The sequence below is a fragment of the Halichoeres trimaculatus genome, unplaced genomic scaffold (assembly GCF_033239565.1).
Source record: "Halichoeres trimaculatus isolate MK-OKI-2021-1 unplaced genomic scaffold, fHalTri1.1 fHalTri1_scaffold_18, whole genome shotgun sequence".
In the NCBI taxonomy this organism is placed as follows: Eukaryota; Metazoa; Chordata; class Actinopteri; order Labriformes; family Labridae; genus Halichoeres; species Halichoeres trimaculatus.
In genome coordinates, this window is record NW_027437196.1 from 22,977,077 (window position 1) to 23,049,165 (window position 72,089).

Consider the following 72,089-nt stretch of genomic DNA (forward strand, 5'->3'; position numbering starts at 1 on the left):
GCTGTCTTATATTATGTTTGCTCCTATACATTAAGCTGTTAATGTGTCAAAAATTAGCCCTTAAAATGTATAAGAGAGAAGGTAAGAGTTAGAGGGGCCTTGCACTTTAAACACATCAGTACAGACATGCAAATGTATTCAATATTGATTGAGTTTTGTGCAAAAAGAAAAGTTCTGTGAATCTAATGACGAGAAATGTTTTCTTTATTTTCTTGGAGAAATGAAAGAAGATAAAGGGAAACAGTATCTTTATTTGTTCTGTTCCTTTGAACTCGTCTTTATGTGTTCCTTTCGTATTAACAGTTTTTTCATACATGTGACGATAAAGCAAATTACGATGTCAATCTTATATTCTTCTTCTTCTGTTTCTTCTCCTTATCATTATGTTCTTTTAATTAAAATATTTTTTATTTTTTTTAAATGATATCACTGGAACTTTAATCTGCACAGGCATCCTCCTCCTGCTTGCCCCGCCCATATTTCTTCAACCTATCTTTCTATTGGTTGAAAGTCAGAACAAAACTCCCTGAACTGTAATTTGATTAGCTGACACTGGTGCCATTCACTGTCCTCGCGGTCGGTCTATGCAAAGCGACGAATAGATGCGGAACAGGGAGCAGAGGAAGAGCATAGCGGGCATTCATAGGTAGAGGGGGCGGTCGAGTGTTGCCCTTCATCACTTCAGCACAATTTTATACTGTTGAGGGCCTTGTTGCATTGTGTAAACGTTTTGGAGTGGGAGTTACACTTGAACCGCGGTGAAAATGGCGCAGCCTGACAGTAAGAAGATCTTTTTTGAGAACCTGTCCGGAGCGGGGAAAGCCATCGCGGTGCTCACGAGCGGAGGAGATGCTCAAGGTAAACACTGACAGCTTCATGATCTGTTATCAGTGAGGCCCATAGAGGGCGAAAATACCCCTCTTCAACTGTCAGATCATTTTAACTCACTGACGGAATGGCTGTTATCGTAACAGACATAATGAGCGGCTGTTCAATGTTTCTCTGATATAGGAAGGAGATGACAATTCATTCGGGAAGCCCGCCAGCTAGCTTGCTAACTAACGCTAACATGCCATATCCTGCTAACCTGCTAGCGGCAGCATCCTTTGGCGAATGGACCTCCTGAGGCGAACTGACGCGCGGTGAATCCGTTCCCATTCATTGTGTGTTGCAAGCGGCTCGTCCGTGAGTCAGAGAGTACAGCACGAACAAAGCCGGCATCGCTTCTTTTTAGCCGTTTTCTCCTTCACTGTGCCAAAAACCATACATTACGAGAAAAAGGTATTTCTTCTAAAGTGAGAACCCCCACTTAGTGAGCCGTTTGGTTCAAAAAGAGTCAGTAATTCACGTTAACACACCAAGAAGAAGCGTGAGGGGACGCGGTTTTAGGAGGCGGGCAGCTCCGCATTGCAAGTGTCACTCATTTGAAGGCATTTTTTGGCCCTAGCACTTTGCCGGCTCTTAGAAATGTCCAGGTTAATCCGTGTTATCTTTATTTTTTCGAATACTTCTTTTAGTTAGCTTTTACATGTCACAAATTACTTAAGTTGCGACGTAAAAGTGACAACCTTGTGAAGCGCATGCGGCTGCATTGCAGTCGTTGACGTGCAGCCTGACACCACTGACAAGAGGAGGAAAATGTGCGACACAGCATCTTCTCGTGTTGAGGTTGTGGTTAGCAGTCATAGTGAGCGGGGGCTGGCTGTGGATGCTGTGTACGTGATGAACCGCATTCATCTCTGCTCAGCCTCTTCCCGGCGGTCATGCGTCACAGAGGAAACCCTGGTCACGTGTTGTCTGCACGTCTCTTCATTTGACTGAAACACCCACACCCACTATGACCATGTAAAATACATCATTTCAATATTAGTAAGTGCTTCTAGTTATTCAGAGATGCTTTAGTATGAACGGAGGAGCTTATGCAACTGAATAGAAATAGATAGAAGATAGAAGACTATATTCAATTTCATAAATATTAGTTGAGGCCGCAAATAGTAGCAGAGGTATTTGTGACAGTTTAATATTAGAGCAGTAATGCTTGTTATGCTATGGATTCCACTTTAATACAAAATATTGAGCCACTTGTATGGATTAGGATATTGCAGAATAAAAATATGTGCCCAGCCATCATCAATATGATGTGCAGCTATAGTGTGATAATTTATAAACTAAAATAATGCAGGAAGTGAGATGAGACTTTATAAAGCACATGTGTTATTGATGATACTGACCAATACTCAGTTTTTTCATGCGGTCTGCAGAGCCAAGACAGTGACTCAGCATGAGCAATACAATTGGAGGCAGCTGAATGAAACTCAGTTTGTCATTAACACCAGTGCTTTCCATATATGACACATCAGTGAGTTCAACATGTAAATCCTGCAGGATGTTGACCTGGAGGAATGTTTAACACGTTCTATTCACTTTCTGCCCTGTCATCATGCAGCATGGATGGGACATGATCATGTTTCTGAGTGATTCTATAACCATGTGTACATTTAAAGTAAATGTGGTATACTTATCAATTTTACTAAATATTAATTTCAAGCGATTACCAGTTTTACAGTGGGTTATTTGGGTGATATTTCACATTCATCTAATACAGAAAGTTAACAGGTTCCATTATATATTTTCCAAAGAAGTGCAAATCATGTATTAGAATTTGCAGTTTTTCTACTGTTTGATTTCTCATATGTCAAGGGGGGCAATGGTCTGTTCCAAAGTCACATGACTTGAATCAAGTGAGGTCACATCCGTTGGGTGGGAAGCATGAAGAAAGTGTGACATGTTCTAACCATAGACTGTATATAGAGTGGACAGTGTGGCTCCGCCATTTATCATTGTATGGTTTTGAGGCCAAAAACCCCTGTCTCAGGCGCCACCATTGTAGCCGTTTGCAGCCAGAGTCTGCGCAGTAGAGATGATGAGGGATTCTGGGAGATTCTGAGTGGAGCCGAAGGACAAAAATAATAATATTTTTTTTTCTTTCCAGAGTCTAATCCCTTCTTGACTCTACCTCCTGACGTGTTTTACAATCCCTGAAAAAAATACACGAGAACGGCAGCTGTCAATCATCGTTAAACGTTACATAAAGCCTCGTTTATAACCTTGTATAACTAAAAAAAAAGAAACTTTTCAGAAAAAATAGGACTTGGATACAAGACAGCCAAATTATATCTTCAAATCACCACAACAATCGGTCGTGAGAAACATTTCTATGAGGTGTATTAATTTTTTCAAGTTTGACCACAGCCCATCTGGAATGACTGGAAAGCCAGATTTTTAAACCTATACTGCAGCCAGCCACCAGGTGGAGCAGTTTTTGTGGAGCCCTCACTTCAAGCTGAGCAAGCGGACGTCCTTTTTTTTTTACTGTCTATGGTTTTAACTAGGGCTGTCATTTTAACGCATTAATTCGATTAATTAATTAAAATGCAAATTAACGCGTTATTAGAATGAACGCAGATTAATCTGGATCCAAACCTGCGGGGCATTCAAAGACGCACTTATTTTCAAATGTCTGGCATTTACAAACAGTTTGTCCTACTTGGAAAAAGTGGTGTTCTTGTCAGATTCTCAAATTCCGACGGTCCCTGAATGTATCACATGTGACGTCAGCAACATGCTGTAAACCGGGGGGGGGGAAGAGAGAGTTATTTTTGTGAGACTGCCAGCCACATCGCGTTTATTCACACGTCCTTTTTGAAAATCTACAGAAGCTCAACCATTTGCTCTCGCTCAATTCTGTAAAAAACAGATAATTTTACTCTCTTTACTGCACACAAGCCCTGAATGATCAATATTTGTCCCATAAGTCTAAAGAATTCCTTTAAAATTTCCTTCCATCTTCCTGGTGTCATGTTTCAGCTTGGGGCTGCTCTGCACCAATGAGCAACAGTTTGTGTGTTCAGAGCATGTAAAACTGAAAATACTTCACTCTTCTTTGATCCAAGACTTGAAAAAAGTGTTTTGTACATAGTTCCTTACAGTTTTTAGCCTTTAGCCCTGGTTTTCCTGACCTCATAGAAGTATAGAAGTTCATATTGCAGTAAAAATAGAGTCCGCATCAAGTAAAAATGTGACAGAAGCAAAAACCGTCCTAAAAATCAAATAAGCTTATCTTAGGTGCAGGACTGTGTAGATTTTGTAAAGATAGAACCATAAAACGTTTTTCATGTGTTCTTTATGCCTCAGGGTACCTAAAAATGTGTTGTATACATTCCCACCTTATTTTTAAATGTTTTTTAATGTCTTTTAATGTAATTTAATGTCCTGGAATTCAAATTCTTCATTTTGAGACCTTAAGCAGGTATGAGATTAAAATGCGATTAATTAGATTAATTAATTACAAATCCTGTAATTAATTAGAATATTTTTTTAATCCCCTGACAGCACTAGTTTTAACTCTTTAATGTTTCATCAGAATAATTGTCTGTGCATGGTGCGCTTTAATTGTTAGTCAACAGTGTTATCAACATTTTCTGGTGTTCTTACTATAAACGTTAAAAAAACAAACTGTGAAAAAAATGTGCAGAAATTGCTTAAATATTTAATAATTCATTAGAGCTTAAGCTTGCCAACTTGTGAATTTAGTGTATTCCAGGCGAATCATTTTCAATCAAATAGAATATGAAGCAAAAAAAAACAACAACACTTTTTTTCATCTTTTATGTGTTCCTGAAATGTTCCCCTACTTATAGAACCACTCTTCTCCCAGCACAGGTCTACAAGTTACGGCCATGTGACACATGGGAAATTAATTAAACTTGGCCGGCTTCATTGTTGGTGCACACATGACCACGCTTGTACGAGGGGAAAAAAACACATGTGAAGTTGGCCCCAGAGCAAACCAATGAGGCTGTGGCATGCATGACAGGAGCTGAATGTCTGTGTCAGGGGGCATTGTGTAGACTTGGCTTAGTCTTTTCACTGTCTCTGCACGAGAAAGTGTCAGTACTGCGAGGAGAGGGGAAAACTTTGACTTGAGGCTAGAAAGTAAACGATGAACCCAAAGGATGCATTGCTTTGTTAAAGTTACTAAGTTTGTCTCTCTTACTAGTCTTTTCCCTGTGTCTGAGCTTCTCTCATTGTCCCAGATGGTGATAAAACCAGGCTGCTCACTTGAGTATGGTTATGTAACAAGAGATGTACAGTCAGTTTCTGAGAGCTATCAGTTCTGGTTTTCTTTCTATTTGCAAAAACACTCTTAATATGAAAGAGCTTTTACTTTCTGTCACTGTTTCCCTTTTTTTTTTACACTAACTTCTGTCTTCTTGACTCTTCTAGTAGCGTACAAACTTGTCTTTCTTGGTAACAGCACAGCTTGTCTACTTTGAGAGCAGTTTGCGCTCTCATTCCTCTCTTTTGTTTATTTCTCCTTCACTAAGCCAAGTTCCCGTCTGCTCTCCCTGTGTAAAGCGTTACCCTTTATCTCCACTGTCAGGGCTTAGGCTAACCTGCTATTCACATTCAAGTCACAGAGCAGTGCATTATTGGTTACTGAGTTCACTGGCACTAACCACAGAGTAATGGAAAAGCTGCAGGAGGAGCTGTGAGAGCTTTTGACTAAAAAAGGCAGTGTGCTCGCATGAGACAGTTTTCCCAAGCTGCAGACAGGCTGCACTCAGACACACATTCAGCACACACTTCAACTCATAGAGGGGAAATGAGAACTTTTACTGCCCCACTTTTTGGGGTGAAAGATCAAATAAATGTTCATGTATAAATAGAATTTAAAGCATCTTTCTACACATAAAGAGTGTCTTTGCTACTCAAAGCACAAACCATTACCACAGTTCAAGTCCAAGAATAAAAGTTTTTCTTTCTCAGACACTTAACTGTTTTATTTTCTCTCTTCTCTTCCAGGAATGAATGCTGCTGTACGTGCTGTAGTACGAATGGGTTTATACGTTGGAGCGAAAGTTTACTTCATTCATGAGGTGAGCAGACACTCAAAGGTTGGAGCGGTTGGGGATTTCCTTATTACCAGTTTCATATAACGTCACGGTGCCAAACCCAAGAGTTTTGATTCAAGTCATAGTTTCAGAAAGTGTTTCATGTTCTCATTCAGTGGTGTTAACACTGAGTCGCTTAATGCATCATAGCTATCAGTGTTCTAACCACTGCAAAAATCCTCCATCAAACCTGGAAGGCAGGTTCACTTTGAAGGTGTTTTGGCGTCTGAGTCTAAGTGGAAATCATGACTAACAGCCACACTGAACACATCTGGGACTACTCATTTGAATAGGAACTTTTTGCAGACACTTAACGTGCAAATTATACATTTTACCTGCGTTAGAGAAATAAAGAAGGTTTATAAGCATGATAGCAAGACTAAAACTAACTTTCACCTTAAAGGGATAGTTCAGTTTTTTTGAATTGGGGTTGTATGAGCTCTATGTGACCACGAAGGGCATTAGATACAGTAGAAAGTTGTCTCCTCTCCCTCAGTAAGACACAAACTGTAATCGATGGTGACGAGGAAATAGGCGCTAACAGGGAGAGACAGTAACAAATTCAAAGGCTATTTTCTCTGCCTACAAGAACTAAAATCAAAAAGTAATACCACAGTTTAAGAGTACGCTACATAGAGTAATTTTTAAGTGCATTAAGTCTTCGGAAATATAAACATTTATCCGGACCTAACTAACTGGTCATGTGTCCTTCCGCGCAGCGCTAGTGCGCGCCGTCCCCCCTCCTCCTTTCAGCTGTAGGGAATGTAAACAAGCTATGCTTCGGGCGCTGGTTGTAGCCTCGTGTAAGTTTGATCAAGTATCGTAATTCTTTTGTTTGTACTCTAAGGATTGTGAGGCAGCGTAGGAAATTCAAAATGAGTGACTATGACAGCGACGATGAAGTTCCATTCACTTTGGAACAAGAAGGATACCTGTATGAACCGGAGCACACAGAAGAGGAGCTGCTACAGATGGCAACTGAAAGGAATACAGAGGAAACATCCACGGACACTGGACATTGAGATGCTGAGTGTTACTGCTGCCACGACTGTTGTTGTTGTTGTTGCTGTTACAGGACACTCCAGAATTTAGAAGAGCAGTGAAATCTGTGTGATGAGTTATACAGACGGCTTGAGAGCCAGCAGTGTCCTCTAACTCAGACAAATCCTGAAGAGTGTCTGTAACCAAGTTCCACTCGTGACAGCAGTAACACTCAGCATCCATGGGCATTGAGTCACAGCTCAGACATTTACACCACTGAGTATTTCCGACTCTATCTTGATGTCCAGTGTCCGCGGATGTTTCCTCTGTATTCCTTTCAGTCGCCATCTGTAGCAGCTCCTCTTCTGTGTGCTCCGGTTCATACAGGTATCCTTCTGGTTCCAAAGTGAATGGAACTTCATCGTTGCTGCCATAGTCACTCATTTTGAATTTCCTACACTGCCTCACAATCCTTAGAGTACAAACAAAAGAATTACGATACTTGATCAAACTTACACGAGGCTACAACCGGCGCCCGAAGCATAGCTTGTTTACATTCCCTACAGCTAAAAGGAGGAGGGGGGACGGAGCTCACTAGCGCTGCGCAGAGGGACACATGACCAGTTAGTTAGGTCCGGATAAATGTTTATATTTCCGAAGACTTAATGCACTTAAAAATTACTCTATGTAGCGTACTCTTGAACTGTGGTATTACTTTTTGATTTTAGTTCTTGTAGGCAGAGAAAATAGCCTCTGAATTTGGTACCGTCTCTCCCTGTTAGCGTCTATTTCCTCGTCACCATCGATTACAGTTTGTGTCTTACTGAGGGAGAGGAGACAACTTTCTACTGTATCTCATGTCCTTAGTGGTCACATAGAGCTCATACAACCCCACTTCAAAAAAACTGAACTATCCCTTTAAGGAACAAGTACAAGAAAATTAAAGATTTCAAGCCCAGGAAGTTGATACTGAAGAGTGAAATAATTTTGTTAGTTAGCTTACAGCATCAAAATGGACAGATGTCTGCAAAAACACTGCATGAACCATTTCAATCTTCTGTAATTGTAAGAATGGAAGACCAAGAGGGTGGTTTGTTTCAAGATACAGCTCTTCAAACTTTCCAGTTAACTGTGCATTAGTGACCACATGTAACAATGAAAGTGGAAGAAACCGATACAGAATGACAAAGCGTCCATTATAATATCTAGATTATACCAAAGGATCAAATATTATGAAAGGAAAGGTTAAAGTTTCAAAAATGTGAGCATTTTGAGACCTGCTACGTGCATCGTAGAAATATAGCTGTAGTTTTTTCATATTACAGCAACAAGATGAATCCTAGTCTTTGAACACAGGGATATTTATCACCAAACAGCAGATGTTGAGAGAACTCTGCTCATCCTGTGATCTGTACACATCTGTTTGCATGCCATGATGCAGCGCGGTGTTACGTAACTGACTTGAGGCTTTAGCAGATGTTGGTATGAAACACTCCTCTGACCCAGGTACTTAGAGAGTTCTCCTTCACACTTCTGCATGACCTGATGAAGAAGGACTTCAACGTTGAAACTTTAATTTCACCTTAACACATTTCTACTGTCCAATATAAAAGCATGAGGTTGAAATATTTGTTATTGTGTCACTCGAGCTTTAAGCTTTAGATAAGCTTTAAATTCCCCCTCTGTGTTCTTTTCTACAAATAAGCATCTTTTTTTTATCAGGGATATCAGGGTATGGTGGACGGTGGAGAGAACATCAGGGAAGCCACATGGGAAAGTGTTTCCAGCATGCTACAAGTGGTGAGTAGTGATAATGCATCCTACACGTCTGTGTAACTATTGTACATGTCCAAATCAGCTCTGTTGTGTGTGCAGATCTCTTCACTGAAACACAAAAACAGTTTCTCTGAGGGTGTTGAAGCTTTTCCCATCACATTACTCCAAATGAAAGAAGAGCAATGAAATAGTAGCAGAGTAGACGACTTTAAAGAGGAACATGCGAGTCATGTAGCTTCCAGATACGGATGTTATGTGGTTTCAGAGGTCAGGTCATTGCGGTTGGTGTCATTGAGTGTGTATCAGCTGTGTTTACTCAGTTCCTTCATGCAAGAAACTAACCAGCACACTGCTCGTAGATACAGCCATACATGTTTTATTAAATGTGATCTAACTTAGAAAACTTCACTGTGTGTTTACATATCATTGCCCTCAATCATCCCCTCTTCACAATCATAGAGGCCCCTATATATCTGAATTACATTTTGGAAAGCTTGAATGAACAGAAAAAGATGCATCCAGAGCAGAAGTCTGCCACCTAGAGGTGTGATGTTGGCTAGAAACCCTGCACCTTAAAATGAACCACTTCATATCAAAGAAATCAAACACGTGTGCAGGTAGATAAATAGTCTGACTGTGTTTACTTGTTCCAGCTGGTTTGTCAGGTTATACAGATCTGAAGCCAGTCAGAAGTCATCACAGTGCTCCGTACTGATGCTTTGGATTCAATGATTTCTCTTTAAACTGATAAAGAGAGACAGACGTATCGGCTTGGAATAAATAAATGCACAGAAATCAAAGTGCTAATCAGGCTTATGAAATGCTGACACCTGTCTCCTCCAGGGTGGGACTGTGATCGGCAGTGCCCGCTGTAAAGAGTTTCGTACCCACGAGGGACGCCTGAAGGCAGCTCACAACCTGGTGCTGCGTGGCATCACCAACCTGTGTGTGATTGGTGGAGACGGCAGTCTGACAGGAGCAAATCTGTTCAGGGAAGAGTGGAGTGGGCTGCTGGGGGAGCTGGTGGAGCAAGGTACGTGTCCAAATGTTTCCCCAGATTTCTAGAGCTCTGATTCTGAAATCCTGCAGAAGCAGCATGTGATGCATTTAGACAATGCTTGTTTCTGCACTGATTTACTTCCAGCATGAGTTAACATTTCTTTTTGTTTGAAATTCACACATCCCACATGCTCTGTCTTTTTTAGAACATCAGTACTTGGCTGTTGTCACTAATTCTTTGAAATGAAAAAGGCATCTTTGTCCACAAATTTCTAACACACAACAAACTATGCTGTGCCATCTTTTACAAAGTAAACTTTCATCATGTCAGAGTTTCTTATTCTGCTCTGACCAGATGTTGGTGTCTTTGTCATCCTCACGCCGACTAGCAGATGCTTCTCATTTTCATTTCAGACTTGTTAATTAGTGATGTAGAATGTTTTTCACCCTGAGTTTGAAATATTCCATCGCTGCTCATCCAAGGAGACGTTGACAACGAGGAGCCAAGACAGCAACCTGTTTGAAATGTAATCAGGAGCCACAGAGGAAGCTTTTCTTCTAACTCTCTGATCCTTTCAGGCGTGATCGATGCTGACGCTGTTCAGAAGTATTCAGCCCTCCACATTGTGGGGATGGTCGGCTCCATTGATAATGACTTCTGTGGAACTGACATGACAATCGGTACTGACTCGGCTCTGCACAGAATCATCGAGGTGGTGGATGCAATTATGACGACTGCACAGAGGTGAGGAGAAACTGGAAACATCTCCAAAAAAAACATAAATATCCAAGTCATTTCAGATTCCTTTGTAAGTACTGTGAGTGAGGAGTCCATTGTAGTTGCCTGAAATAGAAGAGACCAGATGAGGACATATCAGAAAAACACACACCTCATATCAGAGTCAGTTTCTGATAGTGGAGTTGATGTCACTTGAGAGATATAAAGAGGTGAAAATCAAGCTTATGCCCCTTGAATATATCAACCAGATAATATTATCAAGTCAGCATGTTTCCCATGTCTCAAATACATCAGTCCAGGGCTGTTTTATGCTAACATGGTCCCTACAGATAAATAAAGCATGTTTTGAATGTCTGGAGGGGAGGCAGTTTATTTAATCTGGGGCAGATAATATGACCCCTGTAGGAACGCTCTCAGGCTTTCCATCAGTCATCTGGCAGCGTTCAGCAGTTTCCTCTGACAGTTATTCTAAATAGCAGGATGTTACTGATTTCTCACAGACTTCATACAACCACATGGCTTCAGGAAAATCTTTTTTTAAAATCCAAAAAGAAAATCAAATTGTCTCTACAATGTCCGTTCACGTTGGCAGGAAGTTAAACCCAGAGTGATATTGTTTTATCGATTCACTTGAAAGCTGTAAAGTCCCTATTTATCAATGAGAATTGTGTTATGTAAGCTAAAGTGCACTGAACAATCCATTTATTCAAACCCAGAGAAACTTAATGCTGCTGACTGTTGCCCAGTTTATCTGATTTATTTGCTGTTGTAAATTTTAACCTTAAGAGATGTTAAAAGGTCTTTAAAGTAATGAAATTTTGACTTTGACATGTGGAAAAGGACTGCCCAGTCATATTTTCTGTTTTGATCTTTTAGTCACCAGAGAACTTTTGTGTTGGAGGTCATGGGCCGGCACTGTGGGTAAGTCTGCTTTTGATAAACTTTGATAAACTGATATAAAAAAAATCTCAGAGGCAGACGCAGAGACTTTTATCACTTGTGTTTATACAAACATTGCTCTGTCTTTGTGTTTTATCTCAGCTACCTGGCCTTGGTGAGCGCCCTGGCTTGTGGAGCAGACTGGGTGTTGATCCCTGAGATGCCCCCAGAGGATGGCTGGGAGGACAAGATGTGTCAGAAACTGTCTGCGGTAACGCAATCTTATTTGTTCTCCACAGCGAACCCAGTGAACTCTAATGAGCCAGTATCAATGCTAAAGTAAAACCTACTGAGTGACAATAATGTTATTGTTCTGCTTTTCAACAAGGTCTGAATCCTGATCTTTTTTATCAAACAGATGCTTTAAAGGAAAGTGTTTATCCTGAGTTGTCTGCTGTCTCATTGTGTTTTTGGAAACGTGCCAATGTTCTATGATTCAGACCCGCTCCAGGGGCACAAGGCTGAACATAATCATAGTTGCAGAGGGAGCCAATGACAGGCACGGGAAGCCTATAACTTCCAATTATGTCAAGGATGTGAGTACCTGAGTGCAAAGAAAGGGGAAGCCAGAAGCATGGAGACCCGACAAAGCCACAAGCCCAAAAACTTCTCTGTAGCAGCTTAAAAAAATGACAACAGTGATCAGTCTGAACCCAGCATTTTTAGACCAGAGCTCTGTTTCACAATCCAGTTTTTATGGGAAGTGCTTCAGCCAATAGCTGTGGTATATCTGTCATGGCTGCAACATACGTCCTTTCTGAATTATGAGCACAGCTCTCTGGCCTTTCAAACTTCATACATTGACAAGGTGACGGTTTAGTGTTGTTCTCCCTGTGTGTGATCTCATGTTGCATGAGCTCCACATACACACACTGCGACGTGCTTTCACGCACATCACTGCTCCGCCCTGCCTGCTCTGCAGGTTCACTGTGGTCCAGCCACACCCTGCTATGCCTTTGTTTCTACCTCCAACGCCAAACACTGCAGTGGGCTCACCCTCATGCAACTGTGGCATTTATATTGAAGGCGAGCCATTACAGAGACGTTAATATCACACCTTCAACTGAAAAACATGTTTCAATGCCCCAGCATAATACACCTCAAAAACAAGTCATTTTCATGGAAGATATTTTAAATTTTTGAGGCCTCATTTTTGTCTTTGAATATTATCAAGTGAATGTGGCTCATACTAAGTCCAAAAAAGGATATTTCCACTAAAAACAAGACCTAAACACTAGCTTAGATTTAAGCCTATGCAGTAAACACCTGCTAAGAATTCTTGTTCCTTTAAAAGTTTTTCTAAATGTCTGAAGCAGTTTTACAAAGAAGATTGCTCCAGAGAAACCTTTTTTACTGAAAGTATCGATGTATTTGCATGTTTTTTCTGAAAATCTACCAAACTTCACTGAGAAAACCCCTCCTTACCTTAGGTTTCTGGTCTACTGCTGCTGTAAACAGCAGGTTTGTTTTGCTGTTGTGCAAAATGGTGTTTTGGTCATGTTTAGTTTTGATTGCAATTAATAATTGTGGAACTCAAATGAGCAAAAACATTTATCTATCAAAGCACTAAGAGACCAGGAATTTCTGGGCTTATCTACAATAATGGAGTCTGTTTTGGACTGTTACCAAAGGATCCTTCCTGTGATGGTATTAGATAATTGGACCCTGTGGCTAAAACAATCATTTAACGGATATTCTTACATTTGCTGTGTGTGACTCCAAAGGAATATGTTGCAGCCTCTTTGATGGCTTCCAGCTGCAGTAATCTGCTGGAGCACATTCAATAATTTACCCTAAAAATTTGTGAAAGTGGAGACTTTGTTTAAATATACTGGTGGAATCATGTGTTAATAATGTCTGGGGGAAAGATCTGACGATGATGCTGCTGCTGTTTTTTCTTTTGCAATATTACAGTGAAGACAAGTAGTAAGGTCAGCAGGAAATTGCTTGTTATGAAATGTAAACACTGGCTGCTTTCATTATGAGCCAATCTGTCTACAGCTCCTGGGCTTTTTTGGCGTCGTCTGGCCCCCGTGCTTCTGCGCCCATGTCACAGCCACAGTCTCAGTTTTTCTGTCATGTTGTTTCTCCACCACCCCTCCTTGTAGAACCGAGCAGGAATGAAAAGGCTGAATATCATTATTGTAGCCGAAGGGGCGATTGATCGTAACAACAAAGTCATAACCACTGACTATATCAAGAATGTAAGTACAGAAAGTAAAGTGTGGCAAGTTGATCTCTGACTGCCTCCTGAATGACCTCCTCTACTACTGTACTGCTGCCCTGGTGTGGCTTTGACTCTGTCTGATGCCGTGTTTTCTGGAGTGCTCTGTCAGAATCACCCTCTAGTTTGGTAAGAATGCTGCCACTGTACTCTCCTGATCAGACACCCTTACTAATCCTCACCCACACACATTACATGGTAACTGCCTCACACAGTCTTGTATTTTCTTTGTTTTGATGTTTTCTTACATTTTATTTTCACATACAGACCATCACGGTGTGCCCTGACCCTGCACCAACTGTTCCTGTGTGAACACGTGCCAGCCTGTGAAGAATTTCATTTCTTAAAACAGTGCTTGGGTATCTTTGTTTACCTTTCCAGCTTGGGATCTTCTTTGATGTTCGGTTTAAGCAAAGTTTCCTTTCCTTAACATGACCGAAAACTTAGAATGGCTTGCATGTGCTATGCTGCTTCCCCTTATCTTCAGCTTTTCTATTGTGTTTGTGTTTCGGTGTTTGATGTGCCTGAAAACTGAATGTTATTTATAAATGAGTTAGTTTTATCATGTAGTTTAAGAGTTTAACTGTAGACTTAATTGTTCCACTGATTCGTATAAGATGAATTAACATTATCTACAACATTATCTATCCTCTGGAATAAAAGTTATAGAGATGTTACTATACATGTTTTTCAGATACCACTGGTACTGGGGGTGCAACAGATCACAAATCATGAACAGGATCAATTTTTAACTGTCCAAAAAATGGATCCACTGCCTCTGTCAATTAGACTTATACAACCATGTCCACTGGTCTCCTGCCTTTGAAATGAGGCCAACGTGCTGCAAGATTCATTTACTCAAAAATAAACCACTACTCCTATTGGATGGTATGATTTTGACCAAACGAGGAAAAAAAACAATTAAAAGTGGCGCTAGGAGCAGATTTGTGCTGATTTGTATCCCATAATACCATACACAGTAAAATAGCCACTTGCTATGTGTAAAGTGATGGTGGCGGCAACCTTGTTAGGAGTCCCTGGATAGTATGTACTTGTCCTAAACAAAATGTTTAAAAAATGGTAGCGCCACCCTCTGGGTAAGATGCATCTCTCTATTTATTATAATGGCTTAATGTTCACTCTACAGGTAGGATGCAGCGAGCTTTGCAAATGAAGAAGAAATTTGCATTTTTGATTTCTGCAGACATATAAGCATTTAGATACCCCTGCATCAATGAAGTTGTGTTACATGAGTGAGTTTAAAACTGGACTCTACAGCAGGTTGTTGGACACCTACTAGGATTACAAATAAGCTATTACTTGTTGTCACACAAAATCACCAGCTGATATTTGCATGGAAAGCACATGAGAGAAAGAGAAGAGAAGTCACTGCACCATTGTTATCAAGCAGCCTTGCACACTGTGATATCAACGCTTATCTGGGTAAAAGTTGCAGAGGAGCTTGCACTCGGTAAACATGGCTTAATTTTTCTGGCAAGAAATGTATTTCATGCCTTGATGACATAACTTCCATCAATCTGTGGATCACATGTGATGAGAACTGCAGTGGATGATCTGAGGGGATAAACTGTGATCTGTTGCACCACCAGTTTAGTAACATGGACTGATCTAATATTAAAGCAATACTTCTTACCCTGTAATGATGCGATTTGATTAGATTGATTAGATTGCTGCCTTTATAAATAGCCGTTATTCTGTTGTGTAGCTGTAAGGTGATAGATGAGTGTGTCCAATGCCAGCACTGTTTTTTGAAAACTTTCGGAGTCTTCCACTTAATTGCGTGAAGTAGATCTTCAAAGTGCATGTTCAAATTTCCATCAAAAGCAAAATAAAACTTATTTGATCTTTTTTTTTTTTTGTACATAAAAGCATTTTTATACTCATGCTATTCTTATCTGATTCAAACACAGAGCATTTCCTTCCTGTCAGTGTCACAGTTTAGGGTGTATTGTGTTAGGTATTTTACAACAAGTCTCTTGCCAGTTCAGGGCCTTTTTGTACTTTTTATCAGAGGAATTCTCCTTCATATTTCCAATAACTGTTAACTCTTATCCTCCAAGCTTGTCGTCAAGTGTTTGGGTTTCGACACGCGGGTGACAATCCTGGGACACGTGCAGAGAGGAGGGACCCCTTCTGCTTTTGACCGCATCCTGGTGAGCCCTACACTCTACTGATATTTGTCAAATCATTCCAGTCATTTTTTCCTGTTATGCAGTGTCACTTTACTTGCAGAAGGGATTTAAAACAACAGGAAGTTACACAATGTGCTCGACAGTTTAGGAAGATAGCACACAACTGTTCAAAACTATAAGAGCAGCTTAAGTCCTTTAAATAAAACAATAACACACATCCAGGACAGGGAAAAAAACATTTTCACCAGTGACGCAGTTGGTCTTTTTTAAACTTTATTTAATCTTTTACTTACGGTTGTGTTTTCAGTACAGCATGTATGCTCACTTTTCAACTACTGTGCCATATCTGAAGGGTAGGACTACATCAGTTGTCTAGAGCACTTCCTGCTTAATCCGTGTGTGTGTGTGTGTGTGTGTGTGTGTGTGTTTGTGTGTGTGTGTGTGTGGGTGTAGACAGTCCCAGGTTTTAGGTTAAGCACATTAACAGATTTGTAGCTCAGCGTTTGTAGCACAGTAACACAGACAGTGTTTGACAAATCTCTTCATGTGTCGACTAAAAAAGGTTGAAGAAAAAAATAAGTTGAGTTTTCAAGTTGCTGCAAACATTCTTCATGAGTGAAGACAGAATCAGCATCAGCATGCATGAGGATGGGTGTCAAATGCAACAACATAAACATGGAAATATTTATTTTCAAAAGGCTTTTGAAATATTTGAAAAATAAAATTGAGCAATAAAAACACATATATCTGTGGGATTAAACAGATCAGATGCACTTTTTTTGAAACCAGAATAGCAAAGTAATAGATGACTCCCAGTCCCAAACAACAAGGGGTCTTTGTTGTCTAAGAGTAGGAACAAAACACTGTTGTTCTGTTTCTGGATAAAGAACAAAGCCTTCATTACCTGTTCTTCTTTTTTGAGCAGATGGAAAAAGATCCTCGCCAAAGCAGATTCACCTCAAATTCACGAACATTTTTTGAGCAGTGATTTACTTCAGAAAACGCTGCATGTGTACAGTAAAAAAAAAAAAGATGTTTCATAAGTTAAGATGACTGATTAATATTTCTGTGTTTTCTCACACAGGCCAGTCGTATGGGTGTGGAGGCTGTCCTTGCTCTCCTGGAAACCACAGCAAACACTCCAGCCTGTGTGGTCTCTCTGTGCGGTAACCAATCTGTGCGGCTGCCTCTGATGGAGTGCGTACAGATGGTAAGCCCCGGACTGGGCTGGAAACAAGCCAACAATCACACACACACACACACACACACACAGAAACATGTATTTATAAAAGTATGGGAGCTGAGAAGGGGATGGAGGAAATTGCAGACCACAAACAAATGTAGCATGACTGTTGGAATCACAGAGTCAGTGGGGACAGCTGTAGGAGCTTAAGTAATGATGACAAACAGAACAGCCCATTGGGTCTGGAGAGCACTAATGTTCACAAGAGAGCTGTATTGTTTGAGAGGCAGTTGTGACTGGTTAATGATTATCTGAGGCATTTGGCAGCGCTGGTGATGACTGCCTGCAGCATGGTGATGTCATGGTGGCTCATCTCCACAGAAGCTGATTGTTGTACTCACGTGTTTGGATTTATCTCAATGGAAATTTGTGCTTCTGTTTAATTTACAGTTCTCAGGAAACGGCTTATGTTTGAGACACATTTTTTATTATAGGTCAAAATAAGGTTATGAAATTAATTACTGTTTAACTGGAAACCATAATTATGTGTTTGGCCTTGCATTGTCCCTCCCTTTCTTGTTAAACAAGTAAACACATTAAGCCTATATTAGAGCTCATCAAAGATCAAAGTTTCTCTCTATGCAGATAATTATTGTTGCTGTTATTATGACAAAACTTCCTTCAGTTGTTGGATGATTTACTACTTTTCATTTTAATTTACTAAAACCACCACTCCCAGTGAAGGAGCTAAAGTTATCCACTTTTTTTCCTGGCATCCAGTTTTAAGCACTCTGTCAACAAACTTGTGGTAACACTTGACTTCAACACATTTTAAAGGTTTATCTTACTTTTATCAATAACAAAACATCTTTAAAACTTTTTTTTTTTCAATTTTTGCTCAGGACTTTTTTTTAATAACAATTTTATAAAACAAGCTTCTCCACTGGAATCTGGCTCTTAAGCAATCTGTTTTGAATCAACATTATAGCCTGAGCAGTAGGTCAAAGTTGCCCTGCAGCCTGACGTGCCAAAATATAGTTACTTTACATCACACACAGCAAGCTCTATGATTGGTCCTCTGGGCAGCGGCCTGTTTCCAGCATTTACAACATTTCTAGGATTGAGTTACATTTCTTCTCCTCTCTATTCTTCCTTTTGATAATCGCTATATGACAAACGTCAACATGTGTGGCCTCAAAGGTAATGTAGTAAGTCCAGAATCACTGTGAAAAAGCAAGCAGAGCACCATGGGTTGGGTACTGAATTAGGTACTTTTATAGGTACCAACTGAATTTTGTCAAAAGTACCAGGTACCGAATCATGTAAAACCAAAAGGTACCATGTTTAGGTACCTAAACGCATCCTTGTGACTGTGAGGGAGTGGAAAAGTAGATGATTTTCCATGGTGGACATGAACACAGCATTGCAAGGTTTTATATTGAAAAATAAATATGTTAAGTTGATTTTTTTTTATATTTTATTATTAAACAAATTGATATTTTTCAATTTTGATAAACACAAAAAAAGTACCCAAAATTGGTACCGATTGCCAGGTTCCAGGCATCAGTACCGTATCATTTCAAATGTGAAAGTTACCCATCCCTACAGAGCACAGGGGACCAGTGTTTCCGAGTATTGCAGAGTAATGCAACACATTTTCACACAACTGTGTCAACTACCATGATGTAATAAACACATAAGTAAAAACCAGGTCTTAATCGATGCAGAGGCTAAACTTCTCTCTGGATCTGATGTCTTGAAAACATAACTCATATTTTAGCTGTTTTACATTGGCTACATGTTGCCCTTAAAACCAGTTACAGTTGCTTCAAAGGCTCCATCTGTTTTGATAATTTCTCATTTTTTGGAGCCATTTTCCCCTTACGCCAGACATGCTTTCTGAGATCACCAGGAATGAATCTGTTGTTAATACATGACTTTAAATTCTAAGTTGACTGCTCATTAACTCTACATATATTACATTTTTAAAATTATTTTTGTGTTTTTGTGTAAACCGGATTATTATGCCCTCTTTTTCACTTTTCATTTAACGGTGAAAATCTCTTCCTTCCTCAGACTCAAGAGGTCCAGAAGGCCATGGATGAGAAACGGTTTGAGGAGGCTGTGAAGCTTCGGGGCAGGTATGACCAAAGCCAACACAACACACAGTGACCTCTGTTATTTTTACATAGGCCAGAGGCAGTAATCAGCTGGGAATTATAATAATGCTGCAAATTAGAAATACAGCCTTCAGTTTTGACCATATGTAATTGTCATGTGCACTGCAATGGAAAAAAAAACTATTATTGATTCCATGACACTGCATGTCCCACTTCATATTGCAGGAGTTTTGAAAACAACCTGAAGACGTACAAACTGCTGGCTCATCGTAAACCAGAATCTGAACTACCACATGTGAGTCACTACATCCTGTCTTTGTTTCTCTTCTGGCAGGCAGGATTTCTTTTTTTATCGCTTACAGCAGCAGTCAGCACCGGGTCTGGAGTGACGCTGACTGTAGAGGGTTGATTTGACCTTCCTAAGCCACAGAGAGGGTTAATATTTTATTAGTCTCACAGACCTGCCTGCAGGTAATGACCCAGCGCCTGCAAACAGTCATGATACTGCTTCATCCAGAGGCTCACTTACTGAGTTATGATTTATTTAATGTGTAGTTTGGTCAGTGTTGTAAATGCAATGTGTGTGCTTTTCAATGAAAATTCTGTCAATTTTCTGCTCACAATAAGAATACTTTTCTTAAACATAGGCCTTCTTAAAAATAACTTATTTTTGAAAATGTGAATACAATTGGTTTGAATATATTACATTTTATTTTGGTTTGTAAAGTTAGAAAGTTTGTTGTTTCCCAAACACAATTCTTAGTCTCATCTCTCATCCTCATATTAAGGAAAAGAGAATGTTAGATTAATACTGTGAGCGAATAGGATCAAAATTAGTATCAGAAAATAAGTTGGACAGGTGCATCCCTGCTCTCCTACAAAAGGGTCTATTAATTAAAGGATAATTTCTGCTAAATTTTTAGCATAACTACTGTACAAAACAACTCTTTGTCGCAGATGTGAAATTTGTTTTCTCCAGCCGTCCGGATCCCAAAATATGTGAAGTAGGACCTGGGAATGAAACTGCTTGCAGTAACACTGAAAACAAGGTGTTACGTGTAATGCTGTTTCCCAGCTTGTGATGAACAGTCCCTTCCCGCTTGCTGTTACCTTCTATTTGCTGTGCAGCCTCTAATTAAAGTGAAAGGCTTCACATGGGGCTCAGCGTGTAATACTCAGCTGTGCAGCAGCACCAGATGACACCTGGCTCCCCACTGAGCAATGACTTGTTCAACCTTGCCTGTAGGTGTGGTAGCCCGCTGCTGGAGCTGCTTAGACTGAAAACCAGAGAAGTGTAGAGGCAGCCCAGCAGGCAGGATCCACGCTGTGGAGCTCGCTACAGGGCTCTGCTCCCTCTGCATCTGTGATAATGACCACTGCAGGCCCAGCATGCAGCTGAGAACAGATGAGAAAGTATTTATTGATTCACTCTGCAGAGTTTGATCAACCGCCCAACAAGAACTGTTGCACACTCTCTGATAAGTGCTATTATTACACACCTTTTCATGTGTTTTATTCCCTCAGAGCAACTTCAATGTGGCTGTGTTGAACGTCGGAGCCCCTGCAGCGGGGATGAATGCTGCTGTTCGATCAGCCATCAGGGTGGGGATCTCTGAGGGGCACAAGATGTTTGCTGTCAGCGATGGGTTTGAGGGATTCTACAAAGGACAGGTAGGTACTGTAGAGCTGACAAACAGATACATATACTGACATATTTGTTTCTAGAAATCCCTTATTTTCAGCTGCAATCATTCAGTCCTCTCCAAAACCACCATAACTTCACAGAGCAGGCCACCCAACCTTTATACTGAACCACCTACTAAAGGTGTCTGTCTATTGAGCTGGTGGAGTTTCATGCAAAATCCCTCATGAGTTGGGACTTTTCCTTCAGATTTTCCAAAAACAAAAGACAGAAGAGTAAAAAATAATACAGCTATGGTTACCTACTTTGATCACAGAGCACAGTCCCAAGGCCAACCAGCTCTCAGCTAAAGCAAACACTGAATCCAAAAACAGTCTCCTTAAAGCCTGTTTAAAACATACACATCCATGATTTTTTTTTATTTTTCTGCTGTAAAGAGGGTCTCAATGTGTCTATAGTTAAAGAAACTTTTTTTTAGCTCTTTTTTTTTTTTTTTTAGAAAAGGTTCATTCATTTTACTAATACTATTTGGGAAGGCAACATGTCAACCAGACATTCACAAAAGTGTCACTACAAAAACTCAAAACTAGCTCAGTGTTGTTTAACTTCTAATAAAAAATGTCTCTGAAAATTAGGTTTGGGTTGCCTGTAATAAGTAAAGAAAATGTGTCAATGGAATGAGAAAAACTGACACATCACCTTTTTGAAATAAAGATATTGTCCCCAGTTAAAGAAACTTGGAACTGGTAGGTCCTTTTCTGACAAGTAAATTAGTTTCTATTTATTTAATCTGAATATCTTAAACCAAGTGAATCTAGTTTAAACTAAGTTTGTTTAAAGACATTAAATACTAGAAACAAAAACACTCCCTTTGTTTTGTACTTTAATTGTGTTTTATTGATTTTTTTTTTTAATCAAAAACCATTATAAGATCCAGTTCTTGAATGACCTCAAGGGTGATTTACATTCAGTCTTTAAGTCAGTTAATTTCACATTTAAATCCGTGAACTTCAGAAAAGTGGGACACAGTTGCAGACCGAGGGGATTCTTAAAAATGTGTTAGGACCTACAAATGGACAGAGAAAAGACACAATGGTACAAAAGCAGAGTAAGAAAGACCCCCAAAACAAAATAAAACAAAGCTCAAGGAACCAGAAACAAAATCACCGCTCACAGGAATAACTTGTTAACAAAAAAAAATGGTAAAAGATGCCGTGAGAGAGAACACAACAAGCCAGTGACAGAACTATGGAGAAGAATCTAGAAACGGGGCAAAGACACCATAAGAGAATGAAAATGCTTGCACTGACAATCACTACTCAGAAAACCCACAAAGAACTGCTCACTACCTCTGATGGTGAGTTAATGAGTCAGCACAGGGACCTGTAGCTTAGGAGTATATTTTAACTTCACATTTAGGGCCAATCAGACACACACACACACATACACACTTGACCCTGATCTGTGATGTTTACCTAATCTGAATCCCCCTGACAATGAAAGCTACTCTTCCTTTAGAGCGCTCCGTTTGGACAAACTCATCAGAACATTGTTACTTAAATCAGCAAACGAGCTCAGACAACATTTTATTATCCGTTCCATTTACAGTTTAGGTGTTTTCTGGAGAGAAGCACGGCACATCTAGCTCAAATCAATTACCTCTTCTTAAAAATTGAGTTAGTATTTTATAATTTTTTGTCAGTTTTGTTTTCAAAACACATTTTATGAAACTGAGTTTTCTGCAGTAACAGCCAAACCCTAAGGCACTTTACTTCTTTACTGATCCAGTTAATGACAAACTGAATTCATAATCCTGTCAACCAAAAGAGGGCAACAGAGTATCCAGAGCACAAAAAACTGACATATTTAGTCATTGGAGGAGTTTGGTGTGAACTGACAGTAGGAGTGGTTCTCCTTTTTTTCCAACGTGAAATAATTGCAGACAATAGATATCTGAGTCTTTGAGGGGAACCTGCTCTGCACACTAACTGGAGCTGTTTTCCTCTCCTGTGACAGACTGGTTAGACTGGTTTCCTCACTTATCCTCATCTGACCTTTCCCAGTAGAACACAGCAAACCTCCCATTTGAAGAAAAGCACTTAAAAAAAGATCGTATCATTTGTCTTCATCAAAATGTTCCAACTTCACTGGTTGGTTCAATGCTCTGTGTGCCCCAGCAGGCTGAAATCAGGCTGCGCCAACTGACCCTGAGAAGATTAGAGCAGCGGGGGTAATGGATTTCTATAGTTCAGTGCTCTGGGACTCTCTGTGACTCACCTCTGGGTTTCTCAGGTCCAGTTCATTCATTATATGTAAGAGAGCGTGTCCTGGAAACTAGCCCTCCTACTAACAAGCTCTGACCCAAAGAAGGCATCTGATCACATAAGCGTAAAACAACTGTACTGAAATAAGTATTCAGGGTAAAGTGTTGTGTTTTTGTCCTTCTGTCCACAGATAAAAGAGATTAAATGGGGTGATGTTGGAGGATGGACGGGACAAGGTGGATCTCTGTTGGGAACTAAAAGGTAACGATTTGTTGGAGACAAAATAACCACAAATATCAGTTATATGAGACATTCTCTTCAGAAGCACAGCTACAGAAGCTTCAACGTTAAAAAAATTAAAAAGTGTTGTGTTATGAGTTGAGCATATCATAGCATCTAAATTTAGATATGTCCTTGGTGATTGACTGTTGATTGTGAGGCATTACCTTGTAGAGCATCAAGCTTTTACCTGAGTCCTATTCTCCCTCTTCTTCTTCTTCTTCTTCTTTTTCTTCTTCTTCAAAAAAAAAAAAAAGACCAGATTTTGCACTACTGCTGACAGCTTGAATCTGAAATTGTGAAGTTTAAATGCACTCACAGTACAAATATTATCTCATAAACATGCACATAATGTTATTTATTTCATTTTCATGATTTTTTTTTTTACCTTATGTTAATTTATTAACTCTTTTCCCTGCCTCCTTTCAGAACACTTCCTGCAAAGCACGTTGATAAAATTGCAGAGCAAATGAGAGAGAACAACATTAACGCACTGCTAGTTATCGGTGGATTTGAGGTACGTTTGATTATTTGTTCTTCCTTCGGACTAATTTTGCAAACAAGTCTAAAAACTTATCTTTAAATAAAATTAATGTAACACTGAAGCTATTTTTTATTCATCTGGGTATAACTGATGCTGCATATATTGAAAATCATCTTTACTAATTGTTAGATTTGCTCTGTCCATTTTACTGTTAAGTATATGACAGATCACTGTCACTGGATCCTTTTCATCTCATTTTATGTCAGTACATCACCACATGGCTCTGTTACGGAAGCACTGAGAGGCAGAGGAGACCAAAAATATCTTTTAATGTCTAAAATATCCTGATTGTTATTAGTTATATATATTTTTGGTGCTAGTGATCTAGGCACATGCAAAAAGATCTTGACATGCAAACATTTTTTTTATACTTTATTTTTGTTGATGTTTTTGTCCAGGTAAAGCAAACAAGCACAAGAAAAATAGTACTGCTCAAAAATAATAAACAGGGGGTCATCCATACATCTTGATGTCACTGTGACAAAATAATAAAAAAAGAAAAGAAAAATAATGACAATAATAATAAAAATGTATTGTCAGTTTATAGAGTAGTGGTACAAGCCTTCAATGACACAATCCATTTTTCCCAGTGTTGCAAAAAAGTTTCTGCTCTTAGGTTAAGTGAGAAAGTCAATCTTTCCATACCTTCAATTTGAGACACAATATTGATCCAGTCAGTCTTTGTTGGAGGATCGAGTTGCAATTGACAAGGAAACATGAATATAAAGTAACAAAGCTGGATGTCCAAATTTAAAAGTTTTCAATGTTCATATGTTGTAGAAATCTCTGGATCTGTCTGTAAACAGATCAAAACGATCATCTGTAACTTAAAATCATGTTAAGCTTAAGACTAAAAACAGTACAATACCCACTCTTTAACCTTTTTTAATTTCTTTCGTTTAATTTTCTTCTTTTTAAAAGTTTATTTTTTAAAGGTACCAGGAAACATTATCTGATTTTTCCTCGTACATTAATTTTATTGTATGGAATGTAAAAAGTGACTGAGGAAAGCGATCGTGGGAAACTGTTTTAAGGAACAAAGTCAAGTTTTTGTCAGGTTTATTAAAGGTAACCTGTTTCATCATCATAAAAAATGTATTAAAAAACATTTTAGCCACACTTATCACAGTCAAAACAACAGCAACCAAAAAGAGAAAAATTACATAAGAGCTTTGTAAAACCTGCTATTTAACAGTATTTCCACAAATGCTTGAGACATAATAAATTAAAGGACAAAAAAAATCAGACATAATTTTCTCCACTGTCCTCTCAGGGCTTCCGTACATCATACATAGTCATGCACATTATCATGCTTTGGCCATTTCTCTACCGAATCTTAAAAACAACATGAATGTAAGAAGAGCTGTTGGTTTTGATGCTTTGAGTAAACTATCAGAGAGAAAGCTGAAGTCAAAAGACTTTGGACCTTTTCGTTATTTAAATAAAAACTTTAATGCTGTAAATCTTTGATACCTTATGTGATGATTTGGTTTCATTTGGAAACAGAGCACCTGCTTTTTCCAGCCATTTCACGCAATCCCGTATAGCTGCTCACCGGCTTTATTTTCCTGTGATGTATGCAAGTAAAGAAATGTATTAATGTGTGTGTGAGTGTGTGTGTGTGAGAGAGATGAAGTGTATTGTGGAGTGGTACCTGTCTGTTTCGCTGCTGTCCGTTGTGATAGACCTGGCTCCTCCCCTTGGCACCCTTCACTTTTGTCTCTCCCCTCCTTTGTGGCAAGTAGCACCTCTCAACCAAAGCAACCATCCAAAAGCTCTCCCCTCACAAACACTAAAGCCCTTGGCTCTGCCCTGCAGGCCTTCCTGTCACTGCTGGAATTGTTAACGGCGCGCGGGAAATATGACGAGTTCTGTGTGCCCATGGTCATGGTCCCAGCCACTGTCTCCAACAATGTGCCGGGCTCAGACCTCAGCATTGGCGCTGACACAGCTCTGAACGCCATCACTACTGTAAGTGATGGGGCTGGAACCAGAGTAGATGATCTTAGAAACACACAGACTGATATAAAGCAACATACACAAGCAGACAAACACTCAAACATGCTTGAGCTCAGCTAACCAGCAGCCAATCATGTTAAAGAAGGGAGAAAGTGCTCACTCAACCAGTCTGTCAGGAAAAAGTTTGGAGTAAAATCAGGCTTAAGTTCAACATCAAACATTTATCCATTCAGAGAGTTTAATCTGTAATGGTTAGACTGGTGAAGATAAACCATGTCTCAGAGTAGCATCCCTCCCTTCCCTCTCAGGTAAGTGAGCGACAACATGGAGGCATGCTGTGAACTGCACGAGTGCTGTGACCGCCATGTTTGCTCTGCCTGCCCTTACTTCTCCCTGACTGTGTGTTTGTATAAGCTCACTCTACTAACCTTAAAATGAGTTGTTGACCGCATGCAGGTTTGATATTGTATTCTCAGCTTGCACTTTTTTGAAACAAACACACACACAAAACAGATTTTGTGTATGTCCAAAATACTTTTTATCTGCTTAAACTGACTGTGGAGCTGCTAATAGGCAAACTGTTTATCAGTGCACCACAGAAAACCTGCATTCTGTGGATGAATAATGCAGCTGAAAGCTTTAAGCAAAGCAGCTCATTCTATTTTTCTAAGCATGGCTCATGTTTAACACATTTTGGGTCTAAATGACTAAAAAAATCTGAAAAATGCTCATGTAGATTTCTTCAGTCAGCAGTCAAAAAAACAGGCTGCAACTGCAAAGAGCATGAGGCTTATGGTTTTGTAGAGCAGTGGTGTTGTTTTTCATAACAGTGGCAGACTGAGCAGGAGAGGTGCTCAGCTTATCAGTGGTTTGCAGAAAATGACAAATTTGGGACATGACTGATTTTAAAGAAAACAACACAACAACTGTCTCTGGCTCTCAAAAGTCCCTTAAAAAAGTTTAGAGGAGAGATTCTTTCCATGAGATTGTGGAATTGTTTAAAGACAAGCCGAGCCTTTAGGGGAAAACAAGCTCTTAAGGTTGACCTGCTTTAATAATCAGGTCTGTTCAAGATGCAGCCACTTCATCCTGTTTAGTCTGTGCCAACCACAGAAACTATCTGAACAATTTAAACCTACTGGACCAGAAAATCATTTAGACCAAAATGTGTGGAAAAAATGGGCCCAGGTTCAGAAAACAAACCTTTAACCCAGAATTCACAAGCAGAAAAACCCTGAGCCTTAATTTGGAATTAACAATATCATTGTTACATCCTCATCCTCCTTCTTTGGATTCAGACTCTGTCAGTGTTTGTGTGCCTGCACAAAACCTCCACAGCATTTATGACTGACTGATGGGTTCATGCGACGTCACTGCATTTTGCTGCTGAGGCAAATCGCAGACACCTCTGTCCTGTCTCTTTCTCATCTTTAGTTGTTCTCCCTCTGTCTCTTCTTTGTTTACTGACTCAGCACTGCCACTCTGTCATTGTCTTTTCTTCCCCTTGGTTATTTCTTCTTCATGTTTCTCTTCACTCACTCGTCCTCCCGTACTTTCTGCCAAAGGGAAGCCATTGCCACTATCACACGGAAAGAGCCGGAATGGCAGGATACGCTCAAACTGAGAGAGATTCATGTCTCTCTCTCAGTGGCCTTGCCTTCTGTGGCTCTAACGCGTTTTCATATACTGCCGCTTCAGGCGTTTGAGAGTCTGCTGCAGCTGTATGAGGCTCGTGCTACCTATGAGGAGCTTTGCATCCCGATGTGTATGCTGCCTGCCACCATAAGTAACAATGTGCCGGGCACAGATCTAAGTATCGGGGCCGACACGGCCCTCAATGCCATCGTGGAGGTAAGGCAGTGGACTCGCCGCTCACACAGCTTTTTTAAACTGCTTTGAACAAGATGCAAGTAAACACACATGATGGAGAGTTAATGCTACATTGGTCATACCAAACAATTACATTCACATGTGCAGAAAATACTCTGTAAGGTTTTTGCTGAAATACAACCACTGACAATATCTTAACATAGATTTAATACTAACGCTAAACTGACCCTAGTTTTAGTTGAACAACATTCAACATCATACAAAAGTACACTGCAGAAACTGAACCCATAGCTAGTATTTCAGTTTTATCTCCAGTAAAAATTGTCTTATGAGAGCCTCATTCCTCTGACAAGTCCAGAAAATTTTCAGCTCAAGACATTGAATGACAAAAATGACACCTGAATTGCTTGAAAATAGTATTAATAATGATAATAAGATCTTCCTATGAGGTAAGAAAAATGTATTTGTCACATTTCTTGAAATAAAAATGTGTCATTCAAGAAACATCTAGTAAATATTTCTTACCCCTTCATGTTGTTGTTTTTCTTTTTACTTAAACTCATTCAGTGGTCATTTTTGTTTTTTAATATATAGAATGAAGACATTTTTCTGGACCTGTTTGGTGAGTGTGGCTCATATTCAGTCTGATAAAAAGTTTTTTTCTAGAATTGAGACATAAACACTTGCTTGGGTTTCAGTTTTTTTTTTTTTTTTTTTTAAATTAATCCCAAAACGAGATGTTTCATTTAAAGGCCACGCCATTAGTTTTATGCGTACAGGCCAAACAGTAAATCACATTACAGAAAACTGAAGACTCAGTGTTTGAAAAAAGAGAGGCTTCTTATAAGAATAGGATTATCTCAGTAGATGTCAAAGGAAGGCAGATGCTTGAGTGTCAAACAGAAATGTTTTCAAAGATGGTAAATCCACTGGCTGCAAAAAGTAGTCCCATTACATTGTTCTTTTTTTCTGTTTTTCTGATGACTTAGCCATGGGCTATTATATCTGCTTTAGCAACTGTTTAAGTTGAAGCCATTGTGCCACTAGCTGAAGCATTAGCATCTGAATTAAAATCACAGCCATTGGAATAAACAATGAAACTTGTCAACCAAAAGTAGTGGAGGTTGATCACTAAGCGTAGACAAACTCAGCGCTTTTCTGGTCATGTTGGGCTCCACAACATCAGATGGCAACACCATAATACCAAACTTAAAGCTTTAAAGTGGAAGCCACATTAGCTACATCCACTTCTAATACACAGTCTGTGCACATGACTGAAAGAAGGGACTGAAAATATAAAATACTGTGGCTCCTGCATCTTTAATTTTAATTCCTCTCTCTTAAATCTGCTCATGTAAATCCTCCTGACTTTGTGTTACCTGCCAAATGACCGGAGTGTCCCTTTAACACAGTTTTTAGCTTCCAACACATGATTAACTCACACCACATACACATCATTATCTGACCTTTGAATTATAAAATGAAATGTGTATTCTTACCTGAATTGTTTTCTCCATTTCTTCAAGGGCAAACATGTGTTAAAGCTACTTTTTGGTGAATCTTTAAGCTTAAAAATATCTTTTTAACTTCTTTTTACCATTTATGTGTTGTTGTTCACACATTGTGTTTATATTGTGTATTAATACTTACTCATACTCTTTAGAATTTTAATTTACACATTTATTACTTATTTATTTCTAATTTCTGTGAGTTGTGATAGTTTGTGTCACCTGTTGTGTACTAACCTCGTGAGCTTGCATGTGTCAGACTTGTGACCGCATCAAGCAGTCAGCCAGCGGGACAAAGAGACGTGTGTTCATCATCGAGACGATGGGAGGCTACTGTGGGTATCTGGCCAGTGTGGGCGGCCTCGCAGCTGGAGCAGATGCTGCTTACATCTATGAGGAGCCCTTTGACATCAGAGACCTGCAGGTGAGTCTGAGATCACCTCCAGGGTTCAAAGTCTGTGCCTGTAGTTCCTCTCTGCATCCACCAGAGGGCGTTCAGACTCATATCTGCAGCAATAACTGCACGTTTGTTTTGCTCCTACAGGCCAATGTGGAGCATTTGACGGAGAAAATGAAGACCAGCATTCAAAGAGGATTAGTCCTCAGGTAACAGTCATCACAAGTCAACACAGTAATAGTTCAGGAATTACAATGTTTGAAATCTGGGCCTTATTTTCCAGTACCCCTGATTAATGACCCAAACGTCAGTGTGCGGACCACTGTGTCCAGTGTTTCACTGGAAATAATCCAACATGCTCTAAGTATTAATAACATTAAAATATTGTTTGTTTGTTTGTTTATTAGATTTTGCACTATAAAAGATACATGAGATCAAACTGTTAATATTAAGAAAAAAAAAAGAAATGTGTCAGGAGAGGTCACGAAGCCATCAGGCTTATGCAAAAGACCTCACCTTTCTTTAAGAAAAAGAGATAGCAGAGAACAGTCAAGATTTCAGTAAAAACACAAAGTAATACATGCAAACATGTGTTCAACCAATATGTGAAGAAACAAAAGAAGTAGTAATACTCAACAGTAAAACAAACATAAACAGATTTAACAAAGAAACAAAAAGGAAATATAGAGACCATAAAAGAGTTGACAAATTTACAATAACATTTTAAAACAAAAGAACAAAAACAACCAAAAAAACAAAAACAAAGTAAAACTAAGCTTCGTGAATTAAATGTGAAGACAGTTTCCTTTCAAAAATCTGTAATGATGATGAGCTTTCAGCTACATGTCTTTTATCATTCCATATTTTTACACCATGATATATATAATGTATATATATATATATATATATATTATATAAACCTTTAATGGTCTGATTAATTGTCATTTTAAGCTTAATCGATTAAAGTTTTAAAAAAATGGACCCATATCAGTAGGCAGTTGTAAAGTCATTGTGCAACTATATTCACTGTGAGTATGCAGTGCATTTAAGTCCAAATAAAATAAGGCTTTGATGGGGTTCAAAGGTCAGAAATATGTTGGCTTGTTTTATTCATAGGATTTACCAAGAGTCAAAGCAACTATACATACGCATGGGCAGATTTGGTTTGCAGTAAATGAGTCGGCTGTCAGATCGCATCAACTTACAATCAGCACGAGACGACCTGACAGACAAAAGTGACAAAGTGCTCGGGACTGAGAGAAACCTCATTAAAACAAGAAATAAGCAAAGAGTAAAAAAACAAGACTGGAGTGAAATAAGACAGATTGTTGGTGAAAACCAAGCAATTCAGATACAAGTTGAAGAAATGGCTGAAGCTGTGCCTGCTGTTAGTTAAGCTAGTGACATAGTTGGGTAATTTTAAGGGACAGATTCATAAAGCTGGACTGTTCCAACAACCATATATAAACTTGATTAGACCAACTCTTCGTCCTCAGACAAACCGAGATCTGTACCCTCTTTTACACAAACACTGGCTGTCCACGGGGAATTAAAAATCACCCAAAGACACTGTGTTTGTGCTGCTGTATTTTGAGAAGTGCTGATGATCCCGTATTTCCAGCTCTCAGTATCTGATTTTAAGATGCTTACATAATAAACAGACCTAGGACTGAGAGTTAAACAGCTGAGACTATGACGCGCTGCTCTCACCTTTAAGTCACTACAACATGAAGCCAGATTTAATTTACGTGACTACATAAATGAATAGGATAAAGAAAATGTAATAAAATTCTCTTTGTGTGTATATGTGTGTGTGTGTAGGAATGAGAACTGTAATGAAAACTACACCACAGACTTCATCTACCAGCTGTACTCTGAGGAGGGGAAGGGCGTGTTTGACTCCAGGAAGAATGTTCTGGGACACATGCAGCAGGTAAACACTGCCTCACTATCTCACAAAGGAAGCTTTTCCCTCTGAAACATTATCAGAGATAACAATTGGTCCAGACTGAGGAGGTTTAATACACTTTTTCCTACATTTGTATCATTAATATGCATAACCTCTGTTCACATGAGGGGCTTTGTTGTATTTTGTTTCTTTGTGTCTTGAGACTATTGCAGATAAAACCGGATCAAACGCATCTTTGATGATCTCAGGGGTAAAGTTGGAATGTGTCTGCAGAAAGGAATGGGAAACAAAAAACATTTAAGAAAAGTTTTGTTATTTTAAGATTTCTTAACTTAGTACGGCGGCTTTAAAAGCTTCAAGAAACACATGGTTTTAAAAATGAATGAAAAGAAGTGAGGATGGTTGGTTCGTCCCTGTGGCTTATGGTTTGAATCTGAAGTATACTCATCTTACGGTTTCCTGCTTTTGACAATTGATGCAGGGTTTCTAAAAGGAAACAAAGAACAAAAGACATTTCCACCAGGCTGAATCGTAATTCACAACAGCACGGCAGCTTGAAACCGCTGCAGATGAAAAGAATATGTTGAAATTTTGAGGGAATTGCAAATCCTGAATGCAGCCAGCACTTCTCTGCTTGATAAATATTCTCCCTATTACTGCTCACAAATTTAAAATGAAAGACATTCTGCACAATATGCCTCTTTATTTAGAAATTAACCTTATTGCTTTAAATAACTAATTCATTAACATAATCAAGAGTTCAATCACTCTAAGTTTGTCACATTCCTACAGATGAAAGGAGATTTTCTGGAGGCTTTGAGCAAAACAAGGATGATAGTGCTTTTGGTGTTTTGTTTTTCATAGTTGATCTGTTCTTGCTAGTTGCAACAAAAAATAAACCGTTTGATAAAAATTTGGTACAACTGGTATAAAATCCAAGGAATCTGGGTTTCTTAGTAATTTCTTAGTAAACGCTTCCTCTGCTCCCATCTCATCAAGTTCATCTTCTTTTTTAGTCAGACAGGAAATTGCACTGAGCTGCAAAACCATATGGATGTGCTGATAAATTATTGGAACAGGATTTATTTTGAGTTGGACCTTGGATCGGGGCTGAATGATGGACATGTATGATGCTTAAAAGCTGCAAATTAGTGAATTTAAACCTCATGATTTGTGCAAAACACTGTACACCTAGTAAAAAGAACAAGAGCAAAGCATTTAAGACACAAACAGACACCACTGAGAATTTAAAAATTCAGTTACCAACAATGTGAAAAAGGATAAACCAAGATTGAGTCAGTGAGCACGTAGAATCACACAAACCTAAATGCAACATTTGCACAAGCAGAAACATTTGATGTTGACAAATCAAGCTGGTGCAGAAGAGCAAAAAACTGCAGTTCTTCAAAGGTCCATTTTAGCAGGGTGTCCGCGGGGTCTTAAAAAGTATTGAAAGTTGATAAATCAGTTGTGGGAAAATTAAGGCCCTTAAAAAGTATTAAAAAGCCTTAATCATAATGTTATGAGTAGGGATGCACGATATTATCGGCACAATATCGGTATCGGCTGATAAAAGCTTAAAAACACGTTTATCGGTATTGGCAGATATGAAAATTTCTGCCGATATGCACAGCCAATAAGGTGCTATTCAGTTAGGATTATTATTATTTTCCATCTGAAAAATAAGCTCCTTAAATAAAATGTAGCACTTCATTTATTTGCACTGCAGAGCTCTGTGTCTGTCACCAGGTTGTTACAGTAGCTCTAAAACAATCAAATGCAACTTGGTTACGTTTAAAAATGCATTGTACATTTAAAGTTCATGTGATCTAGAAGAAATTATTTTTCTGTATTTCAATGCTGAATGAATTGAGTTTGAAAGAATAATACATTTCTTATTTATGGAAAAAAAAAACATTTTTTTTTATGTCTTGTTTTATGTGTGCTTCTTAAACAAATAAGACCGTCACAATTAGAGTAACAAATAAATTCCAGTACAGGATAGACTTAGCTTTCTTTACAGTGAAAAAAACAAACAAGCTTGTGATTATCGGTATCGGTATCGGTCAAAAGGGGTTTCGATATATCGGCATATCGGATATCAGCAAAAATCCAATATCGTGCACCCCTAGTTATGAGGTATTAAATTTTATTGGTATTCGAGCTTTGACTCCAAAAGTATCCATGAATATTTATTTTCCTCCTTGCGACTGTTACAAACTAACCTGACACGCCAGACACACAGTTCCATATATCCACCACAGAAATAGTTTATATGGTTGGAAAATGTTGTCAGGGTCTGAACCTTTAAAAATAACCACACCTGGTGATTGGACGATCATTCTGCTCCTCACACTCATCACAGACCAGCGTGAGGATCTAGAAAAAGCTTTAGCATCTCAAAATATTTCACTCTAGATCATGAGAGTTTCTCAAGCCTCCGGAGAAAATTTCTCAGACCTTTGATAACCTGGTATGTTGGATTCTTACGATTTAGAGAAAGCTTCCTCCAGCTTCCCCTGATCTCAGTTGTTTCGGAACAACTTTGAGAGAAAGACGTGGGCTATATGTAGCGCTAGCAGCCCAACATATCCGTAGGCTAATATGACAACATACTCAGTATTTTTAGTAGCCATCAGTATGTAACGCTGATAGAAAGCAAACAACACAATCTCAAGCACGTCCTAAATTTTGACAATGATGAAATAAAATTCTTGATTTTTTTCTGCAAGTTGGCCTTGAATAACTGCTGTTACTTTTTGTGGGAATTTCAATTAACCTTCCTTTAGTTTCATTTATTCTTTCAAGCTTTATAGTTACCAAAGCACTCCATTAATCTGCTCCTGGTCCGGCCCCTTTGTCAAATGTTAGAACCCATTGTGGCCCACAAATCAAAAAGTTTGCCCACCTCTGTTCTATGAGCTGAACTCCCTCACCATATTTTAGGACAGGAGCTTGCCACTGAAACTTCATTATGTGTTAAGACTGATAACAACAATTGTGTGGTTGTCCAAATGTATGGAATTTAACTTCTTTATTACACGTCTGTTTTTATTACAGTAAGGCTAAGACCTACATTTGATCTGGCATGAGGCTAATTTGATGGACGGGTGGAGACATGTAGATGCTTTCCAAATCAGCTAGAAGTTGGCATTTCTATATACAGGCTTCATAACGCCAGAAATGAATGCTATGTGTACGACTACGTCTGAGTGAGCCTCATTTTTGTTTTGTTTTGTCCCTAAAATATTAAACGTTCTATTGTTTTCAAAGGGAGGAGCACCTTCTCCATTTGATCGCAACTTTGGGACCAAGATCTCTGCCAAAGCGATGCAGTGGGTGACCAAGAAGCTGACGGAGACGTTCAGACAGGGTGAGCTTTTTTTTTTTTCCACACAGCCTTAAAATAACAGCCTGTGGTAGCGTATCGGCCCCCTGCAGAGGTGTGACTGTGAAGCAGACCTTTACCCTGATCTGTCATGGAGTCACTCACACTTTGATGTGTTTTAATCCTGTCAGAGGAAATTATTTGTTGGTATTTACATTGAACAACGTGACATTAAATGGGAAATTGACCCGAGTGTACTTGACAGATTAACTAACAACTGTGTGAAGCTTTTAAACATGAGTCTGTAAAAAAAAACACACTGCATGTGTATCAACACGAGCATTTCAGTAAAAACTCCTCTTTGTTTCTGTGTCTATTTCCCAAACACATGGATGACATAAGACGAAGGTAAATCCTCTTCTCCACGCTGGCTCCATGACCATCTCAATCTTTTTGTTTAGTTTCACGTCCCTGTCTGTCATCGCCACTTTTCTGATATTTTCTATTGACACACAGCCTGTTTAGGCACCTTTAGAGCAAAACGATCGTACCTTTATTTTGAAAATTCTTCATCAGCCTTCATGCTTCAATATTTCTGCTCATCTCACCTCATGCAGGTTGGATTGGAAATATTTGAGCAGTGGCTGAATTAATAACCCACACATTCTGTTTCCTGCTTGCCCCACGTTTCTCTGTGTGTCTCTGGAGCTCCGTGTTGCCTTTAAGTTCTGTTTTATCATCATTTTTCTTTTGTTCTTCAAATCTGTTGCACCACCCCCCCTGTAGAGTCGTCCAAAAATAGTTTTCTTAAAAAAACAATCTACAAAGAGAAAGGTCATCTTCATCATCCTCTTTCTCCCACTGCAAAGTGTCTGTCCTGTGCGACTTTATGTTTGCATCCAGAAAACAGGACAGTGAAAGGGAGACTGTGTGTTTCCTCCTCTGACTGTGGCCGTGTTTCCCTGCAGGTCGCGTGTTTGCAAACACAGAGGACTCCTGCTGTCTGCTGGGGATGAGGCGCAGGGCTCTGGTCTTCCAGCCTGTCGTACAACTCAAGGAGCAGACAGACTTTGTGTACGTATAACAAAACCCAAACTCTAAAAAAAAATCCACAGTAAAGGTCAAAAGCTTTAAAAATGACCCTCTGTCTATTTGCTTATCAAATAAGTCTGCTTCAAAATTAAGGATGTAGAGATGTGATGTAGAGTTTGATTAATGGTGAAGGAGTTATCACTGATTCTCTAAACCCATGTAGTTCAGAGTAACACCAGAGTTTTCCTTCCTTCTGTGTTCACATCACTCTGGTGTTTCCTCATCTCTCTTCAGTCACAGGATCCCGAAGGAGCAGTGGTGGCTGAAGCTGCGTCCTCTGATGAAGATCCTCGCCAAGTACAAGACGAGCTACGACGTGTCAGACTCCGGACAGCTGGAACACGTCGTGCACAACCGGCCCAAAGAGTCTGACGCTTCAGTAGCCATGTGAGGGCCGCTGCGTACGGTGGCCTGCGAATTCCAGTCTGTGTGTCAGCCTCAGCCTGTGAGGCACAATCTGAGCTCCAGTAACAACGTCACAATCTGTGTTCATTTCCTGTTTGTCTTTTCCTCTGTTATGACATCATGACCTGTAACCAATCCTCTGCTGTGTTTCTGATCTCAAACACACACTCGTAATCACTCACACACTTCTTCTGTGTGTCCTGTCGCCCTGAATGTTTTAGTGTCTCTGTTGTTTTTAAAATTGCACTTTTCTCTGTCGGCGGTTGCTTAGGCGGGCTCTGAGCGCAGAGCTGCACCAGGACAGAATAGACACTGCATCTGCTGTTCACCCAGTGTGTGCGTGTGTGTGCGTGCGTGTGTGTGTGTCTGCCTAGAAGATGTGTGAGGTTCAGCATATTTATGTGAGACTGATGCAATACAGTTCTACAGCTGCGAGTAAAAAGGACTTTGTGCTGTGCTTTACACTGAGACTAATATTTATCTTTTTAACTTTGTTTTATTTTGCTTGTAAACATTGAAATATATTATTAACTGTAGGCGCTGCTGTACGGGGTAGCTGTCTGTCTTATTGCACCAACATGTTAGATGTTAAAGAGACTAATGTTTCCCACAGAATAAAGCGAGACTTAAAAAGTGGACCCCACTGATGACTGCTGGCTGAATTATTTAACCCTTTGATTTTTCTTGAAGTCACTTTGAAGTTGATAAAATCCTTATCTACACTTGTCTGAAAGGTTGCGTTTTATACAAATAATTATACTCTGAACTGAAACTAGAAGGAGAGAAATATTCAAATTTGAGCAGCACTTTGACATCTTATTCATCTCTAAAAATAAAACAATAACCTGTACACACAACATATTGGGGTAACTTTATGTGACAAAAGACACACACAAGATACTGTCTCATTTATACATGAATACCCCAGGGCTCAAGATCACAGCTTGTGGACACAAGTTATTATCTTGTGTGCCCAAAACTGACAAGACATAAAGGATGTGACTTGAGCGTCTCTGAACCTCTGACCACTGGAGTAGTTTTGAGAAGACCAACCTGTCAGCTGAACTAAGACCAGTTTTAGCTGAGCAGTTTAGTCCTCCTCATCCCATGAACAGAGGCTGGAGTCCCTGAAGTCACTTTTTGTCCCATGTCGCCCCCCTCCCCTATCTGCTGCCCTCTTATGGGTTTGAAAAACAAAAATAATTTTTAATGAAAAGGAAACAGAAAATAAAAACATGCGAACCAGGGGCCCTAAGGGGGCTCTCTGTTGTTTCACTTGAGTTTCCTGTTTTATTTTGTAGTTCTTGCCCTTGCCCGTGTCTGGTTTAGTTTTACCTCCTGCTCATGTGTTTCTCTCCTGTTTGATTGCACTAATCAGTTTCACCTGTCTTCTCTTACACCTGTGTTAAATTAGTCTCTGATGTCCTTCTTTTTTCATCAGTTTGCTTTCATTCACTTCATGTCATGTTGTAACCGCACTTCGGTATTTTCTCTCGTGGCCTTTGCTCCTGTGAGTGTTTTTTTTTTTTTTTTTTTGAAATTTTGGTTTTACCCAAATACAGTGTGAACTAACAAAGAAGGGAAGGGAGCACAGACTGAGTATACACAGGGTACGTTAACACAGGTGTAACAGAAAGACAGGTAAAACTAATGCAGCCAAAGAGGAGGAAAACACAACCAGACACACTCAGAGCAAGAACTGAAAAATAAAACAGGAAACAGAATACAACACAATACTGATAAGTACTAAACAAGACATTAAAGGTCACATATTATGCAACTTTTCAACAAGTTCAAATAGGTCTCAGAGGTCCTAGGACAGTCAATTTAAAGTTTTTTGTCTTGAAATCCAGTTATTTCCTGGACTTCAGCCACTCTGTAAATCCTCTGTCCTGAGCGCTCCGGAGAACAAGCTGTTCCTGTGGGCGTAGCTCAGAATGACAATGAGCTGCCCTGTCCACGCCTCCTTCACTCTTCTTTGGACGAAGGTGTGGCTTTCGCTCCGGTAACGTGCTCCGTTTTTACACAAAGAGCGTAGATATGGCTCAGTCATACCAGTTTGATCCAGAGTCTGACCCAGAAGCAGAGGCGCCTGAACCCTAACCCAAACTCTATGGCTGCAGCAGGACGTTTCTGAGTGGTTAGTAACTACTGCAGTTACCATCAGGTAAATAACGCTAACGTTAGCAGCTTGGTGCTAACCAGAGTTATATGACCATACTGAGCAGAAAGAACTGCGTGCAGCCTGGACTGTTAGTTTTTCTAGACAGTACCACGAGGGACATCTATCAAGCAAACTAAACTGCAGCAGTAACACACACACATTAGTAGTGACTGTGGTCTCAGCGTCCATAAAAACAGCTGAGAGTGCGTTCGCTACCCCGTAGCACACCATTAGCTCTGCAACAAGTAGACACATCCGTCCAAACAAAAGATAACATTTTGTATATAAAGCTAGCTTCACGTGAAATATATGTCCATATATATTCTCTTTAATGTCCCCTGATATTTACTCACGTGTGTTAACGTAGTGTAAGGAATCTAAGTTACAAACCGTAACTTTCGTTAGCTGCCATGCTAAAACCACATTCATCAGGCTATTGCGCTAGGTAGAGCATATAGTAAAGCAACATAAATTAGTAAAACTTACAGCTCCCACGTATGTAGCTAGGTAATCCTGTTTTGTACTGGCCCTCGTTGAGAAAGCAGTCCGAAGTGAAATGGTGAGCACACGAACAACATTTTAGGAGTTGTTGTGGATGCATCTCCATCAGAAATAAAATTGATCCACTGTGTCTTCAAAACCTCAGATGATAGAGTTAGAAAGAGACTTCTGAGCTCTTTTGTGCAGCCAACACAGCGCAACCGCCGTGCTTTGCTCCCAATTTTGCTATACAAGGGGCGGGCCTGGAGGAGTTACTTTTTTTTAAACTTCTGCCCTGCATGACGTCATGCGGGGCAGAACAAGACATTCAGCAGATCTCAACCCCGCCTGTTTGAGCACACGTCCTGAAAGCAAACTTTGTCTGGAGCAAGCAAGAGGAGAAGACAATAGATTTTTTTCATATCGGGGATGTTTGTAGACAGGCTGGGGATGAATATTGCTGTTACAAAACCAGTCTAAAGTAAATGTTTATAATATGGGACCTTTAATAACTTTTGACACAAAACGACACAAGATGAATCTACAAAGAGAAGAAGACGATACAAGGATGCATTTCAACTATACAACTATGAGACTATGGGAAAAAAATGAGTGTAAAGAAACTCATTTTGGACATAAAGACAAAACAGCAGTTAAGTTAAATCTTTTAGTGTCCATTACAGCCAGAATGTGCTCTGCAAAAGAAACTGACATGTTTGTGCCAAAGCAGAACATTTAAATCTAAAACAGAACAGAAACAAATGAAGCAATATCCAGTGACTAGGGAGGGGGACTGAAATAGGTACTTTTATAAGTACTGACCAAATTCTGTCAAAAGTACTGGGTACTGATTCACGTACCCGTATGTTTAGGTACCTAAATGCATCCTTGTGACTGTGAGGGAGTGAAAGAGTAGGTGATTTTCCATGCTGGACACGAACACAGCATTGCAAGGTTATATATTCAATAACTAATATGTTAAATTGAGAAAAAGTTATACTTTATTATTAAACAAATTGATATTTTTTACCACATAAACACAAAAAAGTACAGAAAATTGGTACTGGTACCAATTGCCAGGTACCAGGCATCAGTACCGTATCGTTTCAAATTTGAAAGGTACCCATCCCTATCAGCAACAATAAATCCCCAAAACTGTTCAAATTAAGTGTCATGTAGTTATTTATACATGAAATTAAAAAAAAAGGGAAATTACTGATTTCAGGAAGTTCATGTGCTGTTTAAACTGAAAACTTGCTTCAAAACATCTTATATTTCAGATCACTTCAGAACGCTTGGAACACTAATATATATATATATATATATATATATATATATATATATATATATATATATATATATATATAATTTTATGTCTTTAAAACTGTTTTTGTTTGCATTTGTACAACATTGGATAAAATATGCAGTTATAAATATATATTTTTTATTTTTGAAGGCATATTGTAACACCACTGTCCGTGTTTCTCTATCCCCCAGGGGGTCTTGATGATTACTATTGCAACCACTTGTGTAGCGCACAGCTAGACTGAGTTTAGACGGCTAAACTGGAAACTTTTCATGTCTAATTCCAATTAAAAAAGAGAGTCTGATAGCCTCTCATATGCTCTATAAATGCCTGTTGTCATTGTTCTCTGTCGTGGCCAGAAGATGGCGGCAGAGCACTGTCCCCTCCTCGCTGCCCGGGTTCACCGGGTGCATTATGACACGATTCCCTCCATCAGCTCTGTCCACTCCTGCTCCTCACAGTAACACTATATGCTGGCTTAAATCTCCAAAGTAGATTAACTGTGTGAGGCCTTCAGTGAGCGTGCATGTGTGTGTTTGCAGCTGTAATTAGAAATTAATCTTATCATTTGAAAGAAAATTTCAATTTCCCACGGGTGTATTAATTGTGTGTTCGTGTAATTGGGCCACTTTTTCCTGCTTAAACGGCCCTTTTTCTGTCTTTACTGCGAGTAATTACATGCGTATACGAGCGGGCTGAGACATGGCTGAACTGCAGTGCAGTGACGTGAAATGTAATTTGGAGGAAAAGCTACCTGAATCACCTTTCCTCCCCACAGAGCCTCCTGGAATAATTATCATCCTTAACTTAAAGCAGTGTGCTTAATTCAGCCGCACACCCACGCAGAGATGCCTCCTCTCTCCTCCCCCTGCTATCATTCCCTCAGACCTTGTTTGGCTCCTGGTCACTGTGGAGGCACTTTCATGTTGGTGGCTCCTTCTGCTCTGAGCATGAAATTAGTAAATCCAATAATTTGGGTTGATTTAAGAATGCAAGGGGAGACGGCAGGGTCACATGGTCATAGATAATCAATACTAATTACCATTTCATTTCTCCCCCCACCTCCTTTTCTTCTACAATCACATGCGAAACTGATCTCATTGGACTGATTAAAGGTTGCAAATGAAGGGTCCTCACTCCCTGATTCTCATCAAAGGCCAGCCGCACACTCGGTAACTTTGTCTTCATTTAATCCTACATTGTCTTCAGACAAGGCCCCAATTATAAGCTCGCAGTGAATCTCCAAAATAGCCAACGCACATTGACCTTTCTAGATTAAAAGCACATTCTCGCTTTCTCTCCTGTGCTCTCCTATACAGTCCAATTTTCCTCACTAATGAACCACTGTGGTTGGGATTTCTCCTCGCTGTAATAACAAGAAGAGAACCAGAGTCAACTTGCGTCTTGTCAGTAAAATCTCAGCACCTTTTTTTAAAGCTGCATTGTTTGTTTTTTTATTCACAGCATTGTTTTTTTTCACAGCAAAGTAAAGGTGAATGCTGAAAACGAGCAGAGTAGCTGCTGTTTTCTTTTGTTTGGCTTCTTCCACTGTAGAAAGGACATCAGAGGGCTGCTAGCTGAGCTGCAGGTTTCTTCTTTGTACTTCCTCAATTTTTTTTTTCTTTTTTTTTGTTCTTGTTCAGGAAATGTTGAGTTTCATTCATTTTAAAATTCTTGGTAAATGAACTAAATATGAGCAGAATCTTGATAAAAGAGTGGACACACATTGACAAGTTTCTCTTGCTCAACAAGTCGCTGTAGTTGAACCTTAGAGCCTTAATGAACAACGCACTGTTTCATCCTCAACTTAACTCCTCCTAAATCAACTTTTGTTCTATTGACTAACACAAGAAACTAGACACCTTTTTTTCAGAATGTCTTTATTGTCATTAAAAGCACTGCGAATAACAAAATTAACTCATTTTGAAGATGTTTCCTGTCACAATAAATCTTTTAGAAAGTTGGCTTGTTTTCATAAATGTTGGTACTTTCAGACTTATTTTGCAGCCAGAGGAGTCGCCCCCTGCTGGCTGTAAAACTTGTGTACCCACTAAGAGGCTTCATCTTACTGTTTTATACATAACATTGCAAAGATACTTTTTTAATGCTATTCATCAACAATATTTTAGAATCTTAATGATATAAAGAGTCCATCGCACCTCAAAACTCTGTGTGAAACATAGTCATGAACTCTTGATACTTCTGCATTGATGTATCGGTGTTGCTCTGCAATACTCCTCCCAAAAGCATGGGGGCAGTGTTGTTTGTTTGATCTTCAGATCGTCTGTTTCTGGTACTGTTACATTTTCTGCTTGCTGTTTTTGGCTGTACTTCGAATGATGCTGGTTATCATTTAAAAATTATTTAAATGAAGATTATAGAGGAGACCCTGGACCTCGAAGACTGAAAACACAATATTGCTCAGCGTCCAATCACTGGGCTTGCTATTTTGACCGTTCAATGAATAGTTACATATGGACAGAAGTTCACATCAGGCTATATGCTAATCTGCTGCTTCTCTTAGCGTGGACAACGGCATCAATTCAACACAGTACTACAAACCAGACTTCAGGGGGCTGCATGCTGAGTTGCGACACATTTTCTTAAAATCTGAGTTCAAATAACTTTAAACATGAAAGACATTTTCATCTCAAAATGTTTAACATCCAACATAAGGAAAGCTGTGAAGAAAAGCTGTAAAATGTTAATCATCTTCGAGTTTGATGTCACAATATCATCAATTGTGATCACTCACTTAAGTATAACCTTTGTACATTGGATGATTAAAATCAGACTGTGAATAAAATAGTTCAACCTCAATAAAAAAAATCCCTGTTTCTCAGATCTTTTCTGGGGGCTGTGAGCTGAGCTCCCCCTCATGTTAGCTCACAGTCCTCCCTCAGGTTAAAGTGACAGGAGCATGATTTAAAACTCAGATAAATCATGTGATTGGAATGTTTTATTCCATAAATCTGTAACATATGTTTATCCTAAAGGTGAAATATGAGACATGGAGGCGGATGTGTGAGCATGACGATGCTGAACTTATAACGAACACTTAAAATAAAGTTGAAGTTACATATCTGAACTGAGTATTGTGACAACAGCAGCATTGAGATCTAATAAATCCTGGTTGCTGAGATGAAAAAGAAATGTCTCTGTATTTTCTCTAAATGAATCACACATGTGACATTCAGAATGAATATTTATGAATAAATAAATCCATGCAGAAAAAAATGAGCACATAATACATTGCAGGAGAGATGAAAAAGCACAGAACAGCAGAAGTTATAGATTTCAGATATGAGTCGACTGTGGTCCCCGATGGCTGCTGGAGAACGTGCACTCTGCAAACAAACCAGAGTGAATCACAGGACCCGTTTCCAGACATCGGATAAGGGATTTGATCCACTTCGCACACACAGGAGAGGCTTGGGCTTAAAACAAACCCAGCGAGTCGCACTCCAATTTAGGCTTCCCACAATCCAACGCAGGCGAGTGTGCGAAATACTCCTGTGAGAATCTCCTTTTGACAATTAAGACACCCATGGAGGCGTGGAAAGCTCTGGATTCCATTAGCCCCTGTGCTGTTTCCCTCTCTCTGTCCACTGAGCCTTTACTTACTTATTAGTACAAGTCCCTCCACATTTTGTTAGGGAAGCGATTAGTGGAATCTACATGAAAAGGCAATTTCTTTTCTCTGCTCTCGCCCTGCCTCACACTTCACTGACATCAGACAGATCTAAAGAATGGTATCGGCGTGCTAATGAAATCCGCTCTGCATCATTTCGGCTGTTATTCTTCTGCTGGAAGTGACTCGTGTCTTTATTTACTCGTTTCTGTGTGACAAACGGTCAGAGCTGGCTGAAATTATACCCACACAGCCCCCCCTCCTCCTTCTATTTAACTATAAAGGCTGGGAGCAGTCAGCTCAGAGACTGCAGCTCTGCTTTGATGTATTAGAGTTAATATCTTCCTGACATTTCTCAGGACAGATTTTCATCACTGGATTCATCTGTACTTTTGGGGCTGTGTGATAAATGAGTCAGGACATTCATTTTCCTCCTCTCGTCTCTGGCTGCTGCACGGACAGGGTGTGTGTGTGTGTGTGCAAATATGTATCTACTGTTGAGATGCAGGGGTGTGAATCTTTTCATGAAGCAGACTCTGCATGTGTGTGTGGTTTGTGTGTGTGTGTGTTTGCCCAGTGAGCCTGAGCGAGCAGCCAGCGTACTTGTGACACGAAATAGACGGCGGCATTAATGGAAGTGACATTAATTTGACAGAGCGCTCACTAACATGCGAAGTCACTCGCAGTTCATAATAATAATATTAACTTGGCATTAACATGCAAGGCTGTCTGTTGCACCAGATGCTGAGAGGTTTTTTTCACAGAGCGGGTGCTGCTGCAGTCTGTCTTTGTGGGCCACGAGTGGAGCGTGGATACAGTCTGCGTATGAAGTCTGAGTGCGCTTAGTGCAGTCTTTAACATTAAGACACACTTTGCATGATCCGTTTCTGCATTTATTCCTCCAATCAGCAGTTTTTTAGAGGGAGCACACACAGCTCACACCTCCCTGTTGAGAATCCCTGTAGAGACGAAATGAGAGCTGAGATATCAGCAAAACAAAAACATGCAAATCATACCAAAAAAAGGGGTCTTAAAGTGATACTCCGGGATGGAACAAGTTGGGTCCTATCACAAGGTTTAGGGCAGAAATTACCCCTACAGCAGTGTTTGAGTGCAGCAGAAGCCCAGGGCGCTTGCACCAAACACCCCCTCCCTGCTTGTCTGCCGGTTTCCTCTGCACTCAGACGGGGCCATTTTTTACTTGACCAAAAACACAAATATCTGTTAAAAACACCGCTAAATAAAGATCTAGTTCTCATCGTGTCTCTTCGTCCTGGCAGACTACCTGCGATCTGGCACGCCACGCGCGCGGACTGTTACACTAAGCGGCGAGCGCCTCACAGCCAGCTGTGGCTCTGCAGCGGAGGTAGCGCCGTTTTACGACACGATGAGAACTAGAGCCTTATTTAGCGGTGTTTTTGTGTGAAAATTCTCTAAATAAAGCGTGAATGCAGACCGATATCAGATTTTTTCGGTGGGAGTCCGTTTATTTGTGTTTTTGGTCAGGTAAAAAATGGCCCCGTCTGAGTGCAGAGGAAACCAGCAGAGGAGCAGGGAGGGGGTGTTTGGTGCGTGCGCTCTGGGCTTCTGCTGCACAAAAACACTGCTGTAGGGGTAATTTCTGCCCGAAGCCTTGTGATAGGACCCAACTTGTTCCATCCCGGAGTATCACTTTAAGATGGTGCATCTAGAAAAATTAAGTTCTCAATGCAAAAATCTCATTTCAGGTGTTACCATTAACAGACTCAAGCATAGCAAGCTACATGTTCAATTTGTGATACTTTACAGTCTAGGAGACTTCTCCTGTGATTGGCAGATGGTGCATGTAAAGATTTCAGACAGCTACTTTAGAACAGTTTGAGCAAGTTGAAGGTGCCCACACCAGAGCCTAGGGCCCGTATGCACGTCCAGCCATCAGCGCCATTAGCGAGGAAACTAGACTTTTTGTAATTACGGCAAAAGAAAAATGGATTAGAGTATGTATGAGCCAGGTTTATGAGCTTTAGGTTTAAAGAAGGCATATTACCATTACAGGCGCCAACGCAGAAGTACAGCGCCTGTTTGGATGTTTAAAGGCAGACATTGCACAATACGTGAAAGTTTTAGACGAAATACGCAAAGACAGTGGACACTCCTTTGGAATGGTGGCAATTTGTGGCCATACAGCAAATTTAGATTTAGGAGACACAAAATTTTTTCTGTGAACAGATGAGATAAGGGAGACAATGAAAGTCTCAAACTGACGAAGCTCACTGCCGTCAGTTTTGCAAGTTTGATTCGCTCTTACCTTTTATACGTCTGAGTCCTCTCAAGACGTGGTGAAATGTTCGAGTTCATAAACTGCTTTAAGAGTTATCCATTGAGGTACTGGGGCATTGCTGCGGCACCTGTTTTGCAAAGCAGCTTTCATATTTCTGATTTTACTTTAGAGGTTTTCTACTGCACGCTCAGAAACACCTCAGGCATTTACTCTGTTCAAGATCGCCAAACTTTCTCTTTCTCTTTGTTTACCTGATTGACTCACGGATAACAGCTGTTTAAGAATTAGAATCACCAGAAACAGAATCAGTATTGTGTATTCTTGTAATTAAATCTTCATTTCTTGTACTGAAAAATGTTTTCCTTGATCTTCTCTCAGTCACACTGTTGATGATCGCCAGGTTTATTGCTGTTTATGAGTGGTAGACATGTGCAGTTTGAATTTGTTTGATGGGGTTTTCCAGGAGGTTCCCCTTAATTATGATGTAATCTGCACCTGTGCCTCTTCATGATGTAAATCAGGGATCTCAAACTCGTGCCATGGAGGGCCAAGAGGCTGCAGGTTTTCTTTCCAACCAAAAGCTCCACGAGCTGATTTCACTGATTAGTCCCTGCTCTCTGCTTGAAGGTGAGGTAATCAGTGAAATCATCTGGTGGAGTTTTTGGTTGGGACGAAAACCTGCAGCCTCTTGGCCCTTCGTGGCACGAGTTTGACATCACTGGTGAAATAGTTAACTGGACGATGTTTTGCAGTCGTGCATGCGGCTAACGCTACAGCCAGTTGGGCCGTTCCATAACAGAACGTTAGGACTAATGGTCCTGTTTGTTTAATGACTGAACGTGCATACTGGCCCAGTTTGATTACCCTTAACTTAGATTGGTCTCAGGATTTCACTGAAGGACACCAACAACTGGTATTTATTTTAAGCTATGCACTGTCTGTCCATCTGTCTCTGCTGAGTCTTAGTTTCACAGTGAACAGAGTCAATCTAAAGTCAGTTGAGACCTGATTGACAACAGCACTACAGACCTTATATGACATGATGTTGTAGATTGTTGGAAGCAGAATTCTGAAAATAATCAAAAGACAATCTGACATTCAAAAACCTGTTTAATAATCTGAGGTCTTCAATTTCTGATTGTGGGGAAATTTGCACAATTTCCACTTGTCTGGGGATGCTAATGGAAGTGATTTGCATGATTTCACAAAGCCTGGCTGTAAAAATCAGCAGATCTCAGACACAAGAGATGGGTGTCAGCTCATCTCCACACCTGGGGCTGCAAGCTGAGCTGCATCCATTTTACTCTAAGCTCATTTTTCACCCTTAATATGTGATAATAAATCCAAAACAATGTTTGCATGTCTTAAACACAGAGAACACAGTCTGTTGTACATGTTTCAGCATCCAATCAGAGGTTAGATTGCTGGAATACTCTGGTTAATGTGCCTTCTACCTGTTGGTGCTCAAGCACTTTTTATCTTTAAGCAGGAGCTGATTTATCCACAGATGTCTGCCCTTTAACTAAAAACTTACCCGAGAATAAAAACAATAATAAACATCAAATAGAAGTCTTCAGAGTCCAGGTATGTGTCCCTGATGCTCTCCAGGGGCTGTGAGCTGAGCTGCTGCAGATTTATTAACACTGTGTTTTATTGCAGATGCATGCAACTGAGCTTTGACTGTTGACTAAAGAAGGGATAACTTAAACTTGTGTTTAATGGAAGCATTGAGAGAAGGATTGAAATACCGGAATAAAAAAGCTCCAACATGTCTCCTGAAGCTACAAACCGACTTCTAGCTCAATCTAAATCTGAGAAAAGATGCTAACTTGTTTCTGCTTAAATGAAAGTATTTGTTGAATGCATCTTACACATTTTCTTCTTGTATAACTTCCTGTTTGCACTATACGACCCAACACCACAAGATTTCTCTATATGCATGACCGGAAAAGCCTCATTCCTCAAGTTTGTGTATTGCAGTGCTGCTGCCACACTGAAACTCCTCTGCAGCTCCTCCAGCAGCATTCTGCACATAACTAAGAGGAGCCAGACTGTGGAGGTTACAGTTTAGAGAGCACATTTAGACATAAAACCTGTTCACACTGCACAGAGGATACATCTTTCTCTACTTGATGAATGGCGAGCATGCCCTTGAAGCAGAGCTGGGCACACACACACGCGCACACACACACACACACACACACACAGATCCAGTATACACATATATAGAGTGTAAGAGGTGTAGCTGGTGGGAAAGCTAAAGGCTATTTAGTGGCAGCCATTAACACTAATCAAAAACCACTTTACCTGATAAGAACTGCAGAGGCCGTCCACAAACTACAGCCACCATCATCCCTCTTTGCAAATATTGACCCGGCTTAAACAAGGTGCCACTAACAGGAAGCATGGAGGTGATGAAGAGATCCAGGTGAGAGGGTTAATTCAAAGCAGGGCCCGATCCATTCTGACCTGGATGTTAGGACTGTTGTGGATCAGATCACACAGAACACAGAGTGTACATAAAACTGTGTGAAACATTAACACTGATTCAGAGTAACACACACTCACACATACACACTCACATGGAGCAGTGTACAGTATAGATCGTGCATCGAGCAGACCTCATGAAAGATGCAGTTATGCAGATTGACTCAGTGTGAGTGAATGCAGGCCGAAGGGGGGGCTGGTGTGCAGCAGCCAAAGCCCCCTCCCCTCTGCTGAACACTCAGCTGCTGCAGGCGACACAAACCTTGTAGTGTCACTAAAATACAATAATGCAGAGGTTCCCGAAATTTAAAGAGCATGCGGCACAATGAAACAAACCTAGTTTCACCAGAAGTGCCTCCCTCTGCAGATATCAACCACAAAACCCTCCTCGTATTTAAAAAGATTAAAGTTGATTAATGCAGAGAGGCAGGCAAGCCGGACTCCTTCTCATTTTAGGATTATCAGGTGTGGGTGCAAAAACCATCTGATAAATTTTACGGAATAAGTTAGAGTTAGACACTTATTACCACGTCTAACTCATGATGCTTATTTATCCACAAAAGTAAAAACCATCTTTAATTATGGATCATTCCTGGGCTAACAATACAGAAAATGCATTCCTTGTGGAGTAAGTTGAAATAAATAATCCTTGTGCACCGATTTTCAGTGAGGTGTATGATGTGCCTATAATCAGAAAGTGTGTTTGTGAAGCCTTTATGTAAGTTTTTTTTGTAATCCATACTACAAGTCAAGAAGTACCCCATCGCAGTGGTTCCCAAAGTAGGGGCTGGGACCCTGGAGGTGGTGGTTGTGAAACACTGACAGGCAAGTCATGCAATGCCTTCCAATTCAAAAATATTCGGAGCTGCATATTTCATCGTTTATTGTACAAATATAAACAAAAGTACTTTTAAAGGTCCCATATTATGCTTCTTTTCTGCAGTTTAATATGGATCATTGATGTCTTCATGAAATGGTAGTGACATTTTTTGGTCCAAAAAGTCAATAAATCAAGCACAGCAGCATTGTTTCCAGGCTCTCATAGTCCCTCTGTTCAGAACAGTCTGATTTAGTGGGCGTGGCTTTCATATGTAAATGAGTCACCAATGATACCGCCCCGCTCTTCCACGTCACTGATAGCGATGCCACAAGCTCCGAGTACACAATGTTTAAAAACCACAAAGCCCGTTTACCGTTACATTACAGGCTAAAACAACAGGCTAACTGCAGCTAAAGTTAGCATCCTGAAGCTATCACAGAGACAGGGGGGACAGTGAGGAAAAGCTCTTACATCTGCACCACAGCACACAAAAGCAGTCGACCATGAAGTGACTAGCTCACACATTCACAGTTTTACTGAGTGTAGCTGGCACATTTCCTTGATAAATCAACTCTAGCCACTTAGTCTGGTCTTATAGATGGGTAGCTTGAGCATGGAACTATCTGCTCCGGTGGACCAATCAGGTAAGACTTGCTCCTGATTGGTCAGAAAAAGGAATCGCTGTCATCAGCAAATCCCCAAAATCCAAACAGCTTGTTTTAGGTCAGGATTTTATATTCACAAGCACTACTAAGTACAGGTTTTGTCATTAAATATCAAGTTTTGTGGGCTGGGAGGAAAGCCGAAGACCCACAAATTTCACTAAAAGACTGTGATTTTTGCATAATGTGGGACCTTTAAATGTGATATCAAACCATGAAAACAGAAAATGTTTAATCTGTTGAAAGCCCCTGAAGTGACTAAGGACAATGAAGGTGTCACCAGAGGCAGATTCATTGAGGAAACACATCATCACGTGCACAGAAGTAGTTTGATTTTCGACTAAATGAATCATCCTGGGGCTTTTTTTGTTCATTTTTGGATAGGCCTTTACCTATATGTATTCCCACAGCAGGTGGTCACCAGCACTCCAGCACTTTCTCAGGGTCTTGAGCTGAAAAGTTTGTGAACTCTTGCTTTATCATGGCTTTGGAATCTTCATTACAAGGTGTATTTTTCATGGTGTATCAGTTCAGTTTGTGAATTAACTGAACAAAAACCATACGCAGTACAACCTTATCCCAGAGATAGATAAAAACTTAATTTTAGGCTCCTGGACAGGAGCAGATTAAACCCATCAAATAAGAGATAATTTATGGTGAGTTTCACATCGTCAACAATTTGAACATAATTCTTTGGTTTACCGGAGATAGGGGGTGGTTCTGAATTTGATGTTGAACTTCTCACTGTTGTCGGTTTTGGGAAGCTTATAAGGGAATCTGCCGTAGCTCCTGGGTATGATGAACAAGCCTTTAGGGCCTTTCTTTCTCTTGGAGGAAAGAAAGAAGATAGAAAGAGGGAGGAGAGGGAAGAGAGGTATAGGTTTGAATTTATAAGATTGCTGGAAGAGGTGTAGCTGAAGCATTGTCCTGCTCCTGAAACTTTGCTGAATGGTATCACTGCAGAACTCTGTGAAGGCACACTATTCAACATGACAAAAGCAAATGTTGTGGCTACAATCACTACCTTCGATGGTTGATGTTACTTCGAAGAGATGATCAGCTTCTCGATGCTCTCACCGGTTCTGCTGTTGCCTGGATTGCAGGACGGGATCCAGAGTTAAATACAAACTGTCCGTGTTGTTTTGCCCATTCGAAACGCTAACAGAAGCTAGCTCAATAGCGAAAAAGAAAAGCATTGTTGTCATGTCTTCAAAAAATGGCGCAGGTTTGAGGGAAAAACTGTTGGTTTGAAGTTTTTAGCTGCATCTTTCAGACTAAAGAGCTACACCTTCTGTTTGGTGTATTTCAGTGGTTGGTTGTTAATTCTTCTCAACTTAAATCTACCAAAGTCTGACTGAAACACTTTTTTCAACCTACTCGTGCTCATACTGAATCAGGATTAAAATGCCATCATTTTTTTCCTTGCTTTGATGAACTTAAGTATTTTCATGGTATATGACTAAAACTTGCACCGACTTTTGGCTCATGCAGGAATTAGAACCTGCAGAGGAGGAAGTCACTGTGTCAGTGCATCTGTGTTTGTGTTTGAGAACATCTTGGAAAGACACCTGAGAGAAAACATCTTCCTCTGCTGCGTTGTGTTTCTTAAAGCAGCTCTTGTTTCATCCGTCAACTTGTGTTGGCTTCACCTCCCACACAACCTGCTCAACCAGCCCGTCTGTGTCTGCCGTCTTTTTGATGTTCTCACTCTCTGCCGAGGAAAACTGTAATTTACCGAGCAGCAGGACGGACTGCGATGTTTCAGCACCCACATACATGCTCCAGTCTGCAGTCTGAAGGTCGTCTGGGCAGCAGGATCAGAGAGGAGAGACGAACATGTAGCACGCAGGAGACAGAAGAGAAACTGCAGTGTCCTACTGCAGATTTCCATCGCTTCATACATGCATAATTCAATTTAATATTTTCCCATTTTATGGCTCTAAATATTCATGAATGATAAGAGCTCAGGGCCAACTTGTGCAAAACTTCTCTGGAAACTTGCTTCCTGCATCGTGTGGTTTTTGTCCGGAGATGTTTTTTCCTCGTTACCCCTTTCTCAAACAAGATCGGTATCTCCACGCCGCTGCTCCCCTCGCATGTTGTGTTGTGGAACACCATCACGGCGTAAATGAAATAATGAATTCACTGCTTGACACAAAGGCGGATGAAGGCATATTTGAACATTCAAAGAGAGAGCGAGGGGAGAAAGAGGGAGAGAACATTCCCAAAATTAATTTTCATCTCCAGGGTTCATGCATATTTAATAGAGAGCGCTTGAATATCATAGGGTAATACTAGCCCGGCGTGCATACAGAGGCCGGGCTGCCGAGAGAAAATAAACGACCGTGATCGTTGTCATGAGCAATAACTCTCTGTAGAGCCAGGAAACAAAATAGCCAGAAATGCTTTGATGAAGGAGAGGAGAAGAAGGAGGAGGAGGAGGGAGACGAAGAGACAGAGAGAAGCTGCAGCAGAGGTTAAACACTGGCGGAGCGACGCTCCCTTTGGATGCAGCTGCTGCGGCTGCCGCTCTTTGTTTTGGAGCAGGGGAGTTTGGGATAGGAGGATGGTGGAGGGGGCGGGTGATGGCTGAGTGACAGTAGTTGACAAGCCCTGTGGACGGCGTCCCAGGAGGCTCAGTGTTGCCCTCCTCCCCACCTCCTTCCAATGAGTAAACACATCACAGAATCAGCACATGCAGGCAGGAGTGCTCCACACACACAAATCCTTGAAAACATGCAAGTTTTGTGGGATGGGTTGAATACAAAGCCTCCTCAGTTACCACACACCACATTGTGTGTTTGAGCATGTGCACGCTGCTGCTATCTCAGAGTGTCTGTCTGCTTTCCACCTGTGTGCTGCGTTACACACAGTCTTCTCACCTATCCAGAGTCTCTGCTCTTATCCTGTATTCATCCCACGTGTGACAAAAAATGAGGCATGAAACAGCGTTGTCATGCTGAACAGAATTTTAATTACAGATCCTCCCCTCCCCTCTGTGCATGAATGTGTGTGTATATGTGTGTGCTTCCAACTGGTCTGAAACAACGATAGAGGAGAAAAAAAGGAAGTGGAGGCTTTGCTGAGCGCTGGACGGTTCCATTAACAGGCTTCTATCAGAGCTGATGCTGCTGCTGGAACAAAACAACATTAGAGCGTAATATTCACAGCATGTGGAACAACTCAGCCACCTGAGTGTGCGGAGTAAAAACGTTTCAGTGGTACGTCTCAAAATGGGGAGAGGACTTAGAGAGAACTGAAAGAGGAAAACTGGAGATACATTAACAGAAAAGTGGTCTCAAAGAAACTATGTCAGAGTGTGTTTTTTCACTCTCCAAAGAGGCAGCAATAAAGTTAAAAACAATAACTGCTAATGCAGGCTTAGGGATCAGGTCCTCTTTGCTAGTTAGTTAGGGCTGGACCCCCTTCCACTTCCAGAACTGCTTTGATTCTTGGTAGCATGAATTCAACAAGGTGCTGAAGACACTCCTCAGAAATTTTGCTCCATATTGACATGATGACATCACACAGTCACTGCAAATTTGTCAGCTTGGAACTCATTGTCATGTTCAAGAAACCAGTCTGAGATGATTCCAGCTTTATGACATGGAGTGTTATCCTGCTGGAAGTAGCCATCAGAAGATGGGTCCACTATGCTCATAAAGGGATGGACATGGTCAGCAACAATACTCAGGCTGTGGACTTTAAACCAGGCTCAGGTGGTACTAACATGTGAAAATGTATCCATCCTTACCGAAGGATTCCACCGTCACTGCTCTCATAAGCCGCGTTTCCACCAAGCAGACAGGTTTCGGTTCGTCTTGGTACGGTGCGAATATTGTGGCGTTTCTGAATAACCGAGTAACCAAGACGAGCTGTCCCACTTTTTGGGACCCTTTTGTATGGGTGCCAGACTGAACCGATCCACTCTTGGAAGGTGGAGCAACAACACTGCAGACCGTTGATTGGTCAAAAGAATCGTCACTTACCCTGACAGCAGCCGCAATTCTCTAGTGTTGCCAACTTAGCGACTTTGTTGCTATTTTTGGAGACTTTCTGGACCCCAGCGAGAAAATTAGAGAAAAGTGACTAGCGACAAATCTAGCGACTTTTTGGTGGTCAGAGGCTCCAAGATCACATAAAAAGTAGTTGGACGGAAAAAAAAAAGATGTGGCGACTTCTAGCTACTTTTGGGCGGGCCTTTAGCTACTTCTGATGCTTAGGAGTTGGCAACACTGACACAGTCTTCTCTGAAACAAAGCTTGATTGCACTTTTTATCAAAGAGCAACATGCCAATCACAGAGAGGACGAAATGCTGCATGTCTTCCATTGTTGCTCTTTGTTTACTGTGTTGCATTTTCTTCTTTGTTGGATTTATTAGCGGGGTACACTGTGTCACGCTGCTACAGCGTCACCCTATTAATTAACAGATGCAGCTTTTGGCATCCGACTTACACACTGCCTACCACGAGAGGGCACAGTTTGCTGTGGAAACACAAATGGGATCAGGCTTAACTGTACCAAACCGTGACAAACCGAACAGGACTGCTTGGTGGAAACGTGGCTATACTTTCATACATCCTTTACGTTGGCATTGGAGCTGACCACTACATCAACCACGGGTGCCAGCCCAAAGTCAAATGTTTATGTCAATGAAACACAGAAACAAGTATGGGGGCTGTGGAGGAGGTAAAAGACAAAAACAGAGGCAGCGTTGTATAAGGCAGTAGTGGGTGAGGCAGTTAAATACATTGCGAACGTTACCCCATTGTTATTTCTTCTTTTTGTCTCACTAAAGCTACGTAGCAACAGCAACACTGCCCCTATGGTTTCCAGTGGTACTGCTCCATTTGGTCCATAGGCTTCATGAAAATGTGCTGAAATGTGGACAAAATGAATGCCAAGTATGGAAACAAGCCTCCTTCAGTATCCGTATGTAACATGGATCATGAGTGGACCTTAAGGGGTCAAAAGTGTGTTGTGAAAAATCATCCCCTCACCATCACACCAGCAGCAGCGGCAGCATCCTGAAGTGTTGATACAAGGCAGGATGGATCCATGCTTTAACACTGTTTACTCCAAACTCTAAGCGTACCGTCTTAATGTGAAGCAGAAATCCAGACCCATCAGACCAGGCAACGTTTGTTAGTCTTCTAGTCCAGTATTGGTGAGCCTGTGTGAACTGTAGACTTAGCTGCCTGTTCTTAGCTCAGTCACAAGTTTCCTCTCCATTCTGATGCTCAATTTGAACTTTGGCCAGTCATCTTTACTGTGTCTACATGTAAACATGCTCTGAGTTGCTGATTGGATATTTGTGTCAACGAGCAACTGAACAGATGTGCCTCATAAAGTGGATGGTATTATCTATAATTAGTAAGTGTCTCATAGCATTTGTTATGTAGAAAGTGCTCTTTAAGTGAACTGATACGGTTTGGATGCACACAGATGTCTTACATGGTGAAGGAACCTGTCCTGTCCGCCTCTTCTCTCATCTGTTTTCACCTCAGTAAGCTACTACCATGAATCCAAAGTGACCGGATTAAACCTGATGTGAAACTATGAGCATGAAATTACAGAGGTTCTTTACCTGTGTGACACATTTTAGTTAGTTGACTCAGTAAATGTTGTTAATCATGTTACCCAGTTGTATTTTTCTCGACATGTAGAAATTTAGGACACAACTCTTATGTTTTGCAGTGCTTCCTGAAAAGCACATCCAGGAGTTTATCAAAGTCTTTTTCTCAGGAGAGCTGGCTGAGGTAACGGCTGCATGCTCTTTTTGACTCGTTGGAAACGTTTCATGCTCTCTAAGTGAAGACAAACCTGGGCGGGTTTACATGCAGGTCACTGATTTCATTTTGTCTAAATGCAAGCTACCCAGCTGTTATGTTTATGTTGGAGCATTTTTTTCACTTTTAGGTCGTGATTAAAATTTCAGTGCATGTGACTTAAGTGTTTTGGATAACTTTCCTCTAAAGGGCTTTTCTATGGAGAATAAAAAGCATGCAGACTAAATGAAAAGCACACCAAATATCCTAAACTGACACGCAGCGCTTATGCTAACTAACCCTGAAAGTTCAGTCGGCCTCTGTGTCTCTGTGGAGGATCCTCTGCTGAGAGCTCACACTTTAGTTTCAGAGATGTGAAGCGAAGTTAAAGACTTGACGTTGATCTGAGTAAAGTTGCTTGATTAGGACGCTCTGCTCTGCCTCCCCTCCCCCTCCTCCCTCTGATCCCCTGCCTCACTCCGCCACCACCACCGCCGCTGCTGTGGCTCGCTCTCTGACAGCTCAGGGAGCCCCTGTAACTCATCTCAGCCCCCCGAGCTCAGACACCCCGCGTGTTTTATTTCCCATCCGCTAAATTGAGTCGTAAAGACTTGTAAAAATAACGACAGGAGCAGCGGACGGCCGTGTTTTCATTTTTTTTCTTCCCCCCTCCCACCCACCGCTCCCCTTTCCCTTTCCCATGAGTCCCAGGTGGGCTGTTTGTCGATCCATTTAAAAGCCGTGACACGCTAACAAGAGAGAGGGGATATTTAGGGAATTCTGACCCCTGGAGCTGCTGAATTGTGTCTGTGTGATGCAGGTGTGTGTGTTATATTCATCCTCACATCTCTTCAGGATGATGAGTCAGAGGGGAGCTCTGAGACACGCAGACAGATGTGTGGATCTTAAACTGAACATATGGACACAATAACATGAAGCTCACAGGCTTAATCTTAAGACCCTGCGTGAGAACACATGAGATAAATCCCACTTAGGCTGAGGGCGAATCAATCTTTCATATTCTGGTTCACTCATTAACCATTTGAGCATTGATTGTGATTCCAGTGGTAGTTAACCCGTGTTTAACAAAGGCCGTAAAATGAAGCAGGGTGTAAGAATTTAGTCTGTAACAAAACAATTCATTAGGTGTGATTTGGAGGGTGTGTGCTCCATGAATCAAACCCTGCCCTTCTGTACAGTTTGTGAAATATCTGCAGAAACCCTCTCTCCCCCTGAAGCTCCAATTTCTCTGAGTACAATAGAGCCGCAAAGTTATACAACCCCGTTAACATGCATAGAAAATGTAAGCATTAAAAAATGTATAACTCCTGCAGCATTTAATCGCACACTTACTGAAAACTTGCCATAAATTCTCCGCTTGCTGCAAAGAAAAATCCATTAAAGTTATTGTACAGAGCAGAGATATTCCACCAGGACAGCCTGACAGGTTTGACGCAGACGAAGGTGGACTGCTTCCCCTCAAATGATCCTCTATGGACTGATGGAGCGTGCTCTCTGCTGCACAGACTGATGTCCAGACTCCCTCCTGGGATTGAGACACCACTTCCTGCGTGTCTGTCTGTCTCTGCCGTGCACACGTGTGTCCTTGTACATGTGTCCATGTCTGCCCTGCAGTCAGGTAAAACTGGCACTCTCGTCTCCTTCAGGACTCGGCCATGTGTGAAGGAGGGACACGCTTGGCCTGCTGCAGCCGGTTAAAAGCTTTACGTGCTGCCCGTGTCACTATGGATCTCTTGTCACTCATCTGCACAGGGCAAAGTGGACATCAGGCAGTCGTTTCCATGGAGATGTTTGAGTTGACGTGCTGAAGTGCTCTCCTGATGGCGTGTTGGAGGTCAGCTCCTGCAGACAACAGCTGGGGTTGTGGGTCTAAATGTAGAGCTCTGACGTCTCTAAGAGATTAAATATAAAGTTTGTCGTGATCGTCAGAGTCAGGTTAGACTAAAATCCACTTTTGCTCAGAAACCAGTCACTACTTAAAGGTTTTTAATCATATATTTCAGGGGTAATTTCAAAGATATAAGAAAAAAAGCTTTGTCTAAATATTACCTAAATGTGATGAAATTTGCAGACCCCTAAAGTAAAGTGTTACCCCTCCTGGCATATGTGACAAGTGAGGATTGAGTACGCTGTAAAAAAAATCATACAATTTTTTGAAGTTTTTGTTTTATTTTCTATAGAAAATGTCTTTTTAGACTTAATATAAGCCACATTTACCTGACCAGTCCAGAAAAATATCCACTTTCAAGTTATTTCAAGACAAAAACAAGGTCTGTTTTGCTTGTAACACTTAAAAAAAAAAAAATCAGCCAATGGGATAAAAGGAAGGTTACTTGCGTGAATACATTTTTTCAATTTCTAGGAACTTGGGGACCATATATTTTCCTACAGTGTAGCTGTTTGTCAGTCAAGTGAGCTGTGTTTCTGATTGGGCAAACTAGAATATCTTTGAAATCACTGAGTTTTAAGAAAGTTAACCCCTCTCCATTAGCATGTGGTGATAGAGAAAACATACCAGGCTTTAAAATGCTCATTTGTGAAGCCAGAATTTTGAAAGAGTGTATGTGGTTTCTGGTACCTCTGCAGCTGGCCTCAAGTGGACACTTGAGGAACTGCAGTTTTTAGCACTTTTTGCTTCAGCTTCATTCCTCGTGACTTGCTTGGCTATGACATTATCTTTACATGCAATTCATTCAGGAAAGGTCTCCATCTGCACCTGATGTAAACAAAACAAAGCATTAAGAGGACAGGGGAGTTTTCTAGTTCTTTATTTGGTAATAGGTTCCTGTGCTTGAAAAACACGACAGGGTTAACTTAAGTCAGTGCTGCAAATTGAAATGTGTCAACACTCAAAGCGCTGTATTCATTACCTCATGCTAGTAAAACTCTCAAACACAGGGGTTGATGTCATCTTGTTAGTTTCCTCATTTGTCTGCAGGCAGTTAAACTCCAAAGTTAAAGTGTTTACAGAAGCAGAGCATTGGGCTCCAGTGCAGGGTCAAAGAGACAGAGGTTTAAGATAGAGTTTACAGCAACCTGTACTGCAAAAAAGAAAAGTTGAGAAAACCAAAATTGTAAGGCAACAAACTTCAGCAAAATTTTGAGTTAAGCTCCTAAACTTACATTTTTTAAGTTTGCTGAACTTACAATTTTAATTTGTGTTACTCAGCTGGAAGCTGCACTGACTCATATTTTCATGTAATAACTGAAAATCTTAACATCTAGTAACAAACTGTAAATTGTTACTTGTAATTTCACATTGTACTAAATTAAATTCTTTACCTCTATCAACTGATTGTAAGTTTTAATATCTTGTGAATTCACATCAAAACTTAAAATCTTTAATTTGATTTTCTTACTGTACACTGCTTTACATTCTCAAAATGTATAAATATTTACAGCTGCAACACATACATTCAAAACATTTGCTGATTCGAACTGTACATGCATCAGATGCAACTGTTCAGCTCAAACAGATAAATAAGAACTGTTGGCAGGTCAGACAGATCTGGAAGGACAATGGCTTCTTCTGCTTCAGAGATACTCAGACACTATTGTGGGCTGCAGTAATCTCATCCTCCAGTGAGAATATTCACAGCAGGACCATCTACTGAGTCTTTCCTGGGTCTGTCTGCCTTGTAATGACAGACAGAAAAAGACAACCATTTGTTAGAATAGAACAGAATAGAACTTTATTGTCATTGTAACAAGTACAATCAAGAAAACAAAAGTAAGAAAGTGTATAGAAAGTTCAAAAAAGGTCCATAAGAAAATAGATGATGACAGCTTGTCCATGTAGTCCAGTTCAGCCAGCCTCCACCTCCACAGGGTCCAGGACTGAGCTTCTTCAGTCATGCTCCATCTCTGTCTCCTGTCTGCTCACAGCAGGTGAAGTTCTTCCAATGTGGTGTTGGTGTCTGATGTTAGCTCCATGTCTGTGAATAGCATGATGCCACTCTGCCCTCTGGTATTCCCTCTGTTCCTGGGTTAGCACAGCTAGCTCGTCCATCTTATTGGAGATAGATCTTACGTCCCCAATAATGATGGATAGAGGGACAGGTCCATGTCGTCACTTCTTGGCTCACACCTGAGAACCAGCACGTCGTCCTCACCTCCTTCTCCTCACCTTGTGGGAAGACATCAGGCCTTGCACCAGTTAGCACCGACATGCCACAGGCTGCTAACAGCTGATTTCTCATGTAAACAATGCAGCCATGGTTACATGTAGGATCTCCGGACAAACACAGGAGAAAAAGTAGTAAAAATATCACTGAAGCCACAAAAAGTTTGGTGTCCGTGACCAACAATGAACCATACAAAGTACTGATCCACTCCAAATACAAAGACTATGAAAAAGAGGCAAAAAGAAAGAAAGAAAGAAAAGGAAAAAGAAGAGAGAGCTGCTGCAAAGGCAGCCATAGCCAAAAGGGCGGCGCCTAGCAACTTGAATTGAATTGAATTGATTTTTTATTGCGGTCATGTCGACACACATATACAACATCACACATTGTCAATAGATGATCACATTGTACATGTCCGAAAGGGAAGACGGGAGAAGCAGAGCTTATCTAGTCCCGTCCCCGTTTACTCAATATTTAGTCTCCTCTTTTTCACATTTCATCAGAGTAATATAAATTTTGATTCCATTTACAGAACTTTGGCGTAATTATTTATTGTCTTTTAGTGTCCATAGTTGATTTTTGATGTCCAATTCTGTTTTTTTTTTTTTTTTTTTTTTTGCGTGAGGCATTGTCTTTTAGTGTCCATAGTTGATCTTTAATGTCCAATTTTGTTGTCATGTAAGGCATTGTCTTTTTGTGTCCATAGTTGATTTTAAATGTCCAATCCTGTTTTTCACGTACGGCCTGGTTCGTGGGTCTTTCAATTTTGTTCCTGTTGATGTATTAAGCATTTGACGCGTTGTCACTCTCCCCTTCGCCCAGGCGTGCTCCTGCACTGCCGTACTTAAACAATATATTCAGTAGAGGCGAAGCAGTGTGCTATTGGAGCTACCTGCTCTGATTCCTATCATTTGAAACCAAACTGTAAACCACATCTGTCCTGTGCTTAACATGCAGATGTTAAATTTGTCTAAGTGTCATTACAACAGAGCAATGTTGCTGCATCCTTTGAAACAAAGACATGAAAAGTCAATTAATGCTGCGTGACTACACTTTCAAGTTAGCCTTGACTTCTACTGTCTCAGCTATTCTTGTTGTGAAAAGTTAGTGTAACAAGGACTGCTGTTAAATGTACATTAATGAACATCAAACAAACCAACCAGAAGAAAGAGTCCAGCTCAGTTATAAGGCTACTTTCCCCAGATGTTAGCTTGGATTAGCTGCTAGCTTTCACCAAGAACCGTTAGCTGTTGGTGTTCAAGTGTTGAAAATGCGTCAGTCGCTGTATGCATTTACCTGTAACACAGACACACACACAAAAAAACCCCCCACATCATTAACATTTTAAACTCATAACACAAAAAGCGATTTGATCTTACCTGTGTGGCTCCAGCTCTAGTGAGCACTGAGGCAGGGCAGTGAGTTTGAACTTACAATGTGACAAATGCCAACACAGCAAGTTGGTTTTCCCACATTTTCCAACAAAGAAACGTAAATTCACTGCTTGTTGTAATGAAGTGTCACTAAATAAAATGAAGTTTCACTAACTCAGTAAAGTCTTTTAAAGCAGAAAAATGTCTCAGTTTGCTGGGCTAACTCACAATACTATACCAAATATTATTATTTACATTTTTAAGTTCATACATCTGGAAATACTGGTTTAGGCCAAAAAATGTGTTAGGAGACTGCAAGCTCTCCAGACTTTACTTACAGTATCCTACACCCACACATCACAAGAACCCTCTTCAGGTTTCTCCTCTTTGTCTAACCCAGATATTCAATTATGCACAAATTTCTCCTCTGGACCTCCACGGCGGCTGACAGATCGGTTAAGCAGATTTGTGGGACGCCTACGAAGCCTTGAAATACAGAAAAACACTGGAAGAAAGAAGAACTGTCAACTCATGAGCCATTCATTGGTCCCACAGAGACAGCCGGGTCCAATAGTGAGTGTTTGTGTGTGCGTGTGTGTGTGCTGCTCTGTGAAGAAAGACACACACGTTATCTGCAAGGAGAAAATAGAGTATCATCCTGAACTCGAGGAACACGATTCAAAGAAGCTTGTAATATTTTCAGCACTTCAGATTGTTTGATTTAATCTAGAAGAAACTCCTTTTATCCTGTGTTTCTATGGGAACCGTGGAGATGGGGGAGAGAAGGGGGAGGACTGATGAGGGGAGGGGGAGTTTCATTTAGGAATGAAGGGGAGGGGATGAAGGGATGAGGATTAGCTGTCAGGATGAAGAAAAGGTGTCCGTCCTGAAGCTTTCTCTCCTCAGACTCCCTCACATCACCTCCGTGTCCTTGACAAGCCTGCTCACAAAGGTATTTATCAGCCCCCGTTTCATTAATTACCATCCAATTAGCTTCTACCACAGTGGAGCCGCTGCTGCTACAGTGTCAAGTCAGTCCACTTAGCAAGTCCTGACACCTTCATGTTCGCCGCCGTCTTCAAACTCTCAGGGAAAGTTTGCACAAAGCGCGTTAACACGTCCATTAAAGCTGCATTCATCCTCTCGTATGTGCTTTCACTCGCATGTTAGGAGATTTGTCACTAAACAGCTATTTTAGCTAATTGGCACGGCAGCTTAGCGTTGTGTATTTGATGTTTCCTGCTCAACGGCTTTCATGTCAGAGCTACAGACTTATTAATGCGCAGCCCCTTTGCACCCCTCGTGGACCTCCTTCATTCAGAGGCCTCTGAGGAGAAGGAGGGAAGAAGTTGAGGATGACTTTTCAGGGGGGTTTGACAGACCCAGAGCGAGCCCGGCTAATTGGTTTGCTTTGAGACTGGCCCAGTGGGCTGTAGGCAAGGACAAACATGTGGCATCACTGACTTGTTAGCATGGAATTAGCCTCTTGGAGTGAATTAGTCCAGCCTCCAGCCGTCATGAGTGTAACACACTTAGAGAGCTCTGCTCTCTGACAAGTGCAAAACAAACATGCACAAACGCTGATGCATCACACACTTTAATGTAGCTCATACAGCGTGCACACACAAACTCATTAAAGCCTATAGCTGCAGACTAAATACCCTGAGAGCTTTTTAGAGTGTGCTCTGCATTCATAACAAATCAAATTTTAGTTTCTAATAACAAGCTCCTGATCTTAACCCCCGAAAAAACACCCGACATCCTCATGGGCAACCAGCACACTTACTGGATGAATGCAGACAGTAAGCATGTTTATGTGTCTATAGATGTGTTGCCTGTTTATGTGTAAGTGTGTGAGAAGTGTGTGTGTGTGTGTGTGTGTGTGTGTGGATGCTGGGCTGAGAGGCTGAGTCTGCAGCACATCATCCCACACACCGAGCGCAGCGCCTGGGGTTGTTGATGAGTTCTTTAGCCATGCTGTGTGGACCCCCCCACTCCTCCTCCTGGACTGAGAGTATGCTGACAGAGCAGCTGCTGAGATGGACTTACACACACACACACACACACACACACACACACACACACACACACACACACACACACACACACACACGTACATATAGAGTGAAGTCTGCTGTTTCCTCTTTGATCAGGCAGGCGTTTAGTTTGTGAGTTCATGAAAGATAAGAAGTTGATGTTTAAGGTGATTGGGTGTGTGGTTGTGAGTGTGTGTGTATGTGTGTGCGTGTCTGAGAGAGAGTGAGAGAAGTCTGTTGGCTTCATTCAGATGTAGGTCACTGTCAGTGAGTGTGTCAGGTGTGTTGCATCTTAAATGACTGTATTAGCTGATCCTCCTCGCCTTCACACACACACACACACAAAAACACACCTTCCATTCAAATAATTTTAGGGAATGACATAATTTGTTTTGTTGCAGATTTCTTGAAAGTGAAGTTTCTGTTGACCAGGTTAGTCTCTCCCCATTAGAAAGAACGCAGGTTAAAGGTGGGCTCAACAGGATTTTCTGTTACTTGTTGCTAAACACAACATTCAAACTAGGCACCTCCTCTTTGGCTCAGTGCCAGCGGCAGCGCACACTCACAGTCTCTGACTAAAGCTACGTGAACACATTCACAGGCCCAGAACCCACCTGTAGCATCCTGTTTCTACATGGGAGAGACTCGAGAGCCCTGCTCATGACTTGCCATGTTAGCATAAGTTAAACACTGGGTTATTTCATACCTGGTTAGCAGAAAGCTAAGTTGTGTCGTTCTTCATCCCGTGCTGCGCTCCAACTACCAGAAAGCAAATCAAAGTCAAGCCAAGCCTAACCCACTACTCGCAAAAAGCTTAATCTGTTGGGTGTTTCTTTTCACTGTGGTTGTTTCTTTTGCTCCATGCTACGTCCACTATATTAGCCTCCCAAGATAACTTCTTCCATTTGTTAGTCAACGTGCAAAGTCACTTGTGCACTGGGTGCACTGTGCTGTGAACCAGGCTAACTATTCTCCCAGAAACACTCCGATACAACCAAAACATCAACATACAGGCTGAGGAGAGGGTTCGAGGCAGACACAGACACTGACACACATGTAAAGAGGCCCAGAAGTGACAGTTGAGCAGGATAATTTCATTAACAGTTGACAATGCATTTTTTTTAGAATAATCCTGTTGACCCTATCTTTAAGGATACATCTACATAATCTTACTGTTTAGACCGTAGACTTTCCGATAAATTCACAAGTGACAGAAGATGAGATAATATTTCAGACCCCTGTAGCCTGTAGATGGATGCTAGGGAGCTCCTGTAAGGAACATTCTGTGGACAAAGCAGTAACCCTTTGATCTTAACTCCTCTTGTCAATTTCTGATAAAAATCCCAATGAGCTTTCTTTCAGCAGTGAAATTTACTTGCTCAAAGTCCTCTGTCCTTGCACACCTACCCCTCTCTGTGATGTTAGAAGAATTAAAATATCACTAAGAACAGAGTAAACCTTGTGTCTATGGGGTCCTGTCTGCATTTGTAGGTCATATAAATCCATCAGTCTGTGTTATATCAACTAATATTCTCCAAGACAGCTGTGAATAGAAATTGGGAGGCAGAGCTGGGCACGTATTTGTTAATGAATTAATAATTTATCAGAGCTATTTTTCTTCAATTGTTTTTATTTTAGTACTTTTGCTTTATTTCAAAACCAATTTTCATTACATTTAACTCTCCATAAATCCTATTCTCACAATTTAAAGCTATCAAACAGTTGACACAGATGTATTACATTACACTGACCATGGAGAGGAGAGCATTTATGAAAGTTGTTTACCTGAGACAGATGAAAGATCCAAACATTGAGTGAATTCACAGGCTACTTGAGCAGAACACAAAGTCAATCTAGGGTTGAAGTAACCCCTGGATCTTTATGTATACATCTTTATGTATGTGTCTTGATTCAATCTTTTACTGGACTTACGCCCTAGGAAACTTTTTTTTCCCCATTACTGCTGGAGAGCGGGATGTTTGTCAGGTGATGTAAGATGACATGTGTCAAGTGTAATTTCAGTGTCGTCTGAACCAGCTCGCAGGTGTCACTTCATCACAGCGTGTTCCTGTTTGAGATGTTTTATGGGTTTCTGTCATTTTTTACTTTACGACAGTTTCAGCATTCTGCATGTAATTGCAGCATGTTCTCAGTTATTTTGACATTTTACAGCATTTTTGTCATAGCAGTTTGTTACATTTTTAGATGGATATTATAATTTTTGTATACTATAGGTTTCATGTAATGTTACTGAGTTCACACAGTTTGCTTCACAAGGTTTATATTCACATAGTTTGTTTCACAAGTCTGAGTGTAGATGTTTTCGCTGCGCAGAGGCAAGGTCATTCTACTGATAAAGAGAACAACAGCCTGGTTCATCCTCGTCACCCTTCTCCCCCCTCCTTCTTTTTTCCTCTGTTATTTCTAGTTAAACAATAAAAGCACACACATACATACACATAATATCACACATTTTCTAAAGAAACGTGTCTGTGCACACATGTATACATTTTTGGCCAATTACAGACGTTGCATAGAGACCAGCGCTAATTTTTGCATGTGACCAATAATCTGATTCTCCAGTCTTCATTCAGGGGTTACCAATATGAAGAACTTGGGGTTAACAAGTTGTTTAGAAATGTGCTCATCTCCAAAGACTTGGTGTTTCTTTGACAGCAGACTTCTTCACCAATCAGAGGTGACTGAGCATGTTGCAGTGCAGTGTTCATGCTCCCACCTTTTCAGAGCGACAAACCAAACGAGAGCGTTTTGGTATCTTTGGGGAGCTGAAGCACACAAAGGGAACCCGTGCATGGGGTGAACATGCACACTCCATACAGAAAAGCTTTGGCAGGGATTCAAACCAGAAATTTTCTTGCTCTGAGGGAACAGTGCTAACCACTAAGCAGCTTCCATGGTATCATGAGAGGGTTAAAAACACTTAAAGCAGAGTTGCCATGTCGCTGTATTGTATTCTCTGAAGTTTGTGTCCGTGACTACAAAGACGGTGTGACCACACCTGAGCACGCAGTCGTCTTCACACAGCTCTGATGGTGTTTGATCCGGCTCAGGCTGCAGCGTACTTCAGCAGATACAGGACATGAGATAAAACACGGCTCACATTAGCATGTGCTGCAGCCTGGAGTGCTGACAGGAGCCTGAATGTTGCATATAATCTGCAGCAGGCTTCAGTTTAATGTCTTTCTAAGAGCGGGGAGTAAATCCAAACCAAAGCCAACCTCTTAACTCGAGGGCTGTGCAGCTTTAGGATGCACGTGTTGCTGTGGATCTGCTCAGATTTCAGATGTGAAGGTGTAAGAGTCCATCTGGTCAGAATACGTGAAAGCAGGATTATTATCCACCTTCAGACGCAGCAGCCGACACAGCGGAAAGGTGTGACCATGAGAAAAAAACACGCTCTCAAAGGACTGATTACAACTGTGACCTTTCATCTGATGGCTCACTAATTGAATCATGTTGTAAATAGATGATGATGATGGTGGCTGTGACGATGATAATGAAGAAAATGACTTTTTTTCTTCTTTACCCGAGGAGTATAGTGGTGGTAATAGAAGTAATTGCGGTTTAAATGGAGGGGGCTGTAGGAAAAGTCAAAGACACGAGCATGACATGAATAATACAAGAAGTAGCAAGATAAAGCCAGAAGCCCTGAGCTTGCACTAAAATAGAACTAACCTCGCAATTATTACTGACAGAGAGCGAAAATGATCATTATGGGGACCATATACAGGCCCTTAGTAATTTAGAATGAGCTACGGAGCTCAAAGGTAATAGCTCTGGAGGGGAGCAGAGCATGAATTTTTAAAAAGTGTTTCTACTGTAAAAAAAGAGAGAATATACCTCAAACAAGCATCAGACACAGGAGGTGAAAATACAAAGAGAACTGCTGCTATTTGATGCCACACGGAGCAGAGAGTGAAATGATTGACATAATCAGAATCGTAATAATTGCCACGGAAATAACACTGCCAATCAGGCAATCACGTCGGTGTGCCGGCTATGGTAATTGGAAAACATGGTGAGTGACAGTATCAGTGTGAGACGTTCCTACCAACACCTGCTACATCACGACTGGCACCGCACAGACGTGGAACCAGTCGAGTCACGCGAAGCAGACAGACCAGCCGTTTCATCGTCACATGGAGGGAGGACGCTGCTTTGTCACCGGACGTGCAGCGTATGAGGCAGATTGGATCTTTTTCAGATCTTAATATCATGAGTCAGTGCGGAAACATGCTGAGTTTCTGCCTTTCTCTCATAAGTTTCTCTTTCTTCCTCACAAATCTAATTAGTCTGAGTGACATAGGTGCAGATTCAGGCAAAAACCAGGAAATTACACGACGTAGTGACAATAAAGAACGAGAGCATGTGACAGCAGTGATAGTCAGGGTTTGTACTGTGACATACAAACCATATTCAACTCTCTTTACATTCTGATCACCTTCAGCACAGGTGATCATCAATGGGCCAATCTCCATGATGAGTAATATGCAGTAAAATGTGTTGAATTATCCAAAATGAATGAATTCACTTTGTTTTTTTCATTAATAGACTGTTCTGTCCAGAAGTCCAGATACGCAGCATTTATCTTTCAGAGTCTTTTAGTTTCTGTTTTTTGATGTTAGGTCTTCTTCTGCATTCACTGTAGCTGTGTTTGCACATTTTTTGCTGACTTTTTTCAGTTTTTTCTCTTTCAGCTTATTTCTTATATTGCATTTGTTTTGTTTGTTTGTTTTCCACACATTTTTTTTCATTTTACATTGCTATGCATTTGCACATCTAGGAATATGAACTAATATGATAAAATATTATTCGTGGACACAAAGTGCATACCACTGTCAAAGAGCAGTTAAAACAAAACAAAAAATGTCAACAAGAGAAATTCAAAATACCAGATTGTTTTTGATTTTCTGTCTTCTACTCAATAGTGAAGCCGATGAATTTAAAGCTCCCCCTACTGACTGGCTGTAGCATAGGTCATAAGGCTGCCTCAATATTAACAGATGAGGCAAACTGTTCAGTTACATTAATTCCTTTCATTCATTTTTCACCTCTTATCCGAGTCTGGGCCACGGGGGCAGCAGTACCATCAGTGAAGACCAATGACCCCTGTCCCCAGCCACTTCCACCAGCTCCTCTGAGGGGATACCAAGGTGTTCCCAGGCCAGTCAAGAGATATAATCTCTCCACCATGTTCTGGGTCTACCCTGGGGTCTCCTCCCAGTTGGACATGCCTGAAACACCTTCCCAGGGAGGTGTCCGGGAGGCCTCCTCACTAGATACCTGAACCACCTCTTCTGGCTCCTCTTAATGTGGAGGAGCAGCGGCTCTACTCCAGAGCCTCTCTCGGACATCGGAGCTCCGAACCCTGTCTCTAAAGCCGCGTTTCCACCAAGCAGTCCGGGTTGATTCAGTACGGTTTGGGACGGTTTGGTGCAGTTAAGCCTGATCTTGTTTGCGTTTCCACAGCAAACGGTGCCCTCTCGTGGTAGGGGGCGTGTAAGCCGGATGCTGAAAGCCGCAGCTGTTAATCGATAGCATGACGCTGTAGCAGCTTACCCCGCTATTAAATCCAAGCATTTCATCCTCTCTGTGATTGGCATATAGCTCTCTGTTACAAAGTGCAATCAAGCTTTGTTTCAGAGAAGTCTGTGTGCCACCAGGAGAAATGCAGCCGTTGTCGGGGTAAGTGACGATTCTTTTGACCAGTCAACGGTCTGCAGTGTGTTGCCCCACCTTTCGAGAGCGGATCAATTCAGTCTTGTAACCCTACAAAAGGATCTCAAAGAAGTAGGCCGGCTCGTCTCGGTTTTAAGGAATCTGTCTCGGGATAAGTCAGTGGAAATGCCGCAAAATGAGCACCGTGCTGAGACGAACCGAACCGGTCTGCTTGGTGGAAACGCGACTTTTGGCTGAGCCCAGACACCCTGCAGAAAAACTCATTTAAGCCACTTGTATCCGCGATCTTGTTCTTTCGGTCACAACCCACAGCTAGAGGCCATAGGTGAGGGTTGGAACATAGATTGAGAGCCCTGCCTTCTGGCTCAGCTCTCTCTTGACTACAACAGATCGGAATAGCGTCAGCATCACTGCAGACGCCGCCCCGATCCGTCTGTCAACGTCTTACTCCCATTTACAAACAATCAAAATTTTTCTGGACACAATTTTTTTTTCCCGTTCTTGTGAGCTCTTATGTTTGTGTTTGACAAAAACAAGAGGGGATGTGATGTCATAATTGACAGCTATGTTGACCAATGAGGCTCATGCCGCACTGTGTGATACTGATTCTCAGAGGAATGGATAAACAATGAGAGGAAACATAACAAAAACTAGTGCTAGAGTCATCAGACTTTACAAAACTATGTCTGCTTCAAACCCACACCAGACTCTGTCCTGCTGTGGACCGGACACACCTGAAGAGGCGATGACATTAGAACATTAGTACTGCTGCTCCACCATCCAGGTTAAGTTTGCATGTCTGTTTTGTTACTTGTCTAGGGTACAAAAGAAACTGAAGTTAAGGTCAATTAACTAAAAATCTGTTGTTGTTTTTTGGTTTTGTTTTGTTTTTTTTCACTCTTAGAGCACCTCAAGTTACTGAAATTAGTCATTGGAAGCAAAAACTTCATTTCTACAATTTTAAATTCAAAACAAATGTCCAGTGGCACTATTTTTTTTTACTCCAAGGCAAGAGTGCATGTAAGGTTATATTAACTGTGCAGTCCTTTTTGAAGTACTGTATTTTCTTATTTTCTGAATTGGATTACATAAATTGTCTTCCCCTCCTCTTTGTCTCCTGCCCTCAGCACTAACAGCTCTGCTGGAAATCGTCTTTCCACAACAGCCCATTGTGGCCTCAGGTTGACTCAACCTTAAGTTCACCCCTCTTACACACCCTGATTTCCTCGCCACGCTAATCTCCCGGGTGCATTTTACCGCACACGGCTCGCTGTTTGTCTCAGGCTTCAACTTCCAACCCCAGGGCAGGTAGCAGTAATGGGCTATACAGGAAACAACACAGAAGCAGGGCACTGCTCCTAATGAGAGCAGGAACACACACACACACACACACACACACACACACACACACACACACACACACACACACACACACACACACACACACACACACACACACACACATGTTTCTTACTCAGGCCACTGGGGAATTTGATTATTAAAAATGGGTCTTGTGCAGCAACATGCCAGTCACTGGATTCTCAGGGCTTTTATGTAAAGTGGAGCTCGCAGCCCACCCATCACACAGGAACAGTCTCTGACAGCTCAGAGTGTCTAAATATACACACAGAACTACTTTTACTTATTTATTTATAGCCTGAATTAAAGTAAAAGGTATGAGAGGTGCAGGTAATACGTCTCAAAAGATGACAGAACATGTTTGCATAGTAGACCTGCCAATTCTGTGTTAAAAAAAACAGAGGCATAGCTAAAATTAAACACAGCATTCATAGAGGTACCTGGTTCCTCTGTTTTAACACAGCACACATTAACCACTACTGAACTAGTGTCTTAAATCCAATTCCGTTCAATTACTCTGCGATTGTGTCTGGAACAATTTGATGTTTTGTTTTATATGGATAAGGAAAGCTATGGAGACCAGGGAGCAAGCCCACAGGACATCAAACTGTGAAGACTGCAGGAAGTTTGTCGTAGAAACCAAAGTAAAACACTCTGGTCAGGACACAAGAATAGTCGAACTAGAATAAAGTGGCACTGAAGAAACACTGTCCCATGAAATACAACAGCAGTAAGTTAATAAGTCGATACGTTCGTGCTCATCAGTGCTAGAAAATGTGGGGAGAGAGGAATTGATTCGGGTTGATGAGGACTAAACCAACTAGGATAACCACACATAAACAGAGCAGTATGAAGTTCACTAGAGCTGGATTGGTTTAGTGGCCAAAAAGAGGTAGGCAAAATTGTGCAAGAAAACCATGGTATTATGAAAGATAAATACAAAAAAAAAATGCAAGAGAAAACTGATATTAACTAAAAAAATTAAATTATTGGTGATGGTGCCTGTAGCTGGAGGTCATTTATGTTACGATCCACAGACTGTTTAAAACATGGACGTAGCCTTTGCCACATCATCGGTCTGTTCCTGAAACAGTAAAATGAAACCAATCTGCGGATGCAGCCGCATTGCCGGCTGTAAGTTTCCTTTCAAACAGCTAGAGCAGTGTTTCCCAGTCCTGGTCCTGGGGACCCCCTGCCCTGCATGTTTTAGATGTTACCCCACTCCAGCACACCTGATTCAAATGAATGGCTCGTTATCAGGCTCGAGCAGAGCTTGATAACGAGCTGATCATTTGAATCAGGTGTGTTGGAGTCGGGAACATAAAAAACCAGGATTGGGAAACACTGAGCTAGAGGACGCCCATTTGTCACATGACCTTACCTGTGTCTCTGATTGGACAATCGAATGATCCTAATAACTTCTAAACCGCCAAGTTAGAAAAAAATTCACTCAACATACCATGTGCATCGATAGTGAAATCACAATTTTAGACCCAATCTGTTGTTTGAAGCAGGCTGTATATATGTTTTTTAATGCCGTAAAAGTCTGTTTTTATAGCTGGGGTGTGTACGTGACTTGCGGTCTTTCTGCAGCCAGCCTCAAGTGGATTCTTAGTGAGCAGCAACTTCTGCATAGGCTTCATTTTTTACTTACCGGATGTTGCCCCCTCGTACG

The 72,089-nt window shown here is 40.8% G+C and overlaps 1 protein-coding gene across 4 annotated transcripts; it reads left to right on the forward strand.

The window, feature by feature from the left end:
• Window positions 1-584: 584 nt before the first annotated feature.
• Window positions 585-36,863, forward strand: pfkpa (phosphofructokinase, platelet a). 4 transcript variants are annotated; one of them, XM_074692984.1, is made up of 22 exons: window positions 585-858; window positions 5,866-5,939; window positions 8,658-8,735; window positions 9,555-9,744; window positions 10,290-10,455; window positions 11,326-11,370; window positions 11,491-11,599; window positions 13,497-13,592; window positions 15,694-15,786; window positions 16,850-16,975; window positions 19,025-19,089; window positions 19,294-19,363; window positions 20,593-20,739; window positions 23,165-23,235; window positions 23,683-23,770; window positions 25,616-25,768; window positions 29,354-29,518; window positions 29,639-29,700; window positions 31,313-31,424; window positions 34,674-34,773; window positions 35,697-35,802; window positions 36,055-36,863. In XM_074692984.1, exons 1-22 carry the CDS (start codon window positions 765-767, stop codon window positions 36,209-36,211), a joined length of 2,367 nt encoding a protein of 788 aa, XP_074549085.1. In that variant the 5' UTR covers window positions 585-764; the 3' UTR covers window positions 36,212-36,863. The 4 variants fall into 4 exon arrangements, with proteins under 4 accessions (XP_074549085.1, XP_074549083.1, XP_074549082.1 ...); XM_074692982.1 differs by lacking the exon at window positions 13,497-13,592 and adding an exon at window positions 11,829-11,924 and having other exon boundaries at window positions 586-858; XM_074692981.1 differs by lacking the exons at window positions 13,497-13,592; window positions 25,616-25,768 and adding exons at window positions 11,829-11,924; window positions 27,455-27,607 and having other exon boundaries at window positions 586-858.
• The last annotated feature ends 35,226 nt before the right edge of the window (window positions 36,864-72,089 follow it).

What these genes read in the sequence shown, in the direction of transcription:
- pfkpa (XM_074692984.1), top strand. Translation starts at nt 765, where the DNA reads ATGGCGCAGCCTGACAGTAAGAAGATCTTTTTTGAGAACCTGTCCGGA. An exon ending in CCACTGACTATATCAAGAAT is followed by an intron (nt 13,593 to 15,693) that starts GTAAGTACAGAA and finishes TTATCCTCCAAG; the next exon opens with CTTGTCGTCAAGTGTTTGGG. An exon ending in CTCTGAACGCCATCACTACT is followed by an intron (nt 25,769 to 29,353) that starts GTAAGTGATGGG and finishes TGCATGTGTCAG; the next exon opens with ACTTGTGACCGCATCAAGCA.